General features: G+C 37.8%; 3 protein-coding genes across 3 annotated transcripts; all 3 read right to left on the reverse strand.

Moving 5' to 3' along the window:
* Nucleotides 1-29,973: 29,973 nt before the first annotated feature.
* LOC110942750 lies at nucleotides 29,974-30,929 on the reverse strand. Its single transcript, XM_022184515.1, has 3 exons — nucleotides 30,900-30,929; nucleotides 30,235-30,786; nucleotides 29,974-30,189 (listed from the first exon to the last, which is right to left on the reverse strand). The coding sequence occupies exons 1-3, from the start codon at nucleotides 30,927-30,929 to the stop codon at nucleotides 29,974-29,976; spliced, it is 798 nt and encodes a 265-aa protein (XP_022040207.1).
* A 4,405-nt stretch (nucleotides 30,930-35,334) lies between these two features.
* On the reverse strand, nucleotides 35,335-36,744 carry LOC110938600 (serine/threonine-protein kinase STY46-like). The gene is made up of 4 exons (XM_022180819.2): nucleotides 36,256-36,744; nucleotides 35,993-36,167; nucleotides 35,782-35,910; nucleotides 35,335-35,668 (listed from the first exon to the last, which is right to left on the reverse strand). Exons 1-4 carry the CDS (start codon nucleotides 36,468-36,470, stop codon nucleotides 35,459-35,461), a joined length of 729 nt encoding a protein of 242 aa, XP_022036511.2. The 5' UTR covers nucleotides 36,471-36,744; the 3' UTR covers nucleotides 35,335-35,458.
* Nucleotides 36,745-37,282: 538 nt separating this feature from the next.
* Nucleotides 37,283-37,821, reverse strand: LOC110942752 (serine/threonine-protein kinase STY13-like). Its single transcript, XM_022184517.2, has 2 exons — nucleotides 37,503-37,821; nucleotides 37,283-37,401 (listed from the first exon to the last, which is right to left on the reverse strand). The coding sequence occupies exons 1-2, from the start codon at nucleotides 37,753-37,755 to the stop codon at nucleotides 37,283-37,285; spliced, it is 372 nt and encodes a 123-aa protein (XP_022040209.1). The 5' UTR covers nucleotides 37,756-37,821.
* Between the last annotated feature and the right edge of the window lie 34,268 nt (nucleotides 37,822-72,089).

Genomic DNA, 72,089 nt, shown 5'->3' on the forward strand with positions numbered 1-72,089 from the left:
GAGTAAATCCAAAATTCGAAAAAAATCCAAAATTCGAAAATACAAAAACATCGAAAAATTTTAAAAACACAAAAACAATAGAAAAACAAAAATGAGTTTCCTGGCGAGCAAAAGAGAAAATGATAGTACATCAGTGGTCTATCCAAACCTCTTTAAACCTAAACTGAAAAACGATAAGCAGCTCTATATAAGATGTATCGGTAGGCTCACAATCATTTTAAAGTGTGCAGGGTGATATAAACTTAAATCGACTGATGACCAGGTGGGAACCGCACATTGGCATATGGTCTTAGTACCGAAATTTCGTTTGAGAGATTGCCGAGGTTCTGAGATATTCGGTCTTTATGTTCTTTATCATCTGGGTATCATGGTTGTTTCTTTTACCGAAAAATAACGGGGACGCAAGTCTAGATCTTCCATGATACTACACATACATGTACATACTGCATTCGACCTCAATAAGTGATAAACAATCACATGTCCAAACAAATAAGTGATAAAATATCACATTTATCCGGGAGTCAAGTTCGTCTCTCTGCTTTACGAAAGTACTGACCTGTTCACGGACTTGCTCCTGTGCCCTCATGCATCGAAAATCAAGTTCCTCATCAATAAGTGATTCTATCACATAGGGCTTGTTTTCAATCAAAATAAGTGAGTTACTCACATTTTTTATACGGTCAAACAGATGATAAATGGTATACTCACCGGTAAGATGAACCCTCGTGCATACCTTGATACGGGAATGTGTTGTGATATGGATGAACACCGGTCGGTAAGTATAAATCATACCTTAACGTATCCCCTCGCCATGATTACACCTGATAAGTTGAGCTTATGTGGACAACAATACCGATAATTGTTATAGGATGCTTATCTTAATGTGAACTAATTGAACAACAAGAGCGTTTTGGCGTGACTGTACACTGATATGATTCTCTTACCCTCGAAGCTCACAAAAAGAATGTCTGTAAATATTTATTTAATGCTTTCAGTTTCTGCATCTTTGTATATACCTATTTACTGCTTTCTGTCTTTACATTTGAAATATTCAAAAATTCCAAAAAGATTTTAGGTGTGTTTTAATATAAACTTTATAAAATCCAAAAAGATTTTATTTCTATCTTATGTTCGATTGTATGATGTTGGATCTCGAGTCTTCGTTACCTGAAACCTGATTGAAAACCAAATCGACTAAATCTTCATAAACGGTCGAAATTTGCAAGTTTTGAAAGTTAAAAAACCTAAAATTGATAAATTTGTTAAACTCTCAAAATGTCGGACGGTAGTTGATTGAAATATGGTCACATATGTGTCATTTGTTTATGTTAGCTATATTCCAAGCGGTTGTTCTCATTATGCGTTTAGATTTCTTGCATGTGCAGATGCTAAAGGCGAGGATAACATGTTCGATGACAAGCTTCGGAATGAAGACATGACGTGAAGGCACCTAAAAGATAAAGATGATCGAGTTGCCGTTGGCCATCATCAACACCACATGGATCTTAAGTACTGAAGATCAAGACATTCACGAGCATAACTCAAGGGGGAGCTTATGTTAAGGGGGAGTTTGTCAACACCCTTCCTACATGAAAAGGGGAGTTTGTTGATACACTTTCTGCTTTCAAGATGTGAAGACTTTGAAGATCATCCGACACAGAAGACAGGAAAGACGAATCTCACGAGTAGCGTCCAAGGGGGAGTTTGTTGATACACATTTTATGGACGCAACTCGTTTCGACACAACTCGACATGATTCGGATTAAGTCACGACATTCCTCCGTCGTGCACAACAACACTTGTTTAAGTGGTATGGGCATTGGGCCGAATCTCAAGTCATAGGGCCTGAAAAACAACTCGGCGAATCACAACTGGGCCTCAATGTTTTGGGCCAAAGCCCAAGTCGGCGAAACGGAAAGGGTGTCGACGAAACACACCTGTTTCGTCGACCATGCCCTTGATTCGTCGTTTGCTTTGTTGTTTCGTCGAGCTAAGATTTGATTCGTCGAGATCTGTTCCGTTTCATTGTGGCTGCTGTGCTGTGACTATAAATAGACTGAAGACAGTTTGAGAACTAGAAGAGAGAGGACACAAGTGAGAACCATAGAGTTTACAGAGAATATTTGTAAACATTGTGTTGTAACTGACTTTCAAGTTTTAATACAGTGGTGTTAATCTTTGAATCTTCGTGTCTAGTATCTTGTGTTTCCTTATCTCTATCTCAGTTTGCATCTCCGGTTGGATTCCGCACAACCGGGTGTGTTTGACAACAAGGATTAGACGACTAGATCTCCCCTAGCCGGACCTACAATTACACCATATTTATTAATCTGATTTGTTTTATTTTTGAATTCACGTAGATGATGGCAATAGTGAAACTGAAGGTTTTATGTTCGGCTGCATTCTTGATTCTTCTCAACTATTTACATTTTAATATATCTTTTTTTTATTATGAACTTTTTTCATATTCAATTATAAATATGAACTGGTTTATTTCTATATATCTAAACAACATTACACTTATGTAAAGATTTTAATATACATATATGTAAAACAGAATTGCATATATGTAAATTGACAACCATTTTGATATCTAAACAACATTACACGTATGTAAAGATTTTAATATACACATATGTAAAACAGAGTTGCATATATGTAAATTGACAACCATTTTGAGAAAGGAATTATCTATACGAAGATCTAAATAGAAGACCAGTTTTGAAACAAAAATGAACATGAGGACCATTTTGAATATTTTATGTGCATGAATAAATAGATGTTGAGATTGAAAAATAGATGATAAGTACGAAAATTACATATGTGTACACAAACGTTCATATATAAAAAATTATTATAAGTTGAAAGAGCTCATATATGTAAATTTGTACACTTACACATATGTAGAACTAGATTATTACCCCGTGTATTACACGGGTTGAAAAAAATGTAATTTTATATACTAAATAATAAAACAATATATCTTTAAAAACCTCATTTATTATACGGGTTTAATAAATGTAATTTTATATATTAAATAATAAAAAATATTGTATTTTTAAGAACCTCGTGTATTGTAATTTATATACCAAATAATAAAAAAAGTTAAATCTTTAAAAACTCTATGTATTACACGAGTTGAATAAATATAAATTTGGATTAATGGTGTATTAAATAAATATAATTTTGGATAAAGTCTTATATATAAATTTTATGTAATCAATATATTTGATAATAATAAAAATACTAATAACAGTAAAAATAATTTATATACTAAATAATAAATATAAAAGAAAGGCGGAAAACCCAAAAATAAGTGCCTCCAATGAATGACACGTGTCAAATATTGGTTTTCTTTAATTATATAGCATAGATATAGATATAGATGTTCACATCAACGGTTGTTTCAATCAATAACATAATTTGTTTTCATATCATGGATCGATAACCAACGCTACAAATGTGACAAGCAACACTATAAAAAGGAAGGTGGATATGAAATACCAAGTATAAAGTTAACCGAATAGACTATAAAGAAGTTGAACTAAAGAAGAGTATATGGTCTAAATATGGAGTAAAGTGAAATAACAAAGTAAAGTGTGCATGGTCTAAATATGGAAGAGTGAAATACGTCGTTTTATACTTAAGATTTATGAATATATGAAACTCACTAAAATTAAACTAATAATATTTATCTATAAGATATTAAACTAATAATAATTAGTAGGAGGGTTATTTATAATATAAGATATTAAACTAAATAATATTTAGTAGGATAATTATCTATAATTAATTAAAAAATATTAAACTAAAATAATAATTATCTGTAAGAGATGACCTAATATAATTACAAGTGTCCTTAAAGTGGTTTCTTTTATTATAGTAGTTAGATGTTTACATATGTGTAAATAGATCACAGATAATCAGTTTGATGAAATTAATAACCATAATTAACATTGGTTAAATCCTTAACATACAGAGAGTTAGAGAAAATAGGATAGATATATATATATTTAATTAATTAATTAATTGGACAAAAATCATCTTTTTCAAATTACCATTATAAACTTTTTTATTTATTTATAAACAAATTAAGTTTAAAATAAATGAGTGGCTCACATTGGTTCTGTAAGTTCTTACAAAAAATTGGTTCTGAAAAGAACTCAACCCTGTATATATCTATATATATATATATATATATATATATATATAGGACAAAGATCCGTTAGGAACCACCCTTTATTGCGAGAACCGCGAGAACCAGTGTGAACACAAACAGTAATACCTAAAAAAATCTAAAAAACACCCAAAATTTTTTTTTTTCATTTTTTTACTATTTTTTATATAAAAATCGCTACTTTTAGTATCCAAAGAAAAATAAAAAATAGTAAAAAAATAAAAAAAATTAGATTTTTTTTTTTTTTTTTGATTTTTTTAGATTTTTTAGGTTTTTTGGGGGTTTAGTTTTTAGCATTTTAGCTTGCGGGGGGGGGGGGGGGGGGGGGGGAGGGGGGGTTAGGTTTTTGGGGGATGGGGGAGGGGGGTTTAGGTTTTTTTTTTTTGGGGGGGGGGGGGGGTTGGGGGGTTTAGGTTTTGGGGGTGGGGGTTAGGTTTTTTTAGGGTTTTTTAGCTATTTTAGGTTGTGTTCACATTGGTTCTCGCGGTTCTCGCAATAAGGTGGTTCTCGCATGAACCTTACCCTATATATATATATATATATATATATTTAATTTGTCAAAATTAAAAACATAAATAAATTACTAGGTGGGGTAGGCTCATCCTCCATTTCCTTGGTTCCATCCTTGGAGAGGCATCCTCCAAGGACTATGACGTGATGCTGAGGTGAAGGGTCATCCTCCAAGGACTACCCTCACCCATACCAAGTAGCCTAATACGTAAAGAATCGTTGTCAAATGAAGAAGCGAGGATGATATGTATTGCTGCACCAGCTGCCTCCAAGGAAGACCAAAAAAACAAACATGTAACTTGTTATATTATTTTGACTATTTTGTTAAAGGTAATTATTTATTGGTGTCACACGGAGGCTGAAATAAACCCGAAGCGGGTGACAAACCTGGTTTCAAGATCGTAATGAGTGGTCACGGCGTGTTGGTTTAGGTTCGTGACGCTTCGGTGGTCACGAATGATAACGGTTCACTGAAGGCTAGATACCGTTTGCGAAAGAGGGGACTATGCTGGATGTTTGGCTAGAACTTGCGTATTCCAGTGACGGCTCTGAATGTTACAGAACGAGGCAGAGAATTTTAGGTTAAATTGGTTATGTAAAACGACCTATAGTAAAAGCAATCTAGGTTTCGCTCTAGGGCCTCAAAAAAATAGAGCATCCACTTTAAAAAAAAAAAATAGTATGCTAATTATAAAAATAGCGCAAACTTCTTATTTTAGATTTGTTTGATTCCTTATACAAGCACACCACTTTATATTATAGTTGTGTTAGATTTTGTTTGGTTCCAAACATGGATAAAGATGTATCGTTTATAAGGCTGAACGGTATGGTGACGGAGGGATGGACGGCGACGGGGGTGGCGGGATGGGGTGACGGGATGGGGTGACGGAGCAGCGCCGAGAAGAAAGAGGGGGGCCCACATGTTTTGCTCCGCCCTGGACGTCGAAATTCCGAGGGAGAGGACGATGACTGGACGGCGACCGCAGGGGGGGGGGGGCATGGAGAGGGGGACGGCGACGACCTAATAATCAAAGAAAGAAAAGGGCCCTAAATTTTCATTTCGTCTTTTGGAACGGCCCTGTGTAAAAGTTTCGGAATAGCGTTTTGAACTTGATTAAATACCCAAATTTGACTAACACTTAAGTTATTGTATGACTTGCAATTATTGGAATTGATCTGATTATATTTAAATTTTGATTTGATAATACAAACTGTTAAAATGTGTGTAGAAAGTTTAGGAATGATTAGCATATTGCAATCTGAGATAAAAGGGAACAAACCGCACAATTTTGCTAAGCTTTTAGGAGTTGCCGGATTACGTGGGCTTCGCTGGATTTAGAGATCGGAAGGCCGCTGATATTGAGGATTTTTTCAGAAGTAATTCAGTTTTTGAAAACAATTTCACAACTAATGCCAACTTGGAAAATTTTTCAATAATAATGCGATTTCCATTTGAAATGGCGATATGGTGTACATTATAGGTCTTGTAAGAAACAATTCAGGGAATGTAAGGGTGTTAGGAGTGGTTAAACACTTTGGAGTGCCAAACCAAAAAACCGACCAATCAGAGCGCACCATGTCAATCAGTTAAAAGTGTTTAAAATTTGGTGAAAAGTGTTGGCAATGGTTTAGACACTTGGTGAAGTGGTAAACTATTTTTTTTTTTAAAAAGGAAAAAGGTGTGATTGGTTGAGATAGGAATGGACCTCACCCCACAATACCCTCTCTCTCAATCATCTTCCCCGCGTCGGCTTCCCCTCCCCGCACCACACCATTCACCGACTCGGCAAAGTGTCAGCGGCGGTGTTTGCCAATCGGCAAAACCGTTTGCCGACCACTTTGCCGCTCCACTCCTAACACCCTAAGGATTGGTTGCAAGAGAATAAAGTGAAATCGCCATTCCAAATGGAAAACCAAATTGCCATTTCAAATGACAATTTCTGACACAAAACAGTAAATCGCCATTTGAAATGATTATGTACTGATTTTCTAAATTATTGTGGGACATTTTTAAAAAATATCTGATTATTTTGTTATTTTGCCTTAAAAAAGATTCCTCAAAGTTATATTATATCTGATTATGTCAATCTCCAAATTTGTGGATTTGTTAAGATATCCGATTATGCGAGTGATTCAAAGTGATTCAAAATACATCTCAATATTTTATTTTTAGATATGATTTTTGATAAAATGATGTTGGGCATCTATGTGCTTAGTCTTGGAATGAAATAATGGATTTACATTAAGGGTCTGGTTATCCACACATCCCCTAAATTTATCCACATATCCTCTAACTCTATACACCCCTCATTGCCCTATACGCCTGAAAATGGACCCACTTGATAAGCCTCTCATTGCCCTATACGTTTACTTTTTGGTTACTTTTTCACACATCATATTAATTGTCAATGATTGGGTGTAAGCCAATGATTGCCCAATCATTGGCTCTTTTACATGGAATAACTTTGAAGGGGTATGGGGGGTTTTCAAGTGGGTGAAATATTATTTAAAAAAAACTTTATATATTTTTTTTTAAATTTTTGTTAAAATAAAAAAATTATAAACATTTATATTTATTATTATTTATTGTTAGAAAAGGAAGGTATATAAATGTCATTTTTTATTTAATATATTTAGAAAAATGGCTAACATTTTTATTAATTAATTATTATTATAAAACGTCAACCACCCCATCCGACCCACCACCACCACCACCCCAGCCGACCCATCACCACCACAACCACCCCATCCGACCCACCACCACCACCACAACCGACCCACCACCACCACCACAACCACCCCAGCCAACCCACCACCACCACCATAGCCGACCCACCACCACCAGCCCAGCCGACCCACCACCACCCCAGCCGGCACAACACCACCACCACCACAACCACCCTAGCCGACCCACCCCCCACCACCACCACCCCAGCCAGCCCACCACCACCACCATAGTCGGCCCACCACCACCAGCATAGCCGACCCACCACAACCACCATAGCCGACCCACCACCCCATCCGACCCACCACCACCACCACCACCACCGACCCACCACCACCACCACCCCAGCCGACCCACCACCACCACAACCACCCCATCCGACACACCACAACCACCACCCCAGCCGACCCACCACCACCACAACCACCCCAGCCGGCCCACCCCCACCACCATAGCCGACCCACGTACCCCCACCACCATAGCCGACCCACCACCACCACCCCAGCCGACCCACCACCACCACCACAACCGACCCACCACCACCACCCCAGCCGCCCACCACCACCCCAGCCGCCCACCACCACCCCAGCCGACCCACCACCACCACCACAACCACCCGACCCACCCCCACCCCCACCACCCCAGCCGACCCACCCCCACCCCCACCACCCCAGCCGACCCACCACCACCACAACCACCCCATCCGACCCACCACCACCACCACCCTAGCCGACCCACCACCACCACAACCACCCCAGCCGGCCCACCCCCACCACCATAGCCGACCCACGTATCCCCACCACCATAGCCGACCCACCACCACCACCCTAGCCGACCCACCACCACCACCCCAGCCGACCCACCACCACCACCACAACCGACCCACCACCACCACCGCAGCCGCCCACCACCACCCCAGCCGGCCCACCCCCACCACCATAGCCGACCCACGTACCCCCACCACCATAGCCGACCCACCACCACCACCCCAGCCGACCCACCACCACCACCCCAACCGACCCACCACCACCACCACAACCGACCCACCACCACCACCCCAGCCGCCCACCACCACCCCAGCCGACCCAACACCACCACAACCATCCCATCCGACCCACCACCACCACCAAAACCACCCGATCCACCCCCACCCCCACCACCCTAGCCGACCCACCACCACCACAACCACCCCAACCGGCCCACCACCACCATCATAGCCTGCCCACGACCACCATAGCCGACCCACCACCACCACCATCCCAGCCGACCCACCACCACCACAACCACCTCATCTGACCCACCACCACAACCGACCCACCACCACCACAACCACCCTAGCCGACCCACCACCACCACCCCAGCCGACCCACCCCCACCACCACCACCCCAGCCGACCCACCCCCACCACCACCATAGCCGGCCCACCACCACCACCATAACCGACCCACCACCCCATCCGACCCACCACAACCACCACCCCAGCCGACCCACCACCACCACAACCACCCCAGCCGGCCCACCCCAACCACCATAGCCGACCCACCCCCACCACCATAGCCGGCCCACCACCACCACCATAGCCGACCCACCACCACCCCAGCCGACCCACCACCACCACAACCACCCCATCCGACCCACCACCACCACCATAGCCGACCCACCACCCCATCCGACCCACCACAACCACCACCCCAGCCGACCCATCATAATAACAATAATAATAATAATAACGGTAATAATAATAATAATAATAAATAATAATAATAATGACAATAATAACAATAACATCCGTGAAATATAATGTATGCAACAATTTAAAAAAAAATATTAATTAGGGTGTTTTATAACATAAAAACCCTTAATTACCACATAAAATTGTTAAAAAAATTAATTTCATATGAGTCGTATAGGGCAATGAGATCCATATACAACTCTTATAAGGTGCTTCTTGATCAATAAGCCTCCCCTAGTTGACACCTTATGAGTGTCTCATTGACCAATAAGCCTCATCTGATGGTTTCCACTTTAAAGTACATGTCTCATGTACTTTAAAGTACTTTAAAGTGGAAACCACCAGGGGATGCTTATTGGTCAATGAGACACTCATAAGGTGTCAACTAGGGGAGACTTATTGATCAATGAGCACCTTATAAGAGTTGTATATGGGTCTCATTGCCATATACGACTCATATGAAATTAATTTTTTTAACAATTTTATGTGTTAATTAAGGGTTTTTATGTTATAAAACACCCTAATTAATATTTTTTTTTTTAAAAAAAATTGTTGCATACACTATATTTCACGGATGTTACACATTTGCCAAGTTAACAAATTTTTTTTCGTGAAGTTCTATTACTATCTACTAACGCCCTACTCTGTGTAATACGATACATCTACTAACACATTTGCCAAGTTAACAAATTCTTTTTCGTGAAATTCCTTATTGTTGTTATTATTTAAGATTTAGTTAAGCATTGGATATTATTTAAGACAATCTATTTCAAGTTGAAGTTTTGATTGTGACATTTGTAATATAATTTATTTTTTACCATTAATTAAGGGATGAACTAAAGGTTATGATTATGTATCCGAGTTAGACGTTATAGGATCCTTAGGATTAATAGTTAAAAAGATTAATCAAATTTAATTGTTTGAATTTGTTTATATACTAACAAGATTAATAGGTAAAAAGATTAATCAAATTTAATTGCTTGAATTTGTTTATATACCAACAATTATTGGAAATAGGTTAAAATATAAAACAAAATACTTAATTAAATAATTTGTTTACCATAAAGACAAAGTTTCTGGTAAGCACAATTTAGAAACAGTTAAAATATAATTGGTGTATATAATTTAATATATATAATAACATGAAATGGATGGTGATTTGAATTGTTGAAGTTTGAGAGAATGGTGGCCGTTTGATTTGTGATTAGAATGGATGGTGGATGAGGGGTTTGGGATTGAGATCCATGTGGTGTGATTTCTTGTGATTTGAAAGGTGGGACATATCAGGTTATTTGTTTTTTTTTTCTTTTTAAATTTGATGGTTACTAGAAAAAATAATTAATATTACAAATGAAAATGAAATATTTGTTTTTTTTTTCTTTTTAAATTTGATGGTTATTTGTTTTTTTTTTCTTTTTAAATTTGGTGGTGGGTCGGTTGTGGTGGTGGTGGGTCGGCTGGGGTGGTGATGGTGGTGGGTCGGATGGGGTGGTTGTGGTGTTTGGTAGAGTAGCCGACCCACCCCCACCACCACTACCCCAGCCGACCCACCGCCACCACCACCACCCCAGCCGACCCACCACCACCACAACCACCCCAGCCGGCCTACCACCACCACCATAGCCGACCCACCACCACCACCATAGCCGGCCCACCACCACCACCATAGCCGACCCACCACCACCACCACCACCATAGCCGACCCACCACCACCAACATAGCCGGCCCACCACCGCCACCATACCCGAACCACTACCACTCCAGCCGACCCACCACCACCACAAAAATGAGATGGGTGTGGGTTAATGTTATTGAATTTGTTAAAGGAATATGTAATTTTATTTTCTTTATGTTAGTAGATTCTATACATTTTTTGTTTGTAAATTTGTATAAATTTATGATTAATGTTATTGAAATTTTATAGTTTTTAGTTTTATTTGCTTTTGTATCCGATCTCTCGGATGTTTTATAAATAGAATAAAACTAGAAAATTAGCTGATAATACAAAGTTTAAGAAAGAGCTATCTTGTCCATGGGAGAATGTACAATATTGTTCTAACTTATGGTGCAAAATTAGCTGATAATACAAAGTTTAGGTTCGGTTCTTCATGTTGTTTTCGTTTTTTATTGAATGCATAATGTTCTAATTAACCCTTTTCAGTTTTTCACAACATAATTGGACATTTATCTAGTTTAAAACACCTTTATTAAGTATTATGATTATATAATAATAATAATAATAATAATAATAATAATACTTAATAAAAAAACATATGCATATTTAAAAAACAATGTTATAACTAGTCCCGGCAGACGGGTCGGGCCGAGGGTCGGGCAGGGTCTTTGGGTCAAAGACTCAAAGACCCTACCCGACCCTCGGCCCGACCCGTTTGCCGGGTCTAGTTATATCATCGTTTTTTTTAAATGTGCATATGTTATTTTTATTAAGTATTCTTCTTCTTCTTATTATTATTATTAATATTATCATTTTAATTATTATTATTATTATTATTATTATTATTATTATTATTATTATTATTATGATGATGATGAGTTTGAAAAATTTTGAATCAAATAAATCATGTATGCTGGGGTAAATAAACATTTTTTGTCTATAAGGGTCGTATAGGTCAATAAGGGTCATATGGGTTACTTTCACGTTTTTTTAGACTGAACTCCTTTCATGTCAGTAATTATACCTTAAATTCATCAAAAGTTGTGCCGATAAGCCTCTCATTGCTCAATGAGAGGCGTATAGGGATAAATGCTCCAACTACTACAACCTTATCTGCCTCTCATAGGGCAATGAGAGGCTTATACCCTCACCCTACATTAATAGCTATGGCACTTTCAGAATCACATAAAACAAGAGTTTTACCTGAGTCAACCTCATAAGTTTGTAGTTGGGTTTTAATCCACAATACTGGTAAGCAACATACTGCAACCAAACATACGTAGCCTCAACAGTGGATGTTGATACACATGTTTGTTTCTTGGAAGCCCAACTTATGAGTTTTCCTCTTAGAAGTTGACAGTTTCCTGAAGTGCTTTTTCTATTTGGTTTGCATCCTGCATGATCTGAGTCAATTTATGCAATAAAGTCAAAATTTGAATCTTTAGTATACCAAAGTCCATGGTTTAGATTTCCTTTAAGGTATTTGAAGATTCTCTTCACAGTAGTTAAGTGTGATTTTTTGGGACTATTTTAATACCTGGCAAGAAAGCATGTAGCAAAGACAATGTCTGGCCTGCTTGTTGTGAGGTACAAGAGAGAACCAATCATTCCTCTGTACATTCTTGCATCAGTTGGTTTTCTAATAAGATCAGAACCCGCTTTAGTTCCAATTACCATAGGGGGTTTTGATGATGAACAATTGTTCATTGAGTATTTTTCCAGAAGATTGTTTAGTATATTTTAAATGGCTCAAAACTATACCTTATATGGTCTGCTTTACTTGCAGTCCGTGGAAGAATGTAAGTTCACCCATCATACTCATTTCAAATTTATTCTTTATTAAACTGCCAAATTTCTTTGATAGCTCAAAGTCAGTAGAACCAAAAATGATATCATCAACATAAATCTGAACAATGAGGATATGAGATAAATGCTTCCTTAAGAATAACATGGTATTAATTTTTATTGGAATGAATCTAATAAGAGAGATCGGAATGTTTCGATATAGTTCTTGATTGAATTGGTAAACGTAAATGATACATGCCCAGTTTCATATATACATCAGAGAATGTATGTTTGATAACTGCCCTAACTTAGGATATAATAGTAATAATAATAATAATAATAATAATAATAATAATATAACCTATATTATATCGAATATGAACATATAATAATAAGATCTAGCTTAATATTAATATCCGTCTAATACCCTCCCGTAAGCTAGATCAACGCTGTTGCTGATTCTTCAGGTATGTTCCCCGCTGAGTTGCAACAGATTCTTTAGACGTGAAAACACTTTGAACTGCAGCGCCTTAGTGAGTACATCTGCAATTTGACTTCCTGTGGAGCAGAAACGAACCTCAATATTGTTATTCTTGATCAAGTCTCAAATGAAATGATACTTGATCCTTATATGTTTGCTTTTGCCATGGAGCATAGGATCTTTGGCTAAGCATATTGTGGATTTGTTGTCACAATAAATAATCACAGGACCATTAACTCCTTCATGGAGCTCGTCTAAAATCCCTTTGAGCTAGAGTGCTTGACAACCAGCCAAGGAGAGAGCAATATACTTTGCTTCTGTTGATGACAACGCCACTACCTTTTGTTTCTTTGATTGCCATGCTATCGTTCCTGTTCCCAATTGAAATACATACCCTGATGTGCTCTTGCTGTCATCAACATTCCCTGCATAATCACTGTCGCTGTAACCGATTAGCGTTCCTTTGCCTCCTTTCGAATATACTAATCCTTGATTTAGTGTTCCCTTTATATATCTAAGTATCCTTTTCCCAGCTTCCCAGTGACTCCGCTTGGGTTGTTCCATGAATTGACTTATTTTGTTTACTGCAAACATTATGTCCGGTCTGGTATTGGTTAAGTACATAAGACTCCCAACCAATCTCCTGTATAAATTAGGATCCACTTCATCATCTGGATCTTGTTTAGACAGACGTAAACCATATTCCATGGGAGTTGAAATCCCAGAGCAGTTCATCATATTGAACTTACTTAGTAAACCCTTTGCATATTGCTGCTGGGACAGAATGATATTCCCATTGTCGAATGAAACTTCCATGCCTAGAAAGTAGTGTAGGATTCCCATATCGGTCATTTCAAACTTGGTTTTCATTAATTCCTTGAAGGATTCAATACTAGATAATGAATCACTTGCAATAATAAGATCGTCTACATATAGACAAATGATTATTTTCTCCTCTTTTGATATTTTGGTGAATAGAGTATGTTCATAAGTACACCTTTTGAATCCATGAGTGGCAAAATATCCTTCTATCCTACTATACCATGCTCTCGGAGCTTGTTTTAAGCCATATAAAGCCTTTTTCAGCTTGCACACCTTTCTTTCCTTTCCCTTTACAACATATCCTTCCGGCTATTCGATAAAAACCTGTTCTTTTGAATATCCATTTAAAAAGGCTGTTTTTACGTCCATTTGATGCAAGTGCCAACCGTGATGTGCTGCTAATGCTAATACAAGTCGAACTGTGTCAAACCTGATGACTGGTGCAAAAACGTCTTGATAGTCTATTCCATACTTCTGATTGTAACCTTTCACGACCAACCTTGCTTTGTGTTTACTGATCCGCCCATGTTCATCATACTTAGTCTTATATATCCATTTAACACCGATTGGTGTTTGGTTCGAAGATGGATCTACTAATTCCCATGTATCATTCTTTATAATTGATTCCATTTCTTTATCCATGGCTTCTTGCCATATCGCTTCTTTGCTTGCTTCAACATAGGTTGTTGGATCAGCATCTGCATACAAAACAAAATTCACCACCCCGCTCGTGTTTCCTTGACTTTTCTTATAAAGTTCTTTTACTTGTGCTTCAGTTAATTCTGTTGTGTCTTGATATACTTGAGTTATCGGCTTAGTTCTAATAACTTCATTCTCGGAGTCTGATGAAGAACCAGTGCCTTCATTGTTTCCTGCTTCTTCGCTATCTCCAGTACCTTCATTGTAAGTTTCAGGTATTTCGGCTTCTATGTTACTGGGCTGCACATTATCTTCATCATCCGTTGCTGGTAGATTGATCTGATCTTCCACTGCTACGTCTTTGTCAACTTCACTTGTATTACTTATTTCTATCCTAAGCCCACCATCATTTTCTTTATTGGTTGCCCAATGTTGATTTTCGCTGAAAATCACATCTCTACTTATAATCATCTTGTTTGTTATTGGGTTGAATAATTTGTATGCCTTGCTATTTTCACTATACCCAACAAAGATAGCCCGCTCAGTCTTATCATCTAACTTGGAGCGATTTTGCTTGGGGACATGTACATATGCAATGCAGCCAAACACCCGGAGATGATCTACATTTGGCTTTCTTCCACTCCATGCTTCTTGAGGTGTTAACTTTGGCACACTCTTGGTAGTTGCACGGTTCAACAAGTAGGTGGCACAGGCCACTGCTTCAGCCCAATAAGCATTCGGTAGTTCTTTCATCTTCAACATACTCCTGCTTAATTCCATTAAAGTTCGATTTTTTCTTTCGGCCACTCCGTTTTGTTGAGGCGTGTAACTTGCCGTAAGTTTTGATGTATTCCATTATTCTTAAGAAAGTTTTGAAATTCATGTCCACAGTATTCTCCTCCTCTATCTGTCCTTATGCCTTTTATCTTGCGTTCTATCTGGTTTTCTACTAGTCGTTTGAAATTCTTAAAATAACACAGTGCTTCAGATTTGAGTTTCAGGAAGTATACCCAGGTCTTTCTTGAGAAGTCATCTATAAACGTAATAAAATACTTGCAGCCTCCAATCGATTGTGTTTTCATAGGTCCACATATATCGGAATGAACCAATTGTAGCGGTTCACTTGCTCGCCATTTAGCCTTCTTGGAGAATGGGTTTCTGGCATGTTTGCCAAAATAGATCCCTCACATATATGCTCCGATTTATTAATCTTTGGCAGCCCATTCACTATTCCATTTGTCCCCATATCTTGTAAAGTTTCAAAATTTAAGTGGCCATATCTTCTATGCCATAAGGTCGAATTGTCTTGTGTAGTCATATTGTATACTCTTGGAACTACATCATGATTTAGATTCAGCGGATACATTTTGTTTCCTGTCATCTTCACAACTCCGATGCAACGTCCAGCTGAGTCATTAATAATACATCCTTTGTCATTGAAACGCACATCATAGCCCTTTTGAACTAGTTGTCCAACACTTAAAATGTTGTGTTTCAGACCTGCTACATAAAATACATTTGGAATTCGCTTCTCATGACCTTTAATTTTAACATTGACAATACCACATCCGAGGACTTCTAATCTTTTGTCATCGCCGGTCCGAACCTCCCGTCTTTCTGAATCATTGAGATTTATAAATAAACTTTTGTTGCCCGTCATATGGTTACTACATCCACTATCAAGATACCAACAGTCGTTCTTAACTACTTCTTCCGTATTAAAAATCATAAACATTGTGTCTTCGGTTTCATCTTCTGTGTCATCTTTGTGCAACAGCACATTATTTGACCGTTCACTTTCTTCACGTTTATTACAAAACCTTGCCGTGTGCCCTAACCTTTGGCAATTATAACATCGAATCATCCTATTGAATTTACCCTTTCCTTTCCCTCGTCCCTTTTCGGAATTATCGAATCTAGATGATCTAGATTTATCATAACCATTCCCTTGGACTTGGAAAGCCTGTTCCACCGATGTATCATCATCATATTGCCTTAACCTTAATTCATGCTATTGAAGGATGCCTAGCAATTCCTCGGTGGAAATTGCATTTAAATCCTTCGATTCTTCAATCGCCACTACAACCGATTCATACTTCCTAGTCAAGCTTCTGAGAATCTTTTCAACGACGCGTTGTTCTTCTAATCGTTCTTCATTCATACGTAATTGGTTGACTATTATTGTAATTCGGTTAACATAATCTTCTATGGTTTCAGTTTCCTTCATTCTTAAACTGTCAAATTCACATCTTAGGGTTTGAAGCCTTACCGTTTTAACCCGATTTTCGCCCCTGTAGGCTTTATGTAAAACTTCCCACGCGTCTTTGGATGTTCTACATGTTGCAATGCGTTCAAACACCATCTCGTTCACTGCCTGAAATATGATATGCAGTGCCTTCTTGTCCCTTTTTACTTTTTCCTTGTAAACATTCTGTTCATTCTCTGGTGCCCCTGTTGCAATTTCTGTATATCCTTCCTCCACAATCGTCCACAAGTCTTGCGATTCCAGTAGTACTTTCATCTGTATATGCCAGTGATAGTAATTTTGTCCCAGTAATTTTGGAGTCTGGGTTTGAATTCCACCATTGGAGGCCATGTTTGTCGACATTTGATGTGATTGTGTGGTTTGTGAATCGTTGAAATTGGTATTTGATTTCGGATCGGTGGCTCTGATACCACTATATTGGAATGAATCTAATAAGAGAGATCGGAATGTTTCGATAAAGTTCTTGATTGAATTGGTAAACGTAAATGATACATGCCCAGTTTCATATATACATCAGAGAATGTTTGATAATTGCCCTAACTTAGGATATAATAGTAATAATAATAATAATAATATAACCTATATTATATCGAATATGAACTTATAATAATAAGATCTAGCTTAATATTAATATCCGTCTAATAATTTTACCTTTGGTAAATCCATATGAGATTAGGAACTTGGATAGGGTATACTAGGCTCTTGGTGCCTGTTTAAACTATATAATGCTTTATCTAATCTTTACACATGATTAGGAAATTTAGGATCTTCAAAGCCAGAAGGTTTACCATTCAGATGTTACCTCTTATCCAGTCAGACATAAGGTTACCTCTTATTCATTCAGACATAAGGGCCACAAATGATTTCATTAAGAGATAGCCTCTGAATGGATTAAGAGGCTACCAAACAACCCCTTAGGAATGCATAGTGCAAGCATTCATTTGGTGATGTTATTCTTTTCTTATTTGGACTCCTAGGTTCGGATTACCAGTTATAAGATCAAGTGTATTGTCTTTTGACTATTTAGTGGCTTTTAGAAAGAGAGATGATATATCAAAAGAAGAAGAAGAAGATGTCCTAAAGTTAGGATTGCCTATCATCTGTATGTTTTGATTCCCAAGCTGTAGAGTTTCTTCTTCAGATGATGTTTGCGGTATGCATGTTAGCTGATTACTTAACTCATCTGTTGCACTTTGTTTACCTTTGGTTGTTTCCTGCTGAACTACATTGGCATCAACTGCAGTTTGCTGAATTACATTTGCATTGTCTGTGCTTTGCTAAACTAAGTCTTCATTGTCTGTAGTTTGCTGAACTGGTTTGCCATCGTATATTGGTTGTAGTTATCTTAAATTTCCGTATGCCATTTAAGATATAACTAAACCTGCTGTATATCTCAGTATAAGTTTCACCTGGCAAATGCTTGAGGGATCGATATTCAAATATGACATTGAATCTTCTACTTTTCAGCATATTTGCTCTTATTGGTTCAGGCCCCACTCCACACTCACAACACACACTCAATACACTCACGTATGAGTTGAACTTTCAAATATGAAAGGAAAAGGCACTGCACAAGAAGTGTATTTGCAGAAGAAAAATGATACTTTATTCAACAAAAATAGAGATTATAAATAGCCTACAAAATTCCTAACTGAAAGACCCACGTTCTCCTAATTGCAAGCTATTCTCCAATGCTCTATTTCCCCCCACACAACTCGGTCAACATACTTGACTCTACTAACAATATTCAATTCTAAATAAAACAAACTAAATACTAATTAATAAAACCCAAATAATAAAACTAACTAATAACCTAAGTCAAGATTAAATATTTCCAATAATCACCCCCTTAATCTTGACTATCTCGGTCCTGTTATATACGAACCACACAGGTTCGGTCTTCCTCTTTCTAATGTGAACACTTTCGGTCTTCGATTCACGACTCAGTATAATGTGAACTCTCGGTCTTTGTTCACAATCACGGTCTTTCTTTCGATCATTCGGTCTAAGCTTTCTTTCCATAAAAGCTTCTTTCGGTCTACGATCCTTCTCGGTCTATCTTGGTGTGAACCTTCGGTCATGGTCACACTTACGGTCTCGGTCACGCCGTTCGGTCTTTTGCGGCTTGTCGGTCCATAGCGGTCTTCTTTGTTTCCCACCAGGACTCTCTTTCCGGCGGCGGTCACGATCACGGTCTTCTCTGATGTAAGCTTTCAGTCTCTGGCTCACAACTACGGTCTTCCTGGCGAGAGTTCTTCGGTCTGATTTTCAAGCCACCGGTCAATTATGACTTTTTCTTCTCGCCAACGTCGGTCTCTTTCTCTCGGTCTTCTTTCTTCCTTTGCGATTCACATGAAATCATCCACTTTCTCATTATTTTCTTTCTCTGCAGTTAGAGGGCTGCTCCCCTTTCTTTCTTAGGGTTAAAACCCCAATTTCTTGCTTCCGGCAAAAGCAGCCAAGGCTGCCGCCTGTCTTGCTCGGATTCCTTCTTTCGACTATCAAAAATAGTCTCACGGTCTTCACCTCGGTTCCTCCTACTGCTGCATTTTGCCCTGCAGCGAAATGGGCTGCACTCTTTCTCGCCACCGACTCTCAAAACGGCCCTCGTTTCCCACCCGCTCTGATACCAAATACTGGTTTAGGCCCCCCTCCACACTCACAACACACGCTCAATACACTCACGTATGTGTTGAACTTTCAAATATGAAAGGAAAAGGCACTGCACAAGAAGTGTATTTGCAGAAGAAAAATGATACTTTATTCAACAAAAATAGAGATTATAAATAGCCTACAAAATTCCTAACTGAAAGACCCACGTTCTCCTAATTGCAAGCTATTCTCCAACGTTCTATTTCCCCCCACACAACTCGGTCAACATACTTGACTCTACTAACAATATTCAATTCTACATAAAACAAACTAAATACTAATTAATAAAACCCAAATAATAAAACTAACTAATAACCCAAGTCAAGATTAAATATTTCCAACAGCTCTCCACCATCAAAGAGACTTATCAAACTGTCATGCATCTCCTTAGTGTTTTAACATGAATCCACCAGGGAGAATATGTTGTTTGGCAGAGCCATAATCAGCAATGACTTGGCTTTGTCATTCTTTTTCCATTCGAAGGGTATCCTGTTCATTTAGGAGTTTGGCTAGCTAGAACATGGTGACCTGTCGTTGGGTCATGTAAAAACCTAAAAACCTAGTTAGCTAGGGTAAGTCAGGTATCCACGATGAGCATGTGGTCAGTATGATACAGGTTGTTTGATTATATATACTAAACTTAAACTTAAAACCGATTTCTGAATTGTTTGATTGAAAATAACTAAGACAAAAATTGATTTGTAAACAACAATGAGATATTAGGTTGTGCAAAACACGAACAACTTCGTTGAATTTCTGAAATATGATCACCACGAGTTTTAGGTTGTGCAAAACACGAACAACTTCGTTGAATTTCTAAGTGGGATTTTTTTCTTTGAACGGCCACCAAATTTTATTAAATAATTACAAGCTTGCCAAGCAGACGCTGGTCAAGCACTTACAGTACACCAAAAACCAAACAGACATTACATCAACCAAGCATTACAATGTAAACTACACCACCTATGCATAGATATTAAAAGTTCTCCATTGTTCCCATGTCATGGTGTACTCCTTAGTCCAGTATTTAACCCAAAGAAAACTGAGTGACTTAACCTCTTCGATTATCTTCGACATGACTGGCGATTTACCATTAAAAATCACTTCATTTCTTAGTTTCCAAAGACACCAGAAGGGTGTAAGTATAACAGCATCAAAAGTCTTTCGCCTCCCTTTTGAACCTTGAGTGCAAAGATGAATTTCTAGCAGGTCACTAAGATTGAATGCATATATAGGTGGGACTTTACACCATTGAGACAAAATTTGCCACATCTGTTGTGAGAATGCACAAATTACAAACAAATGTTCACTAGTTTCAGAATGGTCACCACAAATGTAGCATAAATCTGAGTTTACAAAAATGTTCCTGCGCATCAACTAGGGGTAACCGAAATAACATAACCGAACCGTAACCAAAATAACCGAAAAATCCAGACCGAAAAAACCAAACCCAAACAAAAACCGACGGTTTGGTTTTCGGATTTTTAATAACCGAAAATTTCTGTTCAGTTTTCGGATAATCATTTTCAATAACCGAACCGAACCGATAAGTTTTAATAGTATACCAAATCTATATATTTTTATGTTTAAGTGTTTACCCATGCTGCTAAGAATTATTAATTTTATTCTTGTTTGTTAAATATTTATAATAATAACATTACCATGTTTATTTATCATTAAAATTATCTATTGTTTACAAGAACTTACAAAGTTTAATATAAAAATTAAATGGTTTTCAAAGTATTATAAAAGAAAACGTCTTAACAAAAACTTTGGAGAAACATTAAAATAGATTAGAATGTTAAGTTTATGTAAATAATATTAATTTAAAAGACTATTAACTTAAATGTAAACATTTAAGAAAGATTCTTAAACTTTGAATTATACTTTTAAGTTTTGAATGTTACATAATTTGTTTAAAAAACCGAAAAACTGAACCGAACCGTTACTAAAACCGAAAAAACCGAAATATCGAAACTGAATGGTTTTTAAAAACCAAAAACCGAACCGAACCGTACACACCCCTAGCATCAACATATCTTTTGTTGGAAGTCTGTCTATAAATGCCCTCCAAGCGAAAATAGATACCTTCTTTGGAACCCAGTTGTTCCACTCGTATGTGCGTGCCGGAATCCGAGTTAATTGCGACTGCAACCTGCATCAGTGAGGCCTGAAGCATACCCAGTTCCAACATTTCAGGTTGTCCCGCCGGTTGCCGCCTCCAAGCCCAGCAGCCCGTTTGACCTATGCCCAAATTTCCCACCCTTTCCACAACTGTGCACCATTTGTGTGATTCGAGTCCAAACAACAACAGATACTTTCTTGCAAGTGTCTCCAACCCGAGCCATACATCAAGCCAAAACATAATACTATTTCCGCGCCCCACCATCCCCTTGATTACTTTAGGCAAGTCAAGACCCTTTCGTATTAGTTCTCCCGATATATTATTTATATGTTTCCAAGGCCCCGGCATAGATATCTTAACTGGTAGAAAACTCCACGCCCTTGCATTATGATGTAGTGCCCATACGACTTTCCTCCACGGGTTTTGATCATCCGTTTTAAACCTCCACCACCATTTCACCAACATGGCTAGGTTTGCATCTCGGAGGGAACCAAAACCTAAACCTCCATATTCTATCGGGGCATAGATTTCTAAGTGGGAATTACATAAGACATAATTTGATAAGCAATTGTAATGAAGGGTAATCACAGGACAAAGGATTATGGCCGCGTTGACCTAACAATCTGTAACCGAATAGAAACACGTGCTAGGATGTCATCTTAGTAAAAAATCAATTTGAACAATATGAGACTCATAAAATAATTACTGGTAACTGATTCTTAACAACTAATAATTTATAATTGTCAATAAATTCAGTAAAGACAAATTCATTCTTCAATACAAAATAATCACAGGAACTCAATCAATCCTTAAAGACAACAATTAACCAAACACTCATGTCCAAAACAACAACTAACCAAGTTAAACAATGTTCACTAGCACTAACCCTATCCCCAAAGATGATCACGAGTTAACTAGCCTTGCATCCTTATTTGTTTATGGTATGCGAACTGTGTAGCCGTCAAAACTGTTGTCGTGCGTTGAATCCCAAGCAACCAAGTGGTTGCCCTCCCCTTGTCACATATTTTCTTTTTATTGCCTAAAATTTTATTGCCTAAAAATTGACACTGTCTTTCTTTGTGGGCCTTGCAAACTTCCAACGGTGCTTGTCAGTTGCAAGCCTTTTCTTTCCTCTATTTAATTCCGCTTTGCCTTTCTTTTGTGCAAGCCCAACTAGCTTGTTTGCAAAGTCCGTGTTGAAAATCCAACAAGAATTAATCATTGTATCTTGTTTGTTGTCTACAACAATTAAATTAAATTCACTTTAATTCACATGCCACGTCAATTCATTTAGAAATAAATTAACTAATTTGTTTCAAGAGTAAATTACAAAAACCGTTCTCTATGTATGTCAATTATTGCAAACTATGTCCTTTGTCTTTAATAATTACAGAAAACGTACTCGATATTTGCAAACCCTTGCAAGTTATGTCCTTTAGCCCTAACTCAGTTAATTTTTTGTGGTTAAATCTGATCAAATGGACCCCACATGAGGGTATTTTGGTCATTTTACTCTCATGTGAGGTCTATTTAGTCATATTTAACCACAAAAATACCCTCATGTGGGGTCCATCTGGTCATATTTAACCACAAAAATTAACTGAGTTACGGCTAAAAGACATAACTTGCAAGGGTTTGCAAACATCGTGTACGTTTTCTGTAACTATTAAGACAAAAGACATAGTTTGCAATAAGTAACATACATAAGGATGATTTTTGTAATTTACTCTTGTTTCAGTTGTTGCAAAGTTATAAAACTAACATCATTTTCCTTTTCCTTTATTATTTGTGTTCTCATGATCATTTGTGGTTAGTCATTAAGACCTACAATAATGACACCTAACCGTTATTTGTGCAGGGAAGTCAAGACGGAGTGCATAAGTGTATTCGGTTCCGTGGGAGTCTGTTATGATGAGACCTGCCACAGAATCTTCTATACTAGAAACTCCATCTGAAAATAATGACCATTTCCCTGGGATTATCGTTTGGCACCTTTATTCTTCTATCTCATTTACCTCCCTAACCACTGGCATTTCTGTCAAAAAATATGCCAGTACCTGTCCTTTGTAAACCTTCCTTGGTATGTACTCAATCTTGTGCTCCCCCAGCCCTACAACCCACTTAGCCAACCTTCCTCAATCTTCAGGCTTTTCTAGGATGGATCTTAGTGGTTGATCAGTGAGAACCTGAATTGGGTGAGCTTGGAAGTACATTCTTAGCCTCTTAGCCGTGTGTACCAGTGCTAGTAGCAGCTTCTCGATTAGGGAGTAATTGACTTTAGTTGCTTTTAGAGCCTTGCTCAGAAAGTACACCGGTATCTGCTCCTTCCCTCTTTCTACCACAAGCACAGAGCTTATTGCTTCGTGACCGGATAAACATTTAAGGCGCTGTTAGTTTAGATAACCATGAGCATAGGGCTCGTAGATCATAAAGTAAATAAGATATTTTTAGTCTGTGGACCTGCCGACAGGTAGACTATGATAGTTTCTTCTTTCCTGGGTGCTGCCATGGTTGGCAGGGAAGCTATGAGCTCTTTGAGTGCTATGAAGGCTACTTCTGCTTCCTCCATCCACATAAAGTTTTTCTTATCGGCACAGTTCTTCAATGTTTTGAAGAATGGTAACGACCTTTCTGCTGACTTAGGGAGGAAGCATTTAAGAGCTGCTATCTTTCCATTGAGGCTTTCAACTTCCTTTTTGGTCCTTGGAGACTTTATTTCTATGACGGCTCGGACCTTGTCCAAATTTGCTTTTATGTTTTGTTTCCCCACAATTTGATCGAGGAACTTTCCTTTTTCAAACCCAAATGAACATTTGTTTGGGTTTAATTTCATGTTGATTGCTTTGAGATTGTGGAACATCTCTTTGATGTCTTGGAGCATGTCTTCTCCCGTGTTACTTTTTATTACAAGATTATCGACGTATGCTTCCATATTCCTCCCAATTTGTTCGGAGAAGGCTTTGTCCACGAGACGTTGGTATGTTGCCCCAACGTTCTTTAGTCTGAAAGGTATTTTTTGTAACAGAAGATCCCTTTATCGGTATGGAACGCTGTTTTACCCTCTTCTTCTTTCATCATTTTGATTTGGCGATACCCCATGTAGGCATCAAGAAAGCACTTGTACTCAAAATCCGTGAGTGAGTCTACCTTCCAATCAATTTTGAGCAACGTGTAGCAGTCTTTAGGACATGCCTTGTTGAGATCTTTAAAGTCAACACACATCCTCCAAGAGCCATCTGGCTTCTTCACCATGACAGGGTTTGCTAACCAAGAGTGATAATTTACCTCCCTTAGAATGCCAACTTCCACTAGTTTATCTACCTCCTGGCAAGCAGCTAAGCTACTCTCACGGGCTAGACCTCTTTTCTTTTGCGTAACAGGTTTGTAAGTGGGAGCTATGTTCAATGCATGCTCTGCTATTTCTCTTGGTACCCCCACCATATATCCCGAGCACCAGGCGAATACGTCTGTGTTTCCTCAGAGGAGGTCAATCAGCCTGTGCTTGATCGTGTCAGGGAGGTGATTATTGATCTTAATCTTTATCTTTTGCTCCGGGTAGGAGTCGTTGATGCTTATCTCTTCAACTTGGCTTTCATTTGCCTTACTGCATTCCTCTTCTTCTATTTCCATGGATGCAGTCAAAAGAGCTTCTTGTGTTGGTACCAATGAAGCGATACCCTTATTCGTTGGAAACCTTCATCATTCTGTGTGTCATGGACACCACAACGTCAAATGCTTCAAGTCCTGGCCTCCCTATCAACAGGTTATAGTTTGAAGGGGAACTTACAACAATGAAAGTAAGCTCCTCTGTTCTTGACAAGTCCCCATCCCTAAAACATAAGTTGAGTGTTATCTTCCCTAAGGGTTGTACCTTTTCCCAGGTGAAGCTTCTAAGGGAAGCATCAATAGCTTGTAGACGAACTTTTGTTTCACTTTTGAGTAGGTCGAAACATCTTTGGTACATGATATTTGAGGCGGCCCCTAGATCCATGTACACCCTGTCGAGGAGGGAGCCTTCTACTTCAGCTTCCACGATGATGGGGTGCTCTTGCTTATCGTTTGGATTCGTAGGGGGAAGCAAATGAATTGTTGGTTCCATGGTATGGTCCTCCTCCTTTTCTCTTCTTGTTTGTTTTCCGGTCATACCATGTTTATGCTGACTTATTTCTTCCCCTCCTTCTTGTCTTTTATCTCTTTCACCAAGTGAGGAAGCTCCCCTAACTTGACAGCTTCTTCTATTCTCTTTTTCAACTGTTAGCAATCATTGGTATGGTGCCCTGTGTCGTTATGGAGGCACAAAATTTACTTGCATCTCTTTTGCTAGCAGCTTTGGACAGAGGTCGGCGATGTAAGAAGTTATACTTGACCTCCTCTGTTGACAAGATTTCTTAGGGTGTCTTGGTGAGGAGGGTGAAGATCTGTTTGTCTTTGTCTTGATTTCTATTCGGACAAGGAGATCTTTTTCTATTTTCAAATCTTCTTCCTTCATAGGGCCTGAATGGTTGTAGATCTACAAAGGGTTAGAATCTCAACCTTTTGGACGAAGGAGGTGGCTCCCTCCAGCTACCTTGTTCCCTCTTTCTTGATGCTTGTTTCTCCAAGTCTTCCTCACCTTTCAAGAATGATTCCGCCCTTTCGAAAGGATTTTATGCTTCTGGTGAGGAGACCAAGGAACCATAATCTAGCTGGCCTAATCAGGGTTTGCATAAACATATTGCAACATTCAGCGTTATTCCAACGCTCAACCGTAGCAGCTCCCATGAAGACCTGGAGATGGTCCTCGGGATCTTCTAGACTATCGTATGTCTTAACATTCGATGGCATCTTTATCTTTGTTTGAAAGACATAGTTGGCTATCTCTTCAGAGAAACATGATAACGAGCTTGGTTTGTAAAGCATGGAAGGTATATTAAGATTTACCCCTGCCCCACTCGTGCTAGTACCTGCTTGAACATTTGGTTAAGCTTGAGCTTGTGACCTAACTTGGGTAGCTTGCCACATCTGGCTTCCGTGAGCTGCTGGCTTAGTTGGGCCAGGAGAGCCGCCATTTGGGGATATTGAGCACCATACAAGGGGAAACCCAGTTGGAAGCTCGAAGGTGGTGATAAGCTTACAGCTACAGCTTTGCTGGCTAAGAGTAACGATCGAGGGGCTTCTTCGAAGGTCGTTTATGGAGGCGAGGTAGCCGCTTGAGCCTGTTGGAGGAGCTACTCAACAATATACTCCGGGCTTCTTGGGAGTACCAGAAGGGAGCTAGCAGGATAGCCCCCTGATCCGAGTGAACCATCGGGCATGAGATATGGGTTTGAGTCAGAACTAGGTCCTGCTCGGGTAGTACTTAGAGATGTAGTAGTGCACAACGGAGTGGGCATAGGGGAGAGTGCGACTTTCGGTTCATCATATGACAAACGTACTCTGACCCCTTTTGTTCGTTCTTCTCGAACGTACCCATTCAAGAGCTCTCTTAGTAGTATAAAGTTACTTCTTACTCCCGCCGGGTTTATTTCCATGGTTTCAACCGGGAAGAGAATTTCACTCGGTGAAGATGAATTAACTTGTGTAGAGGGAGGTGTTTGAAACTGTTTTGCATCTTGTATTACCGGTGCGACGTGAAGTTCGTCCGGGTTGGTGGAGAAGTTGTCTACCTCGGGTGTAGCTGGAGGGCTAGACCGAGGCATAGAACTACTTGAAGCTTCTTTTGGATGAGGATCCTTTCTGGCCATAAGAGAAGATAATTTAGGAACATTGTTGTACTACCGGAAAACTGTTCTAAATAGCGCAACCCAACGGTGGGTGCCACTTGTTAAAGCAACAAGAGTATAGCAGGGAGGAAGGTCCAGGATCAACTCCAAAAGACAGCTCCTTGATCAGAATCTGCAACCAAAGAACATTGTTAGCCTTAACGCGAGAGGTGGCCTGTCACACCCTCAAAATACCACATGCGGCAAAACACCACATGGCGTGTGGCGTACCAGGATCTAGCCACTAATCACATTGAACTAACAGTCATAATATAAATTCAAAATCGCGTTCAACATAAATAGTGTAATTCAAAACATTTGTTTAAAACAAGTTTACGTTCAGCAGAAGCATAAATTATTATTCAACCAATTCAACATCATATTGTTTTGAAACATATCAACATTAAATGTCTTCCAAAGTGTCAAGACCCATGACCACACCAGCATCCCAGACTGCAAGTCCCATACCCATGTACCTATTGACCTGCAAGCATGTAGAAAAAGTGTATCAGCATAAAGCTGGCGAGTTCACAGTGTTGTTTAACGTAAAGGTGGCAAATGCTTAGTTTAAAGACATGTTAATAATAACTCGATACCAAGGTGACGTATGTTTATTTTCCCACATCAGTGCCTATCAACACTGGCCATGTGGTTAAGGTCATTAGTTCACGCCATCCTCTCCAGGTAGGGTGTGAGGTTGTCAAGCCTAATAGCGCTATCAACTAATACCCCGTTGCCCTCCGGGCAACTAGTTCGGTAGTAAGTAGGGAGTTGGGTGATAGAGTTGAGTTGACTATCTAACATCGAAATTAACTACAACATATGTATAGTATTCCTTCATGGAAATAAAGTTCGTAACGTATTCCTTCCCGGAATAAAAGTTAGTTTGTTTGTCCCACCGGGATGCATGCTTTAGAAAGAGCAGTGAACTCACCTTAGATTTGATGGGTAAGTTATATTACTTTGTTCAAGGTTGGTCAACCAAGTCCTATTATGGTTACCAATAACAGTTAGGATTTCATCCAAGTAATTCATGTATTTAATAGATTACATGCAATAAAAATCATCACTTAGCACATAGTAGGCATTTGTGCCACATACGAACTCCTAACACAAGTCCACCATTTAAGTAACAGCTTAACAGCACATTGCGTCATTCATAACAGTGTACGACCCAATTAGTTCAAAGCCCAGATGTGAGTGTGCAGTCACCCCATGAGTGTGCGGCCCTGCATCAACTGCATGTACAATATGCAGTCCAAGAGTGTACAGTAAGGGTGTGTGACGTTACAGGTGCGCGGTCATAAATAGTGTGCGACATTGCATATCTTATTTGTACTACGTTGCAGGGTCGTGATCAGAGATGATGGAGGTCAGCACCGCGTGACTAGAAACTACTTCCTTCAAGTAGATGCCGGCAAGTCGTGTAAACTTGTCAGTTTCCTTTATCGCAAGGAAGTGTGCAGACTTGGTCAGACGGTCGATCACCACCTAAATGGTATCATTTTCATTTTGAGTTTTGGGTAAACCGGTGATGAAGTCCATGGAAATATGTTCCCATTTCCACAAAGGCAATCCTAGTTGCTGAAGCAAGCCAGACAATTTTTGATATTCCACCTTGACTTTCATGCAAGTCAAGCATTTTCTCACATATGTCGCTATGTTAGCTTTCATGTTCAGCCACCAGTATAGGATTTTTAGATCCTGATACATCTTATCAGAACCCAGATGTATCGAGTATCGAGACTTGTGTTCTTCGTCCATCACAAGCTCTCGCATATTTTCGTAGAATGGAACTCATATTCACTCCATGAAATAGCGAATACCGTCAGACTTGGTTACGAGTTGCTTCTCCATGCCCCGCATGGATCCAGCTTGAAGGTTCTCGTCCTTCAATGCTTCAGTGTGGGTAGAACGGATATGGTCAGGAAGGTTAGAGTGGATAGAAAGTTGTAAAGCTCGAACGCGTTTAGGTTTGGTTTCCTTCCGAGTGAGGGCATCCGCTACAACATTAGCTTTACCTGGATGATAATTGATTGCATAGTCGTAGTCGTTCAAGGAAGTGTATTCCTGCCGCGTTGACCACGTGACCAAGGAAGTGTACTTCTCTAATCCAGAAATCATACTTAGAGAATTTTGTGTAAAGTTGCTCCTTCCTTAGAAGTTCCAAAATAAGACGCAAGTGTTGTTCATGTTCCTCCTTGCTCTTAGAATAAATTAAGATGTCATCGATAATAACAATGACGAAGTCGTCGAGATGCGGTTTGCACACTCGGTTCATAAGATCCATGCAGACTGCTGGTGCGTTGGTTAACCCGAATGGCATAACCAAAAACTCATAGTGGTCGTACCGCGTTCGAAAAACTGTTTTGTGAACATCTTCCTCTCGGAATCTCATCTGATGATAGCCCGATCTTAGATCATTTTTTAGTAGAAACTTGACCCTTGCAGCTGGTCAAACAGATCGTCAATACGAGGAAGAGGATAACAATTCTTGACCGTCACCTTGTTGAGTTCGTGATAATCAATGCACATGCGAAAAGACCCGTCTTTCTTCTTCACGAATAGGACTAGGGCTCCCCATGGCGAAGAACTAGGTCAAATAAAACCTCTATCCAATAGTTCTTGAAGTTGATTGGACAGTTATTGCAACTCTCCCAGTGCAAGATGATAAGGGGCATGAGGAATCGGAGTTGCTTCAGGTGTAAGTTCGATCTGGAATTCCACTTGTCGATGTGGAGGTAGTCCTGGAAGTTCCTCGAGAAAGACATCAGAAAAGTCACGAACGACTGGAATGTCTTCGTTCTCCTTTTCCTCGAGTTGATTGTCGGTAACGAGAGCTAGAATAGTCGAATGGCCCTTCAGTATGCATTTCTAGGCTTTCATAGCTGAAATGATACCAACCATAGCACCACTCCTATGACTTTGAACAGACAGGAGATCTCCACCAGAGAGAAGGATATGAACGATTTTCTCCTTACAGAGAATTTCAGCTTGGTGTTTGAGGCAGTCCCTACTGATGACTACATCAAAGCTACCAGGAGTAACAGGAAGGAGATCAATGTCAAACACTTGACCTAAAAGATCGTGTTTGCACCCAACATGAACATGGGATGCTTCAATTGGTTGACCAGCAGCCAACTCTACGATGTGCTTGGTTTCAAGAGGTGTTGGAGTCGTTCCTAACAGTCTACTGAATTTCAAGAACACATAGCTCCAATCGACACCAGAATAGGATAAAACAGAAGCGAAAAGATTGTTCACATAAAACATATTGGTCACTACGTTGTTATCAATCCTGGCATCACACGCGCCAATCGTGAATGCTCTCCTGCGAGCACCATTTCCACCGTTGTTATTATTGTTGTTGTAATTCCTGGTGTTGTTGTTTCCATTATTGTTAGCGTTTTGGTTTAGCTGCGGGCAATCCCTTTTGAAGTGACCCTCACTTCCACACTGAAAACAACCATTTCAGTTACACTATTGCTATTGTTGCTATTGTTGTTGTTGCTGTTGTTACTTTGGGAACGGAGCTCTGCAATCTTTCACCTAATGGCCCACCTTCTCACATCTCTGACATGTTCCAGTGCATTGCCCATGGTGATGGTAGTTACACTTATTACACTTCGGTTGTTTGACAACTTGCGAGCCCTGGTTCTAATTAGAGCCTTGGTTCTGATTAATTGAATAAGACTGGTTGAAGTTGCAGTTGTTATTGTTGTTTCTGTTGCTAACTGGAGTTAGAAGCTTTGTCTGAGTCATTCCACTTGCGTTTGTTGTTGGTAACAGGAGCAATCACAACACCATGTTCCGGTAGTGTACCGCGTTCAACTTCTTGGTCGGTGATCTTGTGAGCCAGACGAATGATCCGCGGAAAGTTGTCGAGATTAGCAGAGGTAACCATACTCTTGATCCGGGGCGCTAAACCATTGAGATACAACTCGATTCCCTTGTAGGGTGGGTTTGATAGATTGGGGCACATCTTCGCCAGCTCCTGAGAACGCTTCATCTAGGCTTCAATCTCTGATCCCACCATTTTCAGATGATAGTACATGTTCTCTAGATTTTGAATTTGATCGCGGGGGCAGTACTCCTCCCCTATCAACTCCTTGAATTCGTCCCATGGTGTAGCATTTGCCATGTCAATCCAAAGCATTTAAACAGCGTTCCATCAAGTTAAGGCACCATCCTCCAACGTGCCTGAAGCAAACTTCACTCTGTCTTTGCTTCACTCTGTCCCCGGCCGGATAGTTACACATTGCAAATGCTGATTCAGCTTTCTCAAACCAACGAAGGAGTCCCACCCCTCCTTCAGTCCCACTGAAAGATTGCGGCTTACAATCCATGAACATCTTGAATGTACAAACAGGCTGATTGTTCTAGTTCTGGTGTTGACCTGAAGGTAAAAGAACATACGACGCACGAATGTGAGTTCGAATACACGAATAAAGAACAAGAATCATCTTGTTGTAAGTGTCATACCAGCTTACTGAGCAGCTAAAGCCTCTGCCACTCGTGTGTTAATAAGATATGTCAATTCCGCATGGGTCATGACAATGTTGCTTCGTCCACCGTCGCGTCCACCATTTCGCCCACTCGGGATTCTACATTCACAATATACCAACATGAGAAAAAAAATAGCACATGTTATTTCCATATTCAGTACAAGTAAACAAGAAAAGTGGATCATTCGGATGTTCAGATAAGTGTTCGAACGACAACCCAATTACATCTAGGTTCATAAGGGTTCAGAAAAGAGAGGAAAAATCAAGATCGAGTAGGAGTCAATCATCGTCATGGCTCCTATGGATAGTTGAATCCCCAATTATGTCGAATATTGGGTAAGGATCCTTTCCACACGCTAGGTCTCACGGGGACTCACATGCACCCCAAATTATTACGTGTACACCCGTAATGATAATTTGATTTGCATGTTTACCCCAATTCCTCCTATCTTGTGTTAAAAGATCCCCGGGTTTGGGTGTCAAAAGCGGATGTTACCAAAGCGATAAAGATCACAAAGGGTCTAGAGATGACGGCATACTAACAGTTCATCAACGTATAAACAGGTAGCACATGTAATCATGCTATAATGATGTGTATGTAGTAGTTATATGCAATGCAATACATATGTGTGTTAGGTATATAGCATATATGATAATAAAATACGAACCTTGCAATCTGGAGCGTAGTGTCATGGTCGCTTTCGGAACTGAATTGGTTATAGTGTAGTTTTATAAAAACTTTTTAAAACCTAGTTCAATATAAACAGTGGCTCTAATACCAAACTGTCACACCCCCAAATTGCCACATGCGGGTTTCACCACGAGGCATGTGACATACCAGGATATGGCCACTAATCATGTCGAACTAATAGTAAATAATATTAAACACAAACATCATGTCCAACATGAATAGTGTATTTCAAAATAAACTTTTTCAAACAAAGCATGTGTTCAGCGGAAGCAAAAGTAATTGTTTCAAACAATTAAAACCAAATCGTTTTAAAATGCATAGTATTAAATGTTCTCTTCAAGTAGCATGCCCCATGACACTTCCAGCTCCCCAGACTGCAAGTTCCAATGGAAAGATGTACCTAACGACCTGCAAGCATGTAGAAGAGTGTCAACATAAAGTTTTAGAGTTCACATTTTTGTTCAATGTAAATCATGTAAATTTTTAGCTTTAAAGACGTGTCAAGAATTAATAAACTCGGTATCGATATGACAAATATGTTTGCTGTGCCCTCATCAATGTCTATCAACATTGATCCAAAATGTTTAAGGTCCTTAGTTCACACCCGGCTCCCAGCATGGTGTGAGGTTTGTCAAATCTAGTAGCGCTATCAACTAATACCCTGTTGCCTTCCAGGCAACTAGCTCGGTAATAAGTAGGGACTTACATGATAGAGATCGAGTTTATTAACTGACATCGAAATTAAACTACAACATTTATTAAAAGTATTCCTACCAAGAATAATGGTTTGCCCCCACCCCCCCCGGGATGCATGCTTGTGAAAGAGTAGTGAACTCACCTTAGTTTGCTCGGTATGTGTTAACGTGCTTCTACGCGTTAATAAAGTGCTAGGCCCGTTACACGCGACCTAATGTACAATAATGTATAAGTGTGTATACGAGTATGGTTTTGCAATGCCCGAAGTGTCCAAACAACCAAGTATTTAACGTGATCAGAAGTATTTAACGTGATCAGATCAACAGGTTTAACATTCGGAACAAACATCATCAACAAACTCAGACATTATGCTTAAACAAATAACTCAGAACCATCATTCTTTAATAAATAAACTCGGATTATATAAACTTCCAATAATCCGAACTTTGTGACTTCACAAAGTCAAACTAACAATTATTCTCAAATCAACAAACGCAGAAACCGCAGTGTTCAATGTTACAGTTATACGATCAAACCCTAATCTCAACAATCAACAATGAACCAAAACAACAGTTTAGCAGTTCTAATATGTCAATAGCATCACTAACATCAAGCAGTAATTACACATTCATTCAATCTAACAACAATCACACATTCATCAGGCATGATCAACTAACCACAGATTGTTTGAATATCTAGGGTTTTGCATGGAATCAAGAGAACAAGGTTATCAACGTATAACACCAAACACTTACCTTGGATTCAATCTAGTGTTGTTCTTGATGGATTAAAAGATTAGAATTGTGTGTGAGATTTGTGTAGCCAAAATGATCAGAGAAAACACAACTGCCGTTGATTGAGATTACGGGGAGTGTTTAGGGTTTTAGTAGTTTTATTATAATTTCAATACTAACTCTAAACACCCCTAACTATATAACTTTTACACAAGGCACATAACATCTTGCAGTTTGCAGTTAAAGCATATAGTTCACGTATTTGTCAGGAAACGTATAAATTCCGTGTAAACCGTTCGTTTATAATTATTATTCGAGTTAGTCACCAACGTTCGAGAATTAACTTTTGTGTGTGTTCCAGTAATTCCTCGAATTACCAAAGTAGACTCATTTAACTAACTCTAGTTAAATGCAGTGCTATGAATGTATGTCTAAACTAACTGTGGTTAGGTTAAAGTATTAACCTGAAATTGCAGGTTGTCACACTCTTCCCCAGTCCATCGATGCACCACTTGATGAAAAAAAATATGAGAGGGTTGATTGATCATGTAGTATAAAAAGTGAGAGAATTTGTGGTATTAAATGGTAAAAACAAATATGGGTTATACCGAGGAGATTTTTAGAGAAAACAAAACTTTTTTTAAGTTTGAACATTGTAAAACGGTCAAATATTGAATGCACACCAAATTCAACCGTTGGCGCTCGTTATCCTCGCCGTGAATCCATCCATGCCCCTTGGCGCCCCTACAACGATGTAGGGCCACTATGGAGCTTATGTGGATAGGACGCGGCTCCACACCACACAACTTTAGTAGATAGTTATAAATAGTTTTAAAGTATGCTTGTTTGTTGATTGCATTAGATTATAAAAGCATCTCATAGTAAAAAAAATTAAAAAAAAAAACCAGCTCTCTGAAGGTGTTAAGACGACAATTATACTATAAACTAGAATTTCATTTAATCATCAATACCTATACATGGTATAGTTTATAACGGTCAACATCCCTACCTTCTGCGTATGTGGTTACATATAGTTAATGATTCGTATAGGAGTAAAACATTACAAGTCTTAAACTGATTTTTTTAGGAAGGGGTATGATAAAGTAAAAAGGTAAACTGATTTTTTAGGGAAGGGTATGATAAGTAAAAAGGGAAACTAGTTTGCTAGGAAGGGGTAAAAAGGGTACGTTTAACTCACCCCTATTTGAAATATATGTAAAAGTTAGATTTAATTAATTAAGATGCATGGATAAATATTTGAACAAAGTTATGCTAACGAGGATCGAGGTTTCCTTGTTTGTTTTTGTTTTGTTCCCATTGATTGTTGTTGCTGAATGATGAGTTCATGACTGTCTCACAGAAAATAAACAGTCACACCAACAGTCACACCAGCTGATTTCATTTAAACAACAAAACATAAAAATGGTATAGTTTACAACGTTAACATCCCTATGTATGTAATCTGTGTTTACATGAAATTGACTCTACTTGCATCATCTATCCTATCTTGCATGGCTTAAAAATCCGAAGCAACCGAAAACATTATTTTGATCCTTTGACAATGCTTGCCACCCTTCGATTTTCATGATTTCTTCCAATTCAACAACCACATCCTTCATCTCCGGTCTTCTTCTAGAATCCGTATCCCAACAACTTTGCATTAACCGAGCAAGTGATCTTGGACAATTCACAGGTATGCTCGGTCGCATTTCCTGAATTACAATAAGAACAACACTCTCTTTTAATCTCAACTTCTATACAAGAAAAAAATAGTACCATCATTTAATATGTAGACACATAAACATTAGCATATACGTATGCATACCTTGTATATTTCTACCGGGATGTTGTCTAAGTCATACGTATATGCCATTTCACAACAATATATCTCCCACAAGCATATCCCAAAGCTATAAACATCACATTTAAATCCGTTTGGTTTTTTGCTTAAAACCTAAAAAAACCACCACAATTTGTTAGGACTAAAAAATGTAAACATCTGAGTACAAATGTAAAGTTATAAAAAAAAATCATACCTCAGGAGCCATATAACCTCGAGTCCCGACTTCACCACTCGTAAATAACTCTAAAGGATCAAAAACTGCCTCTCCAAAATCAGCAAGTTTCAGCTTCTTGTTTTGACTGTCGATAAGTATGTTCTCTGGCTTCACATCAAGATGAATTATCTTCTTGGAATGAAGATAACTCAACCTAACATTAAATAAAATTAAGTGATTAATGAGTGCTTGAATTTTGAAAATATAAGTTAAAATTAAGAAGTAAGATGTTGATTACATACCCTTTCGCAATATCAAGGCCAAATTGACAAACAACTTTTATAGGTAGCTTCTTATCACGGTTTTTACACAAGTATGATCTCAAAGATCCTCCAGTTACATATTCGGAGACAATACAAAGGTCACTTTCAGTTTTTGATATCTTGTTCTTGTTCTTATGGCCTGAATTTGTCTTCATACACGAATTTGTCTTCATAGACATAGTTGCTCCGATCATCTGCAAAATATTTACACGAGAGTATTAGATGGTAACAGATCATACCTAGCTTTAGTTGTCTACATGCGTGTTTGTATGTAGCCATGTAGGGGTGTTTAGTTCGGCTTAAAACTATGAAACTGTCTAAACCGGTCATCAGTTTGGTTTCGTGGTCAGTCTTTTTCTAATCTTTTGTTAAGTCAATTTTAAAAATCTCAAACTGGAACGAATAGTTTGGTTTACGGGTTCTATCCAGAGTCGGCTGTGTAGAGCCGTGTCGGACCTTATGATTAGAATCCATATTGTTTTAGCTATGTTACATAATATATAATTAGTTATTTATATAGGGTTAAAATGAAATAACAATGAGCACAGTGAATAGAAGTGCATGTTTTATGTTCATAACATCCAGGACATACCTTCTGAAGGTGTCCTACTTGGCTATGAACACTTTTAAGTTCATGTTTAAACTCATACCTACTGTTCAAGTATCCTACTACTTTCAAAATTACAATAACACCACACTTCAATTATTTGTGACAAATATTACATGGTATACTAGTCTACTTGATTAGTAATTGCACCCTTTATCGTTTAAGCTTTGTGTTTTTTGCATACATTGAAAACCGTGAAACCAAACCAAAGTGAAACCGTTAGTAACAGTTTGGTTTTAGTTTTAAATGATAAAAAAACTGTTACAAACGATTTGGCTCAAGGTTTTGCTTGAAAATCCTTAAAACCGGACCATGAACACCCTTGTTTGTATGTATCTCAATGTATGTTTTGTTATACTTTAATTTGTACATACTATAAAACTCTAGATCAAATATACCTTAATTAGTGACATTAGGGTGGTCAAGCTTTTGCCATAAACTAGCTTCTTCCCTGAAATCATTCTTCATGCACTCCTTTAAAGTTGTTGTAACACCCTTTCCAAAATCAAGAACTTTCACTAGAACAACAAAAAAAACACAATCAAAACCTTAAAGAAACAAAGGCACAAAGCACCCTTAAACTCGACAAGAAGATAACAAACCAAAGAGTTTGTTTTACCTGCGACCGTTTGGCCATGGTATGAGCCCTTGTAAACCACGCCATAAGATCCACGACCGATAACTTTGCCGAGAACAAGCTTAAGAGGATCGATAGTTTCCTGCCATTGTTGTTGTTGTTCATGTTGAGTGATCATAAGATCATTGGATTGCACTTGACTGAATTGATTCCGGCAACTGCTGAATGAACCGAGAGACAGGTTGTGAGTGATATGAAGGTTCATCACGTCGATTACTTTCTGGGGTTCCTCCATGATCGTTTATGATGGTTTGAAACAGTTTGTTTAATGTGGGTCGTACGTAATCTAATCAAGAAGTGATTTGATGGTTTAGTTAATAACCTAACCATATATTGACTATGCATATCTATTTATCGCAACCGTAGCCGACATTTAATATTATTTTCTAGTGAATTTATTTGTAGTGATCATGAGGGTAAAAGAGTTTAAAATGTAATTGTGTGTCAGAATTGAAATTCGTTTGGTAGAGAGTTTACTAGGATAATAACTGTTTAGTATATCGAAATGGGTCAACATAATTATAGGATTAACGGTTAGGTTAAATCTTCCTATCTTCCTATACTAATAAACAAAAATCTTTTTGTACACGTGTCACTATCTATCTGGTGCCTCTCCCTTTTAATAATAATATTACATATTAATTTTTATACACAAAATATAATATAATATTAATTAATATAGTTTGAGATAAACGTATAAATTAAAATTTATCTATAACAAATATAAAAAATCAAATAATATAATAAGTATAATATTATTTAATATAGTTAGAGATCAAACGTATAATTTCAAATTTAATCTTCCTATACTAATAAACAAAAATCTTTTTGTACAGGTGTCACTCTCTGGTGCCTCTCCCTTTTAATAATAATATTACATACTAATTTTTATACACAAAATATAATATAATATTAATTAATATAGTTTGAGATAAACGTATAAATTCAAATTTAATTAATAATTATCTATAACAAATATAAATAAATCAAATAATATAATAAGTATAATATTATTTAATATAGTTAGAGATCAAACGTATAATTTCAAATTTAATTAATAGTAAATTAGTTTTTGAGTCCCTATGTTTTAGTGGTTTTAACCACTTGAATCCAAAATCAAAAAGTTTAACGCCCTGAGTCTCTAACCGCTCATTCACACCCCCTTTAAAAAATTCAAAAAACTTTTTGTAAGGCCGAGTTCTCTAAGTTTTCACAACTTGTAGAAATTTTCATTTTACCCTAACCATATATATTTGTTAAGATAAAATATATTATTTGGATATAAACAATAATTACTAATAAAGTATCAAATCACATGTACAAGTACTTATAGTATATAACTTAGAAGACTAAAATTACAAGCGGGTTATCTAAATAAAGTACCAAATTATCTTTAAAACGAACACTAAATGGTTTTTAAAAGGCAAATATTTTTTTGCTATTAAGTATATAACATTATATTTACTTAAGCCGTGTAATACACGTGTTCAATATTTTCTTTCAATTTTAAATTTATGTTAATATCAATATGTTTTCATCTTAAAAAATGATCCAACTTCCTAATAACATTGAGTTTTAAATATTAAACTTAGTTTTAATCTTATTACGCAACTAAAAACATTATTATCATGCTAAATAAAGACAATATATAATATTATAAAAATTTTAATTTGAATATTTAAATGTCGACTACTAATTAAAAAAGTTATTGTAGACGCTCAAATTCATAGTTTAAAAAACTTTAGTCTATTTTTTAAACATGTACTTTATTTTTAGTATGATTTTTTTTAAATGTAATATTTTCTATACAATGATGATATTCGTATCTTGTCTCATGATCCATATATCTAAAAATAGTATTTATATCAAACAATTTTTTATATCAGTAACATACATAGTAGAATTTAATTATAATTCATTTACCATAACCTCATAACTTATAATTATTTTTAAAAATACTTACAATTTTATGATCATTATTTTTTTTAGCGTTACTTTTTTTAAGACATATAATAAAATGGATTGTAGTATCTCAAAAGAGAAGTGAAAACTTAGAAAATTATTTTGAATAACGAAAATATAATTGTTCTTTTGTTTTACTATTTTATCTAAATAAGTCATTTCATTAATAAGAATTATATACAAGTTTATAATTTACATTTTTTTATCATTTAACCCGTGTAATACACGGGGTTGTAAGCTAGTTTACATACTATAAAATAAAAATAGTTTCACTCAACACTATTCATGTATTACAATTTAAGTTCATTTGATTTTTTACTTAACTCTTTTTATCTTTTGCAATTTAATCTTACAAGGTTTTTACTTTCAACCTTGGTCCACTTTATTGTTCATCTTTCGTAACTTATTCGTTTTTCATTTCGTTCTAAATTCTGCGAGTTAATACGCGCAACGTGCGTGTGTGGTTCAATGTTTTTACGTTTATATTTTCCTTTCGTCGACTTAGATATTATTTTCTATGTTTTACGTTCCGCCGTTCCGATCTAATTTTTTTCACATTAACACGCGACAACTTTAGTGTTGATGATCGTTTGCTGTGTTGTGACATTTGTGCTTTTTGGCGCGGTTTTACGCCCTCACCGCAACCTGATGAGGGGGCTAATACTCGTTATAGTTTATTTGGGATTGGTTTGTTTGGGTCGCTAGATGTTATTTGTGTTATGAGATCGTACATTCAATAAAACTGTGAGTATTGCGTTCGTATTTTTCAATCTTTAGAGTCCGTGTTATGGGATCGTACATTCAATAAAACTGTAAGTATTGCATTCGTATTTTTCAATCTTTAGATTCCGATAAACTTTATTTTCAATCTAGTTATATCAATATAATTCTAAACATGTCAAAAATATAATGAATGAATGTTAAACGGGTCAAAATATAGTTATTGGCAAGTCATTGTGTTATAGAGAGTTCAAAGTTGACTTGAGAATTGATGATGCTGGTCATGCGTTGGATGGGGTGTTGATAAGTTGATGCAAAGCTATGTATTATTTTAACCATTTACATAATGTTTAATGAAATAACATTGTCATGAAATCAAAAAGTATACCTACAAGAGTAGGGAACAATTACAATGAAATCGGAATCATCAAAACTTTGACCAGACGTTGACTACAGTCAGCCCTGTATTTGGTGTATGATTTTGTTTGGTTTAGAAGTAACAACATCTGTACTTGCAGAAAAGTATGCTGAAAGAATGTTTGCATCACATGTATTGCAACTAACAAAATTTCTGTCTGTCTTTCTAAACAATAATAAATAACACAAAAAAGATGGGAATAAAAGAAGTAGATGCAAGTTGTAATCATTCAATGACAGAATTAGGGTGATTAAGTAGAAGTAGGGACTCGGTGTAGGAGGTCATCTTGAAGACCAAACCGTAAATCCCAAGGCCATTCATGCGTTTTGCGCCGGGTTCATAAACTTCAAGTTCACCGATAGTTCCATTAATCAGTTGGCCATTCTTTCTAAATCCGACTAACATGTTGGTCCAAACGTCCTTAAGAGTGAAGAGTTTTGTAAAGGAGCCGTTTTTCAACATCATCCATACATCACATACAGGTTCCCCTGCATCATCTTTATAGTACTCAAGCACAACAAGAGACTCCTTGAGCTTAGATATGTCCAGATGTCTAAGGCCTGCTTAACTAATCTCTACTAAATGAATCCAGTGACAAAATATAAAGAATTGCATTTGAAATGCAAACATGTGTAACTTAACTAAAACATGTGTATTGAGCAACTTAACTAGAGAATTGAACATCAAGAAAGACTTTTATTTGCTAATCGTTTAGGCTCACCTAACTACTTCTTGAAGCCATTGGTTTCAGGTTACCACCACTGGAGTTCTTTAATTAAAGGGAGATACCTGATATATAAATAAATATAACAAAACAACAAAAATATTCATTACCTAAAGTTTAGTTAAACCAAAGTTGTAAAAAAAGGTTCTTTATACGAAAGAAAAATGGATGAGAATGTAAAGTTTCACTTATAATGTTTGTAGCTTGACAAGCATAGTAAATAATACACAAAATAAGAGTTGTAAACATTTAAGCAACTTGTTTCGGCACACATGCACTTATAGTTTTTTTTTTTTTTTTTTTTTTTTTTTTTTTTTTTTTCAAAAATCAATGGTTTTAGTATGAATACAAATATCTTATTGTTACAATAACATGCGGTCTAACCCACGACAGCGGTTCGTTGGTTCGACCGCAACTCGATGAAAACCAGCGAGTTTAACTGGTAGCTATCAAAATACCCTCAACCAAATCGGCAGCATAGGTGGTTCCCGGTCCGATACGGTCTCAAAAGCATTGGAAATTATATTATTATTATTATTATTATTATTATTATTATTATTATTATTATTATTATTATTATTATTATTATTATTATTATTATTATTGTTGTTGAAGCAATATAACGTTTTTGACACTAAATAATAAGAAAAAAAGGTAAAACTTAAAGCAAAATAAAACGTGATTATGACCCGAAATCCTATCCACACATTCCGACACATCTACTACTAAGCAATAAAAACCAATTGGGACAAAGGAGGTTATATCAATTACCTTACCTGGCAAGGTAGTGTAGATATTGTAGTACAAGAAATTTTATGAGAATAATTCCATGTGCAATATTATGAGTTGTAAGAGATCGCAGGTAAATGGTTATTGTCACGTGCCTGCATTAGTGAAATGCGAATTCGGAAGTTAAGCTAACAACCTATGACAAACAATAATGAAGGTTGGATGTGTAGCCCAAAGACGTTGTCATATTTTGAAAGTGAAGATCCCAAAGTTTGGGTCTGAATAGTTGTTCAAAAAGATAAACATTATTGATGTAAAAGACACGTGATAAAACCATTGGGTTGTATTCATATAAAGTTTGATCATCTGGTGTTACGAGGGTTGCATGCCTAGATGAGCTCGTGTATATTGGTTGACCACCATCCATCATCTTCCCAGTCGTCCTCGTTAGTTTTCTGGTCAACCCGGTTGTTTTCCGGTGTGGAGGTTGTAGCAATCGCTCCCTAGTTCTTGTCTTTGTGTTTTGTTGCGTTGTTCGTCGACGTTGCTGACATGCAATTTTGTTTGTTAATGAAAATGATGTTCACAATGTAAATATAAATGATTTATGAAAGTTCAATATTTTTTCGCATACCAGGTGTGGTTGTTTTAATGTGCTTTGTTGGCGAATCCGCTTGCGGGTCATACTCACTGATAGATGGTTTTGTTACAGCTGGTATTTTCCTTTTCTTATGATGCTTGACTGGTGGTACTGTTTATATGTCATCAGTACATGTGTGTTACGAATGTTAAAATGTGGCATAGAAATAAATTTTGTGTAATTTGTTTTGAAGTGTGGGTGGTGTTGTTCAGGTACCGTGATCTGTTGGATTTGGTTGCTTACTTGTTCCCTCCATTGTGCAGTAGTTGGTTCCTGAAAAAGATAGTGGATTAGTTTTTAGTAATACGTTTGTTGTGTAGGCGATGTGTGGTTGGTTCTCTTTGGTTTCTGCGTTTGTATGGTTGAACAGTTGGTGTAAAGGGTGGTGACATTATTCGTCTTAGTGTGTTTGGATGTGTGGCTGTAGTAAGTAATGTTATTTTTCATGTTGTATTTGTGTAGATTTCGATGTATGCTTTCTCCAATCCCAGATGGTGTACTTTAAGTTTTATAAAGCAATACGGTTCAGCTAAAATAAAAATTTGAGGGTGTGTTAGGTGAGGTTTGGACGTTATTGTTTGTTCTTAAATTTTTATGTAAATATGAGGTGTTAGTTTATTCGGTTCATAACTTAGTAGAACGTGTGTTGAGGGTTTTGTTATGTAAAGTTTTAGGCGAACAGTAATGAGAGTTTTAATTATTGATGAAGTGTGGTTGTAATTTATGTACTCACGGAAGTGTGTATGTAAACGAAGGTGTTTTAATTTTGCCGATGGGTTTTTTTATGAAATCCGCAGGTGTTAAGCAGATAGTGTGGAATGTAAAAGTATGAAACGTCTAAAACATTTTCTGTAACAAAACATCAGTGTTATATAGTAGGAATGTGTGACAAATAGTTCATTGGATGGTGTGGAACATACTTTGTGTTAAGACAGAAATTAGATGGATAAGCATGGGGGGAGAACAAATACGGTATGGATGATGTGCGGGGTAATTTATATGAGTTGGCGACACAAGCGTCTCAGTGAAGATTACCCTTATGTCTCCTTGAAATCAATTCCCTACGTAGAAACGGTCCAACGGGTTGCCTTCCGTTGGAAATTCATCTAGCTTTCTTGGGCCACTCATAACATACCACGTTCCATTGGTCATGTAGTGTGTAATGGTCACCCATGTTGAGAACGGTATGCGAGTCACTGGTGGTGTTGGGAAGACGTTGTACCAGTGATCGCCATTAAGGGTCCATAAACCTGCTGACCTTTTAGTCTCGTGACGTATAGTCAATAGAAGCATGTGTAGTGAGTCTTGTACATTTGCCAAAACCCCCTGATAAATGGATGTCTGTGGGACTAGTGGGAATGGTATCTCGATAATCTGCTCTGTGATTGTATCGAATCCAATAAAGACATTTATAAACACATCCCAAGATTCTAAGATAGTGAAGTACAGAGTGTGTCCACATAAAGTCCCAACCGACCAAATAAACATACGTTTTGCATATTCAGGTTTTGTGTTGAAAGATATTTCCCTGCAGGTTCCAAAACGCCTGGAGTAGATCTGAGGTGCAGTCACACCTGTTAATCTCCTTATATGCAATACGTTGTAGTCGTCCAAGGGCCCTTTGTATAGACCAATCGCATCTGTGACGTTATCATAGAGTCCTTGGCCGGCAGGGGTGGATAAAAGCTTGTACGCTGTAGTGGTTGGGTTCTAGAGCACTAACTCATGGGTTGTTTGCAAACTTACACAAAGCAAACCATGCAGGTGGGCTAATGTTGCGATGCCTTTAAGACCGGATGGGAATGGGAATCGAATGTTAGTCGGGGTCCCATAATCACCAGTTGAAAGTCCATTGGGTAAACGGAGCAAATCAATAGACGGGTTAACAATGTTTTTTCATTACTTGGAAGTAGCGAGCCGGAGCAATGTTCTCTTTCGAATGCCTGCATCGATAGTAACGCACACCAGTCCTTGTAGACACACTTACACTTGGCCGCATCCTTGGCTGGTAGACTTGTTACTATTCCAAAAATAATGACTTCAACACTTAAAGATATGGCTGTATAGGGGCCTGTTGGTGTTTAAGAAAACGCAAGTTGTGAGGAACATGATATGATGATTATGGTTATGGTTATATTCACGTAGGTGATAAGATAGCAAAGAAGTTGCCAGTGGGGGGGGGGGGCTAAGTAGGAGACGCAAGTTGCGAATAAAACATATTGTTTTTCAAGTTGAGTTGTTTAGTATGGGTGTTAACATAAAAATTTTAGAAGACGTTAAAAGATAATAATTTTTAATCAGGTTGTTCTCAAGCGATGTGACAGTTTTATACCCTGGTTAAAGATATAATGTTAGTAGTTTTTCTTATGTGTTTCCATGGTTTGATTTTGATGATTATATTTTTGTACGCATGTTGAAGACAAAATCTTTTTGTATATTACACGTGGGTAAAATCTTTTTGCCAATGATCTCTAGATCAAGTGGTGGAGGGCTTGCATTTCTCTTGAGAGATGCAAGTTCAAATCCCACTTGTTGCAGAGTGAGGCACTGGTGGGTAATGATAAGAGACCCAAGGAAACCTTGGTTGGATCTTTGAGCCAAACAGGTTTTACCGGTAATTTCACTGTTGTGCCTACGGGCGGGTGGGTTACCGGGTTTTCCTCGGAATTGGTGGTGGACTCGGGTTACTTTCGGAGTACTCCGTTTGTCCAGTAGGTGCCCCGAGAGTGCTCGGGATTGATTCTGTTGGTCGTTCAAAAAAAACATAGTAATAACCCATTTCACCCACAAGGTATGCACCTAAATGTTTTGCCGACCCTACCAAGTCTAACTAACCTTAAACGCAGTAGACGGTGCAGGATCTTTAAAACATAGTAAGTGGTTTGTGTCTGAACCAAACAGTACGGTTCAAACCGGTCAATTTCGAACTAGGGTAATTTCACATATTCATCCCTACATTAGTAAAATATTATTTTATCTTAAAACAAAAATAATAATACATGATTTTCAATATTGTTAAAACATGATATGAAAGTGCATGATCTTTATATATGCTATTGTTCTTTTAAATAAGGTACATTTCTTTTTATCCATTTAGCCTTTTACTTACGTAGTCGATTTCATAGTAGCTGAAAAGAAAAATATATTTATCCAAGTCTGAATAAAATTGTCTTATCTATCATTTTTTTCTCACAATCAGTCATTTTTGTCCAAATTGTTAAAGGTCGGGGCTTTAATTACTTTCTAAATGCACAGTCAATCAATATTTAAAAATGCACATTTTTGATAGTTTTGACCCACAGAAATAAAAAGTTAGATGTGCATAAAGTCAACAGCAAAGTCAACTGTTTTTTTCTAAAGCAAACAAAATTTTCTTCATTTCAAATGGGTGACTTTCAAGCTTGGCTAATTTCACGTATTCATCACTAGCTTAGTAATATTTGAAATGCGTCTACATTTGTAGATACCAAAAGGATTAATTATATAATTTACTGTTAACTAAAAAATATGATCATCTAAATACAGATTTCTGTTATACAACAACATTTAGAGGTTTGTGGAACTGTTAGTACATGCAATATGTTAAGAGGTTCTACATATTAAAACATTCAAACAAAGGTAATCCAGTTTCCAATAAAGATCAGCCTATAAAATTTCCAATACATTCAAAACCAACATGTCACACCCCAACCAAGTAATACAACAAACCGCGGCGGAAACGTCGGGGAGTGACGTAACAGAATCGTTGTTTCACAACACATCGTAATTGAAGTTTTGTTTTAATTCATTAACTATCTCATTGTTTTGATACAAACCAAATAATTACAACAATTGTCTTTCAAGTTTTATGTCACTAAAGTCCGCGTCCATCCTATGTGTAGCAAGCAACCAGTAATCATCACATAGTAGAACCTAAAACATATGTGAAAACAGTCAGCATAAAAATGTCGGCGAGTACATAGATTTTGTATGTCAAATTCATGGCTTTGAATCCATATTGCAATACCTCGTCTAACTACGAGAGTTGTCGAGTATGTACCTTGAAACCAAAAAGTGTTTGATATAGCAATATGTTTTATCAACTTTACAAGTTGATATATGTAAAATCAAAACCATTGTAGCCATGAATCTTGACTGAAAACATTTGTCTTTTTTAAAACCATGTAGTGAATCGTCTTTGAAAATAAACAAGTATGGTTTATATCTTTAAGTAAACCTCGTTGTGTGTCATTGTTTGAAAACATTCGTCCAAGTGATCTAGATAACGCTACGACATGTAATGTGATAAAAGCACTTATATATAGGAAGTACGAGCTAGTCCAAGTGATCTAGATAACGCTACGGTATGTAATGTGATAAAAGCACTTATATATAGGAAGTACGAGTGGCGTATCCACCATGCTTTTATCACATTACACACGTCCCGTTATCTAATCACTTACCATAAACCAGTCGTTCAAATCGTTCCAATCGTTTGTGTTATAAACCATCGTTCAATCGTTCGTGCTTTAATTGTGAAGTACAACTTTTGGTCGTTCTTTAAAGAATACATTCAAACCTGTGTGACTCGATATACCACCCATGGGGTATCTTTAACTAGGCCCTGAAAGACCTCTTTAACAAGATTAACAAACCAACAAATGATTTGTTAATCAGATAACAGTTTCTGTCGTTACCCACATTACCCACCAAAGGGATAGTCTGATAACGGGATTTGCCAGAACCTATGGTACCATAACATACTACTGGTCGGCTTGATCATAGTTAATGAATGTCATTCAAGTGTCTTTCGACTAACGCCCCAATAAGTTCGTTCACATTATTGAAATCATTGTGTTTTATATAAACCATAGCATTTGTTCATGAAAACTTGAAAAGCATTTAGCACATACGAGTCACCCCAAAACAATTGAAATCATAAAAGAGGGGAGCTATGTACTCACTTGAGATTGCAAGTATCCTTGATTAAGTGTCCTAACAAAGCTTGAGAAAATCAAGGAATCAAGTGGCACCTAGTATCAGATCACTATGTCAATAATCGAGGCCTAAATCGGGAGATCGGATAGAATGAGGTCTTGTAAACCAAATGAGTGTTGGATCTTATGTAATATGGTTTAACAAAGCCTACATTCTGATTTGGAACCTATCCTAAGTGCTTATGACCCGTTATGACCCGTTAAGGTAGTTTACGCTACTTTAACGCGTCATTTGCGCAAAAGTGCATTCGGATGGCCTAACTAGTCCTATGACAAGTATTATATGCCTAAACATGTTTAATTATGTTGCATAATCAGTTTAAGTGTCAAGAATTTGGTTACAGATGCTTAAATTGAAATTAGGCGCAAAAAGGGCACTTTGGTCATTTTCCTAAGGCATATAAACTACCTATCATACAACTAATGAAACTAAGTGACCATAAGGTATAACCTCGGAAGGTTATTCCCTATACAACTATGGTCACAAAATATGTTTGGTCGGATCCTAATGATCGACCAAACGGGTCGGGTTCGAAAGTCTAAGCGGTTGTCGAGACCGCTTGACTTACGACCCTAAATAAGCACTAAACTAAAAGTGACAAGTTAAACATGTTAAAACATGTTTAACTAAGTTAGAAAACTGGTTTGGTATCAAAACAAAGTGTTTTGATACCCGAAAATAGTTTCGTCGCAAAATACACATAATCATGCATTTTAACCGAAACTTTAACTCGTCACTTCGACTAGTCAACGTGGTAATTAGTAGGTATAGTCGCAATGGACTATAACCATCGTGATTACGCTAACGTTGCAAAGTTCGATTGAACTTTGACTTGACCAATTCATGGTCAAAGCTGAAAGTCAAACACTGTTTGACTTTCTTGCTAATGAATGAACAAGCATGAAAGAACACTTACAAGATTCCTATGCTTGGAAAAATGAACTAGAATGCTCAACTATGAGGCCTCCAACTTAATGTGGTAACCTCAAATCAGAGCAATAGAGATAAGAAGAAAGGAATGAGCAAGGATTGAATGAGAAGGCCTTGCTATTTATAGGAATTCTTGGATTGTAGGATCTTGACGTGTGGCATGTGTGGTGATCAAGCAATAATCTACACCCTACACTTGTTGGAACCTGATTAGAGGTCTTGGAGAGCAATTAACTTGGCCCTCAAACAAAGAAACAAGCAACAAAAACCATGGAATTCAGTTGTTTTGGTTAAAAACTGGTTTCTGCCCAACATGGTATGTCGCGCCCCGTGACCTATTAAGGTCTGGCTATCGCGCCCCGCCACCTAGTCTGCAGATTAGACTTTTCAAAACTGTCAAAACAGGTCCTTGCAGCTCAAAAGTCTGGTTTTCAACTCACTTAACCCCCATTAACCCCATTTCAAGGCTCTACAAGGATGTTATAGCATAGGGGACTTGAAATATGCTTGGGAATATCATGGATGTCGGTTCGTTTGGTCGTACAGTCGCGTTGTTCGGTTAATTACGACGAAACTCGAACGGACGCGAAAACGATCCAAATTGCGAAACGAATGGTATTTTTGCATTCCTGTCACTAAAATAAAATATTTAAGTGACTACAAAAATTTTTGGATGTCCGGATATGGTCAGAACGCGAGATATGCACGTTTATGCAAACTTTTTTAGTTTGACGCAAATAGTCCCTGCAATCGAATAAACTTGTTTTTGCCATACCAAATCTTCAAAACTTATTTCTAAGTTATGTAAAGGTTATTTAAGGTATGTTAAGCTTATGTCACTATTCCAGAGTGTATGTCGCGTTAAACTGATTACATTTACGTGACAGTTTGCGTATAACTTCTAGAAAAGCTTCTCGAGAGTTCGGCATCATACGAAATTTGATATGTGTACTTGTCACATGTAATTGTACAAATCCCAAGAATGAAATACAAGATTTCGTTGGATTCATAATTGTATGATGGTTGTAAAGGCACATATGTCACAATCTCCCCTACTTTAGGAAATTTCGTTCCGAAATTTAATTTAGGGGAAACTTGTGAAAACAGATGTGGATGTTTCGCTTTCAAATGAATCCTCCGTTTCCTAAGCAAAACTCTGGGCCACGACTGGATTTCCAGCGAACTTTGTTATTTGTACTCGTCTGTTGTTTGTAGGGAAGAGTTCGGATCCGAAGATTTAAACTCCATTCCAATAGGTTTGTGTATGATTGTACCGAACCTCAAGAGTGACATGTAATTGTCAAAATGATATCCTTGTTGTAGTAAAATATGGAGAGAGTGTGAATTCGACAAGGAGTTGTAATTTCGAATAACGGATGGAGAGTGTGTTTCCTATGAAGACTATTATAGGAAACTTGTGTGTGCTCGAAATTGTAGTCGGAGAGTATAATATAAAACAACACTGGTCAAGGTCCTGAACTTCTAGTAACTTAAATAATGGTACGCTCGCAATGTAATAAGGAACACTTATATATAGGAAGTACCATCGGCATATCCACCATGCCCTTATTACATTGTTCCCATTTCGTTATTCTTATCACTATAGGTTCTTACACATGACAAAACTTGATGTGGTTTCTGTGCACTGAATTCCATAATTATGTATGCATCAATAATTACGTAATTCCTTGCACAGTCCGCACATTTCATTTTATAATGTGTAGGGGAAAAAATCAAATGAATAATCATGTGATGACTTGACTAGACTACCACAGAGTCTCTTTAACTAGATCAATGAATGATCTCTTTAAATAGACCACCAAAGAGTTTCTTCAACTAGATCACCAAAGGATCTCTTTAACTAGATCGACGAATGATCTCTTTAAATAGATCAACACATGATATCTTTAACTAGATCGGCGAACGACCTCTTAAACTAGACCACCAGAGGGTCTCTTTAACTTGTAAGTGTAGTATCCGGTGATTGAAGATATCAGTGTAAGACAGAACTGATAGCAACAGTTAAGGGGGGGTCTGTAAGTGCAATTCCTGCAGGGTAACTGTGCTTTATCAGTTCTGGTCAACGGTCAACAAAGTCCAAGCCAAGTCAAGAATTTCGAAAGCTTTATCAGTTCTGAGTTTATGATGTTAAACTCGGAATATGATGATTATTATTATTATCCGAATTATCTGTTTTGTATCCCGGACAATATGCTTTGTCCGGGTTTAGTCCCTAGTCTATATATATGTGTTGTATAGGGTAGATTAGGGCAACCCTTGAGAAAGCTTGGTGCACCTCTCACAAGTTCCCAGCTATTCTCCATTAGTGTGTGAAATCTAGAGAAAGAGGGAGACTATGTGTTAGTGAGAGAAAGCTCGGTTTAGATCTTTGTGATCTAAACCAGCTTGTCGATGATGTATACTCTTTCGAGATGTAATCTGTGATGTCTGATTCATTAATAAAGAGATTCATCTTCTACATCTTTCTATCTTTAGTGTTTATGATTGTTCTTCATGTCTTGAATCAAGTGCAATGTTTGATGTTCGTCATCGATCCGGTGCTTTCACAGTGGTATCAGAGCATGGTTACCGATTCGGAATGGTCTAGCCACCTTCCAAATCACCATTGCTCTTGATTTGATGTTTGTTTCCGCCAAACATCTTGAAGACTTGAAGAATCTGCTGAAAACTTGAAGAAAATGAAGCTGTTCGTCGGCTGTAATGGTTTTTCTTGTTGCAGTTCTAGGATTTTGATCTGAAAAAAGCTATGTCCGGATTTATGTAAGTGTTATTCCTGTCCGAGTTAATCTTTCAACATCCGGTCCGAGTTTCTTTGTTCATGTGTTCAGTGTTTCTACTTTCGGATTATTGTTGAAGTTGTGTGAAGTCACACTTGTGAGATATCTTGAAGCTCCCCCTGTCTGGATTAACTTAGAGGTCAGGTTTTATTTTCAAATGTCAGGGTTTGCAAGTCAGAGTTTACGACTTCAGGGTTTTGAAAGGAGAAATAAGGTCCGGATTTTTAATGGAGAAAACATGTCCGGGTTTTCTTATTGTTCAAAAGTCCGGATAAGTTGTGGTTCAGAGTTAAAATTCTTTTTAATATATTTTGGTCCGGGTTTATGTTTCTAAGTATCATGTCATGGTTTTTAAACCTTTTCAAGGTTTCAGAGTTTATGTTTCAATGTGTCAGGGTTCTTAAATTTTTAAAAGTTTCAGAGTTTAATCTCATTTAATCGTCCCAGATTTCAGCGATTTCATATGTTCAGGGTTTTGGTTTATATCAGTCAGGGTTTATAATATATCAGGGTTTCCTAAGTCTGGTAAATCCGACTTTATGTTTAAAGGTTATGTCCAGGCTTTAAATCAAGAAAATTATGTCCACGAGTTTTGATGAAAATTGTAGTAACTATTCCAGGTTCGTTCTCCATCCGGGTTAATTTTTTTGAAAAACATCGATAAACTGTTCAGGGTTTTTCCATCTGATTTAACCAGTCTTGATTTTTAGTTTCACTGCGATTTTCGATAAACTGCAGTCCGGATTTTCAAGTTTTCATTGTTTTTGAGTTTTCTGGTTTCGTTAAAAGATATAGTTCCGAGTTTCCTTGGGTGTCCAGGTTTTTTAAATCAGTTCCGGGTTTCTCCTCTCATGTGTTCCGGGTTTACATATAACGTGTTGTCATCTAATCTTGTTTTCGGGTCCGTGTTTTTTGTTTAATTCAACAACTCAGGGTTTATATTTTTTATTATTATTAACCAAAACCCGGAAAGTCACTCTTATTTCAATAAGAGTGTGTCTCGGAGCTTCTATGTGTTGCTTATATCTATTTTGTTCAGAGTTGTTCCGGGGTTTGTTATCTAAAACTCTTGTCCGGGCTTTCATGATCCCAGTCCGGGTTTACATTTATAATGTTTCTCCGGGTTTCTTTTAAACACTTTCTTCCGGGTTTTCTTGATAAACTCTTTCCAAGTTTCATCATTTATCTGTTTCCAGGTTTACAAGGAATATCATATCCGGGTTTCTTTTTAACTTAGTACCGGGTCCCGGGTTCTTTATCACTATTCGGAGTTTTTTTATAGAGTTCCAGGTTAATGAAATTAAAACTTGTTTGTTTGTTCTGGACTTTGTGTTCAGGATTTTGAGAAGCTAACAGTTGATACTATCTGTTCGGGGAATTTGAATTTAAAAAAAAAGGGTATGAAATGTTAAAATTCAATTTTTTCATAAATGATGGATTTTGATAAGTAGAGTGTTTGGGAAAATTTTGGTGATGAAAGTCTTTCTGCGAATTTTTGTTCGGTAATGGTGGTCCACAGTGTTATTTACAAGATTCTCGGTGTTGGAATGTGGTTCTTACTAGAGATTCGTGTAACAAGTTGAGACTATTATCGTGCATTGGAGGTGAAGATAATAATAACTTGGTTGGACTTTGACAGTTTACGAAGAAATAGGGGGAGTAAAAAAAATCTTATTTTCTTCGTAAATCTAAAGCTTGTGCATAAAAAGGCTCGTGTGTGATGGAGTTTTGTCACATATGTTTGTGTTGTTAATCAAGTATTAACATGATGAAGTTGGATTCTCAGTTGACGACTATTTAAAGATTCAGCCATATAAGTTGTTGTTTAGAGTAAAGAAGATTAGTTTCTTGGTCCCTCTTCCAAGATGGTTGCTAGTCAGTTCTCGAAATAATGTGGTGCTTCTTGATAAGGGGAAGATCAGAGTTGAAACCCATTGGGGATTCAGTGGATTCGTGAAGATAGGAGATTGATTCATGAGGATACGTGATGAGATGAGATCATACATGAAGGGTTGGAGACTTTTGATCAAGATTGTGGATGTACTTTTACAAAGTTCAGTTTGTTATTAACTTATCGAACCGAGCTTCATGTCTTTGTGGAATTTGAAGTGTTCAAGGTGGGGCATTGGAAGTCCAATGTTTCTTTCTGCTGCTGGTTAGGTTTAAAGATTAATATATCGAGCGATATTCTTACAAGTGGTTGTAGATCGGTTCGCGTTAACTTGATTCGGGAGTAGATTGAGGGGAGGATCTACAGTGTTTGATGTTGGATTCTTCGGGTTTCTCAAAGCGATCGTCAGCAAGTCTTTTATTAGAAGGGTTGAAGATCGTTGTGCGCTACTAGAAAGATCTAGTCTCATCTAAAGTTGAAAACAGACATGATATCATCAGTCAAGGGGGAGTCTGTAAGTGCAGTATCCGGTGACTGAAGATGTAACTGATAGCAACAGTTACGGGGGAGTCTGTAAGTGAAGTTTCTGCCAAGTAACTGTGCTTTATCAGTTCTTGTCTATAGTCAACAAATTCAAAGCCAAGTCAAGAATTCGTCAGTTTTATCAGTTCCGAGTTTATGATCTTAAACTCGTAATATCTTGATCATTATTATTGTTCTGAATTATTTGCTTTGTATCCCTAACAATGTGTTGTGTCCGGGTTTAGTCCCTAGTCTATATATATGTGTTTATAGGGTAGATTAAGGGAAACCCTTTAGAGATAGCTTTGTGCACCTCTCATAAATCCCATCCACCCTTCATCAGTGTGTACATTCTATAGAGAGAGGGATACTATGTGTTAGTGAGAGAAAGCTAGGTTTAGATCTTTGTGATCTAAACCAGCTTGTAGATGATGTATACTCCTTTGGTTTGTGTAATCTGTGATGACTGATTCATTAATAAAGTGTTCATCTTCTACATCTTTCTATCTTTTGATGTTTCGCGTCTTGAATCAAGTGCAATGTTGATGTTCGTCATCGATCTGGTGCTTTAACAGTGGTATCAGAGCATGGTTACCGATTCGGAGTGGTTTAACCGCCATCCGAATCACCATTGCTCTTGATTTGATGTTTGTTTCCGCCAAACATCTTGAAGACGTGAAGATTCTGCAGAAAACTTGAAGAAAATGAAGCTGTTCGTCGGCTGTGATGGTTTTTTTCTTGTTTCCCAAGTTGTTGCATTTCTAGGGCTTTGATCCGAAAAAAGGCTATGTCCGGATTTATGTAAGTGTTATACATGTCCGAGTTAATATATCAACATCCGGTCAGAGTTTTCCTTCAGTGTTTATGCTTCTGGATTATTGCTGAACTTGTGTGAAGTCACACCGGTGAGATATCCTGAAGCAAGCAGGTTTCCTCATGTCAGGATTAACTTAGAGGTCAGGGTTTACTTCTTTAAGAGGTCAGGATGTCAGGATTTACTTATTTGAAGGGTCAGGTTCCATTCAACTTCAAGTTTTACTCAGAGTTTCTTTTAAAAGAATAGTAATCCGAGTTTGCCTCTTATTCAATCAGAGTTTACATTTTAAAGGTAGTCCAAACTAATATATTAGTTATATAGTCCGAGTTTTGATATTAATGTATCATTTCAGGGTTTAGTTTGTTCAAATTTCCGAGTTTAGCATTAAAATTCCCTATTCCGAGTTCATCAGAGTTTACTTAAAAAAAACAAAGAATTCTCAGTTTGCTTTGTCCGAGTTTTTAAATTTGAACTAGTCCTTGTTTAGAGTTTATCTTTCTGATCAGAGTTTACCCATTGTCCGAGTTTTGTTCTTTTAGTCCAACTAATCCAAGCTTTATCCTTCAGAGTTTCATTGTGAAACTGTTAGTTGATCCGAGTTGAACTTTATAAAAGGTTATCACCATCAGTCGTCCATTCGAGTTTCTTCAAAGTAGGTTATCAGAGTTTGTTACTTCCAAAGGAATTTTTAGAGTTTAAAAGCTATTTAGAGTTTATTGTCGTTTTCAGCGAGTCAGAGTTTACAAATTAATTCCATCAGAGTTTGTTATCAGAGTTTACAAATTAATTTCATCAGAATTTGTTATGAGAGTTTACAAATTAATTCCATCAGAATTTGTTATCAGAGTTTGTTATCAGAGTCTGTTTTAAATTCATTGTTTCTGAGTTCCAGATAAGTTGTCGTTCAGGGTTTCCTTATATCATCCTCCGAGGTTTCTCACAAAATCAAGGGTGTTGAAAGTAGTTGTCCGGGTTTTGTGATACATAACAGTTTCCGGGTGTTGTGTCACAAGAAGTTTGTCCGTGTTTATCTTTCAGGTTTCATCACTTTAACAGTTGGTCCGGGTTTTATTCTTAAACAGTCTTTTCGGATTATCAGTTTCTATCCGGATTTACCTTGTCTTATTTGTTCTTCCGGGTTTATTTGTTAAACTAGCCGTCAACAGTTAGAACTGGTTGGTTTGTTTCGGGCTATGTGTTCAAGATTTTGAGAAGCCAAAAGTAGATACCATCTGTTCGGTGAATTTGAACTAAAAAAAGGCATGAAAATGTCAAAATTCCATTTTTCGTAAATTATGGATTTTGATAAGTTTGATAAATAGAGTGTTTGGGAAAATTTTGGTGATGAAATTTAATCCGTGAATTTTTGTTCGGTAATGGCGGTCCTTGGTTATTTACAAGATTCTCAGTGATGAAATGTGGTTCTTACTAGAGATTCGTGTAACAAGTTGAGACTATTATCGAGCATTAGAGGTGAATAAAACAAGAGTTGATTGGACTTTGACAGTTTACAAAGAAAAAGGGGGAGTAAAATCCTATTTTCTTCGTAAATCTAAAGCTTGTGTGTAAAAAGGCTCGTGTGTGATGGAGTTTTGTCACACATGTTTGTGTTGTTAATCAAGTATTGACATGATGAAGTTGGATTCTCGGTTGACGACTAGTTAAAGATTCAACCTTATTAAGTTGTTGTTTAGAGTAGAGAAGATTAGTTCTGTTCTCAAAATAATGTGGGGCTTCTTGATTTGAGGGGAAGATCGGAGATGAAAGCCATCGGGGATTCAGTAGATTCGTGAAGACAAGAGATTGATTCATGAAGATACGTGAGGAGATGAGATTATACATGAAGGGTTGAAGACTTTTGATCAAGATGGTGGATGTACTTTTACAAAGTTCAGTTTGTTATTAACTTATCGAACTGAGCTTCATGTCTTTGTGGAATTTGAAGTGTTCAAGTTTGGGCATTGGAAATCCGATGTTTCTTTTTGCTACCGGTTAGGTTTGAAGATTAATGTATTGAGCGATATTCTTACATGTGGTTGTAGGTCGGTTCGTGTTAAATTGATTCGGGAGTAGTTTGAGGGGGAGGATCTACAGTGTTTGATGTTGGATTCTTCGGGTTTCTCGAAGCAGCCTTAAGTGATCGTCAGCAAGTCTTTTATTAGAAGAGTTGAAGATCGTTATGCTCTGCCAGAAAGATCAAGCCTTAGCCAAAGTTGAAAGCAGCCATGATATCATCAGTCAAGGGGGAGTCTGTAAGTGCAGTATCCGGTGACTGAAGATATCAGTGTCAGACAGAACTGATAGCAACAGTTAAGGGGGAGTCTGTAAGTGCAGTTCCTGCCGGGTAACTATGCTTTATCAGTTCTGGTCAATGGTTAACAAAGTCAAAGCCAATTCAAGGATTCGAAAGTTTTATTAGTTCTGAGCTTATGATGTTAAAGTCGGAATATATTGATTATTATTGTTGTCCGAATTATTTGTTTTGTATCCCGGACAATATGTTTTGTCTGGGTTTAGTCCCTAGTCTATATTTATGTGTTGTATAAGGTAGATTAGGGTAACCCTGGAGATAGCTTTGTGCACCTCTCACAAATCCCAGCCACCCTTCATCAGTGTGCACATTCTATAGAGAGAGGGATACAATGTGTTAGTGAGAGAAAGCTAGGTTTAGATCTTTGTGATCTAAAACGGCTTGTAGATGATGTATACACCTTTGGTTTGTGTAATCTATGATGATTGATTCAATAATAAAGGGTTCATCTTCTACATCTTTCTATCTTTTGATATTTCGCGTCTTGAATCAAGTGCAATGTTGATGTTCGTCATCGATCTGGTGCTTAACAGCGGTATCAGAGCATGGTTACCGATTCGGAATGGTCTAACCGCCTTTCGAATCACCATTGCTCTTGATTTGATGTTTGTTTCCGCCAAACATCTTGAAGGCGTGAAGATTCTACAGAAAACTTAAAGAAAATGAAATTGTTCGTCGACTGTGATGGTTTTTTTCTTGTTTCCCAAGTTGTTGCAGTTCTAGGGTTTTGATCCGAAAAAGGCTATGTCCGGATTTATGTAAGTGTTATACCTGTCTGAGTTAATCTATCAACATCCAGTCAGAGTTTTCCTTCAGTGTTTATGCTTTCGGATTATTGTTGAACTTGTGTGAAGTCACACCGGTGAGATATCCTGAAGCAAGCAGGTTTCCTCATGTCAGGATTAAGTTAGAGGTCAGGGTTTACTTCTTTGAGAGGTCAGGAGGTTAGGATTTACTTATTTGAAGGGTCAGGGTTCCATTCAACTTCAAGTTTTACTAAGAGTTTCTTTTAAAAGAATAGTAATCCTAGTTTACCTCTTATTCCATCAGAGTTTACATTTTAAAGGTAGTCTGAACTAATATATTAGTTATATAGTCCGAGTTTTGATATTAATGTATCATTTCAGAGTTTAGTTTGTTCAAACTTCCGAGTTTAGCATTAAAATTCCCTATTCCGAGTTCATCAGAGTTTACTTTAAAAAAAAAGAATTCTCAGTTTACTTTATCCGAGTTTTTAAATTTGAAGTAGTCATTGTCAGAGTTTATCTTTCTGATCAGAGTTTACCCATTGTCCGAGTTTAGTTCTTTTAGTCCAACTAATCCAAGCTTTATCCTTTAGAGTTTCATTGTGAAACTGTTAGTTGATCCGAGTTTAACCTTATAAAAGGTTATCTCCATCAGTTGTCCATCCGAGTTTCTTCAAAGTAGGCTAGAGATTCGTGTAACAAGTTGAGACTATTATCGTGCATTGGAGGTGAAGATAATAATAACTTGGTTGGACTTTGGCAGTTTACGAAGAAATAGGGGGAGTAAAAAAATCTTATTTTCTTCATAAATCTAAAGCTTGTGCATAAAAAGGCTCGTGTGTGATGGAGTTTTGTCACGTATGTTTGTGTTGTTAATCAAGTATTAACATGATGAAGTTGAATTCTCAGTTGACGACTATTTAAAGATTCAGCCATATAAGTTGCTGTTTAGAGTAAAGAAGATTAGTTTCTTGGTCCTTCTTCCAAGATGGTTGCTAGTCAGTTCTCGAAATAATGTGGTGCTTCTTGATAAGGGGAAGATCAGAGATGAAACCCATCGGGGATTCAGTGGATTCGTGAAGATAGGAGATTGTTTCATAAGGATATGTGATGAGATGAGATCATACATGAAGGGTTGGAGACTTTTGATCAAGATGGTGGATGTACTTTTACAAATTTCAGTTTGTTATTAACTTATCGAACCGAGCTTCATGTCTTTGTGGAATTTGAAGTGTTCAAGGTTGGGCATTGGAAGTCCAACGTTTCTTTATACTGCTAGTTAGGTTTGAATATTAATATATCGAGCGATATTCTTACATGTGGTTGTAGATCGGTTCGCGTTAACTTGATTCGGGGGTAGATTGAGGGGAGCATCTACAGTGTTTGATGTTGGATTCTTCGGGTTTCTCAAAGCGGCCTTAAGTGATCGTCAGCAAGTCTTTTATTAGAAGGGTTGAAGATCGTTGTGCTCTACCGGAAAGATCAAGTCTCATCTAATGTTTTAAGCAGACATGATATCATCAGTCAAGGGGGATTCTGTATGTGCAGTATCCGGTGACTGAAGATATAAGGGTCAGACAGAACTGATAGCAACAGTTAAGGGGGTGTCTGTAATTGCAGTTCCTGCCGGGTAACTGTGCTTTATCAGTTCTGGTCTATAGTTAACAAATTCAAAGCCAAGTCAAGAATTCGGAAGCTTTATCAGTTCCGAGTTTATGATGTTAAACTCATAATATCTTGATCATTATTATTGTTCTGAATTATTTGCTTTGTATCCCGGACAATGTGTTATGTCTGGATTTAGTCCCTAGTCTATATATATATGTGTTTATAGGGTAGATTAAGGGAAACCCTTTAGAGCTTGGTGCATCTCTCACAAATCCCAACCATTCTCCATCAGTGTGTGAATTTTAGAGAGAGGGAGACTATGTGTTAGTGAGAGAAAGCTAGGTTTAGATCTTTGTGACCTAAACCAGCTTGTAGATGATGTATACTCTTTTGGTATGTAATCTCTGATGACTGATTGGTTAATAAAGATATTCATCTTCTACATCTTTCTATCTTTGGTGTTTATAATTGTTCTTCATGTCTTGAATCAAGTGCAATGTTTGATGTTCGTCATCGATCCGGTGCTTTCACAAATTACACCTGTTGCATAGTGGTGCAGTACCAGCGTAGGTTTTCTTAGCAAGAGGCTGTGCTGGTTGATTAGGAGCAACCTGATTGTTCTGAGCAACTACAGCGAAGTTTTGTGAAGCCTTACGCTTCTTTGACTTCTTAGAGGACTCAGTCTGCTTATCCTTTGGTTTTGTCTCATCGGATGGTTTCTTGTCACCTTTTCGGAAAAGTTTACCCAACCTGATCTGAGATTCAGTCAGGGTAGCGGCTAGCTCAATGGCCTGTCTAACTGTGGTAGGGTTGCTATCAGTAACAATGTCCTGAACTGGGTCAGGGAGGCCATCAATGTACTTTTCAATTGCCTTATCCAAAGGCGTAACCATGGTAGGACATAACAGACTTAGTTCCTCATATCGGTCCGTGTAGGCTCGATGCTCACCGCTATCTTGTTTAAGATCGTCGAATTCCCTTTCCAGTGCCCTGAGTTCATGACGAGGACAGAATTCCTTCATCATTAGAGCCCAAAGCTCTTCCCAGGTTTGAGCCAACGCCACATCGGCACCCCTGTCTCTCATCACACCGTTCCACCATGATAATGCTCGTTTCTTAAAAACACTAGATGCGGACTCAACCTTTCGCTCATTTGGACACTGAACATGTCGGAATGTGCTTTCTAGACTCTCGAACCATTGTACGAGCCGGTTGCTCCTTGAGACCCAGAAAATTTCTGTGGTTTAGCCGAATTGAACATTTTATAGCTACACTGAGCATTTTTATTGTTGTTATTGTTGTTCACTTGATTTATCTGGGTAATAAGGTTCGGAATCATAGTAGCAATCTGCTGAGCGACTAAGGCTGCGAGTGCAGCATCCTGAGTTTGATTGCATCTAGGAGGCATTTTCTAAAAGGAACAAGGAAACATGAGAGGAAACGAGTGAGATGACATTGGATAGAATGTTTAAAAATATCGACAAAGCATAAGGATTGTGATCATTTGTTCGTTACCTAAAACAAACAAACGACACTGTGACTAATCAAAGTAAACGGGTCAAAATAATGTATCGCGAAGACATGCTTTAGCCTATAAGTGGACACTCACCCCAAGAGTTCCCAGGTAACAGTGATTGGTCCGATACTGCGGATTTGTACGAACACTCTAGCCTTAGACAGAAAACTCGAGGTACAGGCACCCACCCTTCCGGATTACATGTGTTCACATTATAAAGACCCAAACTTTGACGAGATTTTGAAAACACCAAAGGCTTAAAAGCCTAAAACAAATCATCTAAGGATAGATGATTTCTTGTGATGTTTTGAAAAATTTTGACTCGAGAGAATGATTGTGTTTCGTTTTTGTTAATCACCTAAGGATAGGTGATTGGTATTGTATTTAAGAATCTAAACGCAAGTTTGTTGCGTTAGGATCGTAGGAAGGTTATAGACTAGGTCAAGAGCATTACTAATAACCTAATTCCCTATAACCATGAGCTCTGATACCAACTCTTCTGTCACACCCTGACCGCGTAATACAACAAACCGCGACGGAAACGTCAGGGAGTGTCGTAACAGAATCATTGTTTCACAACACATGGTAATTGAAGTTTTGTTTTAATTCATTAATTATCTCATTGTTTTGATACAAACCAAATAATTACAACAATTGTCTTTCCAGTTTTAAGTCACTAAAGCCCGCGTCCATCCTATGTGTAGCAAGCAACCAGTAATCATCACATAGTAGAACCTGAAACATATGTGAAAACAGTCAGCAAAAAAATGCCGGTGAGTCCATAGGTTTTGTATGTCAAATTCATGGCTTTGAATCCATATTGCAATACCTCGTCCAACTACGAGAGTTGTCGAGTATGTACCTTGAAACCAAAAAGTGTTTGATATTGCAATATGTTTTATCAACTTTACAAGTTGATATATGTAAAACCAAAACCATTATAGCCATGAATCTTGACGGAAAAAATTTGTCTTTTGAAAAACCAAGTAGTGAATCCTCTTTGAAAATAAACAAGTATGGTTTATATCTTTAAGTAAACCTCGTTATGTGTCATCGTTTGAAAACATTCGTCCAAGTAATCTAGATAACGCTATGACATGTAATGTAATAAAAGTGATGTGTGTAAAATGCAACATATAAATTACATCAAATGAGGCATAAAACTAATCTTTTTTTAATACTAATGTTGGAAAAAGTGTACTTTTGTCTTCCTTTTGTATTTTCAGGACCAAATGAGCTTAAATGAACAAAAGGAACAAATATGCAGCAAAAACTAACATAAATACAAGAAAAGGAATAAACGTGGCATGCCCGACCCCTCGACAGCATCTTCCCAAGCAAAAACAAAAGAACAAAAGGTTGACCGCGGCCCCATGCCCAGCGGACACGGGGGCGTGGCCAGAAGCCTGCAGAAAAGAGAAAGCAATAGAAGCTTCTATTCCTAGCACGGGGGCGTGCCCAGCTCAACACGGGCCGTGGTCAATGATAAGATTCGCAGAATCTTGCAAATTTTGATAGTACAGATACGCTTCTGCACACGGGGCCATGCCCAGCCAGCACGGGGGTGTGTGGAGCTAATGCAGACAAATTGTAATTAATGAAGAAAGAGAAATAGGATGGCCACGGGGCCGTGTCCGGGCTTCTGTGCAGGATATAAATAGGGGTGTTTGGTTCACTTCAAAGGCATCCCTTGGCAAACCACCTCTCTCCCACTTCACCCACACTCTACCACCACTACAACACCCACATCCACCACCATCATCCATCATCCACCTTAGAGTGTGTGTAGTATTCTCGGGATCCAAGATTGATAGTAAGAATTCTTGACAATCAAAGGCCATGTTTTCCTAAGTCTTTTACATCACTTGGTGAAGACAAGCATTTAATGTAATACTTTTGATTTTTAATCTTTTCACACTTTTTATTTGGTTTTGTATTAATGACTTTAATAACTACTTTCTTATATTGAAGGTGAAACTTCCATATCATTTGTCTGTGGTGTCTTGGTGTTATTTTACTACCTATATAAAATAAAAGATTTTCACCATTCTTAAAATAAAATTTTATAGGCTAGGACTTCTTTGTGGTTTGAGATTTCTTGTATTTCATGACCTAGTTATCCAGATTTAGTTTATGCTTTTATTTTCTAGGAAATTATGTAATCCACTCTTGAATGAATGATGGTTTTTAAGTAGTAAATGGTGTTTGGATGATGTTGTAATTGTCAAAACACACTCGAAATGGTGGAGGTTACTAAGGGAAACTTGAACCCACACCCCATGCACAAAAACAGAGCCTCCCGACAATTTTTCTTCATTACAGCAAGTTCAGCACGGGGTCGTGCTCACCCCAACACGCCCTCGTGCCCGAGGTTCTGCAGAAAATGCCTAATTCAGGTAACTGGACACAGGGTCGTGTTCGCTGAACACGCCCCCATGCCCAACCTTCTGTTAAATATGATACTGGCGATCTGAACATGGGGCCGTGCCCGGACCAACCCGCACCCGTGCCCAGACACCCAGTAATATAAAATTTTGTTTTTAAACACCTTTTTACACATTCAATCAACCTAAAAACTTATTTTTGGATCACAATGAGGACAACGTGTAATTTAAGTGTGGGGGGATGATAAACCTTGAATTTTGAAAGTCCTAATAACAAGTCTTACACAAAACTCTATTGGAACCGCTAATCACCCCAATTTTTTTCAAAAACTTTTCGTTTTTTTACTTGTCTTGTTTTAATTTGGGAATAACAAGTTCTAAAAAGGTTATATTTTTACAAATTTACAACCGATAGCGTCGTGATAAAAATAACCAACATAAGAAAAATATGAAACGGCATGACAAATCTAGTTAAAATTTGATTATATATACTTATCACATTATAAACCCATTTCCCACAAAAAGTGAGTTTTGAGCCTTTATTGAGCATACTAGCATACATCTTTAAACTAAATGCTCATTTTTCTTTTCTTGTGTGACTAGCCGCTTGGTTTCTTACGGCACTAGCACTTTGCATGACGATACATTCCCGGTCCTTACCAACTTAAACCTAAGTAAGTAAATGATGGAAGCATTAGGACTAACCCATTTTCTTTTCAACACCATTATTTTTCATTTTTTATCACCTACCCAAAATCCCCCTAGTTAACCCCTTTGAGCCTAAACCTTTTCGTTTCTAAACCCGCTAAACAAACACCCTTTACCCACCAAAACCCTTTTTCTTTTAAACCCCTTATTTTAGTAAAAAGCTCGGTTTTCTTGTGACGTTCCTTATAAAAAAAAAATGAAGTCTAGCAATAAAGAAACAAGTTCCTCAAAGAAACTTTGTTTGAAAATGCTTAGTTTGAATAAAAGTCACAAAAACAAAAAGTTTTACGACGACCGATGCTTTTTACGCTTTTTATGCTTTTAGCCATTTTCACTAACCACTGACCCAAAACCACCTACCTCTAACCCAATCCTAACCCTTCCCCAAGTCCTCTTGATATTTACAAAGGTTTATAGTTAAAAAGGAGGAGAATTGATTGCTTGGCAAGCATATGGTAGAAATAAGTTCCATGCCGGTCTCGAGTGTTTCACAAAAATACATCTTCGGCCGAGTGTTGAGTGATCTCCCGTGAGGTATGTAAATAAGATTGTAAATAGCATAAAAATAAAACCCAATAAAGATCTTGGATTCCCGACACTCAAGACAAGCCCAAAACTTCTCTTCTACCCATTCCATTTGGGTGTGTAAGCCACATAATAAAGAGTTTTGCTTGAGGACAAGCAAAGATTCAAGTGTGGGGGTATTTGATTGATGTGCACAAAATGCAACATATAAATTACATCAATTATGGCATAAAACTAACCATTTTTTAGTACTAATGTTGGAAAAAGTATGTTTTTGTCTTCCTTTTGTATTTTCAGGATTAAATGAGCTCAAATAAACAAAAGAAGCAAAAAGACAGCTAAATCTAACATAAATACAAGAAAAGGAACAAACGTGGCATGCCCGGCCTCCCCGACAGCATCTTCCCAAGCAAAACAAGAAAACAGAAGGCTGAACACGCCCCGTGCTCAATGAGCACGGGGGCGTGCCCAAGTGTCAGCAGAAAAGACAAAGTTGTAGAAGCTTCTATCGCCCACCACGGGGTCGTGCTCAGAGGACACGGGGCCGTAGTCAACTCTAAGGTTCGCAGAATCTGGGGAAATCTTGATAGTACAGATAGGCTTCTGCACACGGGGTCAAGCTCAGCGGACACGGGGGCGTGGTCAACTAAGGCAGACAAACTGCAATTAATGAAGAAAGAGAAGGAGGATGGACACGGGACTGTGCCCGAGCTACTGATCAGGCTATAAATAGGGGTGCTTGGCTCATTTGCAAACCATCCCTTGGCACACCACCTCTCTCAAACTTCACCCACCACCCACCACCATCACAACACCATCATCCACCACCATCATCCATTGTCCATCATAGAGTGTGTGAGTCGTCTCGGGATCCAAGATTGATCGTAAGAGTTCTTGACAATCAAAGGCCATGTTTGCCTATGTCTCTAACATCACTTGGTGAAGACAAGTGTTTAGTGTAATACTTTTTATTTTTAATCTTTTTGCACTTTCTATTTGGTTATGTATTAATGACTTTAATAACTAGTTTCTTATGTTAAAGGTGATTCTTCCTTATCGTTTATCCGTGAAGTCTTGACATTATTTTACTGTCTATATAAAATAAAAGATTTTCACCATTCATATCTCCACGGTCTATATGGAGATATGTTGGCTACCTGGTCGGGGGTTAAGGGAACGGTTTGGTAAGAGTCTTGCCATTGTTCAGTGTATAGATCCTGCAAAGGACCTGGGTCAAATTTAGTAGGACCTCCTTCAATACCCACCGGTATTGGATGGCGGGGGTCCAAACTCTTTGATCCCCTCATAAGTTAAACAACTATTAAAACTTTAATCCGGCTACTTAGGACTGTATCCCTGCTGACTCAGACTACTTAGCCGAGGGTAACGTCACCTTCAAAAGAGGGGCCTACCACAATATGCATTAATAACTTAATTAATTATCTTTGAATAATCCGACCCTTTAGGATTGTATCCTTGCTGACTCAAACTACTGGGTTGAGGGTAACGTCACCTTCAAAAGAGGAGCCTACTACAATAACTAAGATAATCTCTTAAAAAGTACAAAAGTGCGGAAACAATCAAATGTTACACTACACACGAGTCGGATCCAAGTGATTCATCTTGTCTATCTGTTTTTTTTCAGCATTTTAGTTAGTTTTATTTTTCTAGTTTAAAAAAAAATTTCTAATTTTTGATTTGATTAGACGTTGAGGATAAACCGGTACTAAAAGCTCTTGTGTACTTGGACGACCTCGGTATCTTACCAACACTATACTACGTCCACGTGTTTTATAAATTTAAAACTTAGCAAAAAAGTGTAAAAGGGCTTAAAAATATACACCTACAATATATTACACTTCACGCACATCAAGTTTTTGGCGTCGTTGCCGTGGACACAAGGATTTTAAGAAAGTTAGGAATCAACGGCCTAATCGTTTTTTCTAATTTTTCTGTTTTTTTAGGATTTTCTTAATTTTTCAGCCTCTGCAGAACTCAGCACGGGTCGTGCCCGCTGAACACGCTCCGTGCCCAATCTTTGGAACTGGCAATCCTGTTTTTAAGTCAGACAGTAAGCTGAACAGGGGGCCGTGCCCACTCAACACGCCCCGTGCCCAAGATACAGTTACTGAAAACAGAACCGTAAGATACCGACGGTTGGTAATTTCTGACACAAACATGAGTGATAATGATAATTTTTACTTTCAGCACTCTTATGGTACGTGGTGTCAATTATGTGGTGGCTCTGGTAAAGAATTAGAATGTTATTTTCTAAATTATAAGCCCCATTATATAGACCCATTGTTTTCCTATAGCCTTAAGAGGGGCGAAAGTAAAAATAATCCCTATCTCTCCCTCGAATGCTCTCAACCGGACCTTCTAGGAGAAATGCTTCTAGATGAACTATTTCAATTAGAAGATCTAATTCCAAATTGGTTAAAAGAACTTAAGATGGATTTCGTTGATTCATCTCAAGACGATACCCAAGAGGAATTGTTGGGATCGCATTCGAATAAAAACAACTTCGTTGTTCCCGATATTACCTTCGACTCTAGCGAAGACTTGGGCGATAGTCGTCCCAGTGCCGATTGTGCCGTGAAGGACTCTCCATCGACTTCGTTCGATGCATACATAGACCTGAGCGATTCGGCATACACCTTCGTTAACGAGAGCCCGGGAAAGGGTTGGACTTGTCCACCTACATTTAGCATAGGAATCACCCTCGCCGACAACCTCTTGCGTTCTCGTCTTAATCTAGAGCAATTAAGGTATCTTAGGCACTTTGGGGTTGTTCCATCCAGTAAGGAACCGCCCGTTACGGATAAATTCCTTAGAAATAGGGAAACTCCTTAAGACAGCTTCTAGACATGGGGTCGTGTCCAGGTCAACACGCCCCCGTGTCCAACAAAAAATTCCTTTCTGATTTTTATTTGAATACAGACGAAATGTGTCAGGATTCTGTCTGCACACGGGGCCGTGTGCAGCATGCTGTCGTTTTCTATAAATGCAGCAAGATTCCTGCTCATTTGGACCACTCCAAAGACAAAGATCTGCTGAAATCTTCACTCATACCATCCTAGGTATATTCTAAAGAAGGTTCTCAACAACCATCTTGTCTTTTCCACTTTTGTTCATTGCCTCCTTCTTCAATTTTCACTCAATACCTCCATTGAAGCTTGAAATATCCCTGATCCCAAGCTTTATTTTAATGATTGTAAGGTTATTATTCAAGGAATCTTGTTTAAAATGAGTTATACAACTTCGTTTTAAATTATTTATGCTTAAAAATACCTTATAAATTGGAAAAATAATTTAAAACTCCAAGATTCCTTGCTCTAAAAACCTGCAGACAACTGAACACGGGGCCGTGTTCGAGGTACTGTCCCGTAAAAATTGAACTCTTTTCGGTCTGTTTTCTCAGAATGGCGAGTAGAACTAGCGGAACATCTTCATCGCAATCAAGGAACAACCGACAGGGGAGGAGGTCATCAACGGTAGAAGGCTCTCTTGTAAACTATGTTTATGCTTTAAGAGAGGCTATTGATGAAATGACAGGGGTGGAAGAAGCGTTGGTCGACCGTATCAATCACTTAACGGTGGGACTAGAAGGGTGTCTCCGAGAGGTCAACCTTTTGCACCAAAGGTTGAACATTCTCGCCTCTCCTCCTTTGGTACCGGTCATTACCCAAAGGGCATGGAACGTGGTGCCTGAAGTCATCATACCAGCCGAATGGTACACCGTACACCCGGGACCTCCTTGTGATATACTACAAGGGGTTCTGGTTGGTTTCACTCCCCCTCCACAAGATGTTGAGGAGAATGAAGCCGCCTTCTTCCTCCCGAGTGAGATAGAAGAATGGCTGTAACAACATCTAGGGAACACCCCTCGGTTCAGAGTTCTACCAAGCTTTTAGATACCGGAGAATTATTTCCGGAATTTTGGTTCTTAACGTAAAAGTAGAACTCCTTAGAATGATTTTATGCACCACTTGACCTATCTAGTTTAACTCTTATCTTTCTTTTTCTTCTTTATTTTTAATTTTCTAGGAATATTATGTAATTCTCTCTATGACTTAAATGGAATGACGGTTTTAGTAATTTGGTGTTTGGATGATGTTGTAATGGATAAAACACACTCGGGATGGTGAAGGATAACAAGGGAAACTTGAACCAGCACCCCATGCACAAAAACATGGCCATCCGACAAAATTTTCTTCATTACAGCAAGTTCAGCACGGGCCGTGCCCGCCCAACACGGCCCCGTGCTGCACAATCCGCAGAAAATGCCCAGTTCAGGTAACTAGACATGGGGCGTGCACACTGAACACGCCCCCGTGTCCAGGCTTCTGTTTCTTTTTACAAACTTGTGTTACTGGCGATCTGAACACGGGGCCATGCCTGGACACCACGGGGCCGTGTCCAGACGCCCAGTAACATAAATTTTGCTTTTTCACACCTTTTTACACATTCAGTCAACCTAAAAACTTATTTTTGGGACACATTGAGGACAATGTGTAATTTAAGTGTGGGGGATGCTAAAACCTTGAATCTTGCAAGTCCTAAATACAAGCCTTACACAAAACTCTATTGGAATCGCTAATCACCCCAAATTTTTTCAAAAATTTTCAGTTTTTTTACTTGTCTAAGTTTAAGTTGGGAAATTCAAGTTCTAAAAAGGTTATATTTTTACAAATTTACAGCCGATAACGTCGTGATAAAAAGAACCAACATAAGAAAATTATGAAATGGCATGACAAGTTTAGTTAAAATTTGATTATATATACTTGATTACATAAAAAAAAAACCATTCCCACAAAAAGTGAGTTTTGAGCCTTATTTGAGCATACAAATACATATCTTTAAACTAAATGCTCATTTTTCGTTTCTTGTGTGAATAGCCGCTTGGTTCTTACGACTCTAGAACTTGCCACGACGATACATTCCCGGTCCTTACCAACTTAAACCTGAGTAAGTAAATGATGGAGGTATTAGGGCTAACCCTTTTTATTTCTACACCATTATTTTTCTTTTTCTTTTACCACCTACCCAAAATCCCCCTAGTTAACCCCTTTGAGCCTAAACCTTTTCATTTCTTAACCCAAAACAAGAACCCTTTTACCCACCAAAACCCTTTTTCATTTTAAACCCTTTGTTTTAGTAACAAGCTCGGTTTTTATTATGACTCATAATAATAATAATAATAATAATAATAATAATAATAATAATAATAATAATAATAATAATAATAATAATAATAATAATAATAATAATAATGAAGCCAAAGAAATAAACAAACAAGTTTATCAAAAACAACTTTGTTTGAAAGAAATGCTTCATAAAAATAAAAAGTTTTGAAAAATAACGAGTCTTATGAAAACCGACGCTTTTTACGTTTTTCGCCCTTTTACTAACCACTAACCCAACCACCCACCTTTAGCCCAAGCCTAACCCTTCACCCAAAAATCCTCTTGATATTTACAAAGGTGTATAGTTAAAAAGGAGGAGGATTGATTGCTTGGCAAGCTTATGGTGTGAGTAAGCTCCATGCCGCTCTCGAGTGATTCACTAAAAATACATCTTCGGCCGAGTGTTGAGTGATCCCCCATGAGGTATGTGAACTTGTATATAAATGGAATTTTAAAAAGGCATGTTATGCCCTAATAAGTAATTTATCTTATGAAATGTTTTTAATAAATCATGACGAATAGGATTGTAAATAAATAAAAATAAAACTTAATAAAGAATCTTGGAAATCCCGACACTCTAGGACAAGCCCAAAAACCTTCTCTTCTACCCATTCCATTTGGGAGTGTAAAGCCACATTATAAAGAGTTTTGCTTGAGGATAAGCAAAGATTCAAGTGTGGGGGTATTTGATGTGCACAAAATGCAACATATAAATTACATCAATTGTGGCATAAAACTAACCCTTTTTAGTACTAATGTTGGAAAAAGTATGTTTTTGTCTTCCTTTTGTATTTTCAGGATTAAATGAGCTCAAATAAACAAAAGAAGCAAAAAGACAGCTAAATCTAACATAAATACAAGAAAAGGAACAAACGTGGCATGCCCGGCCTCCCCGACAGCATCTTCCCAAGCAAAACAAGAAAACAGAAGGCTGAACACGCCCCGTGCTCAATGAGCATGGTCCGTGCCCAAGTGTCAGCAGAAAAGACAGAGTTGTAGAAGCTTCTATCACCCACCACGGGGTCGTGCTCAGCGGACACGGGGCCGTGGTCAACTCTAAGATTCGCAGAATCTAGGGAAATCTTGATAGTACAGATACGCTTCTGCACACGGGGTCGTGCTTAGCGGACACGGGGGCGTGGTCAACTAATGCAGACAAACTGCAATTAATGAAGAAAGAGAAGGAGGATGGACACGGGGCTGTGCCCAATGGACACGGGGCCATGCCCGAGCTACTGATCAGGCTATAAATAGGGGTGCTTGGTTCATTTGAAAACCATCCCTTGGCACACCACCTCTCTCACACTTCACCCACCACCCACCACCCACCACCATCACAACACCATCATCCACCACCATCATCCATTGTCCATCATAGAGTGTGTGAGTCGTCTCGGGATCCAAGATTAATCGTAAGAGTTCTTGACAATCAAAGGCCATGTTTGCCTAAGTCTCTTACATCACTTGGTGAAGACAAGTGTTTAGTGTAATACTTTTTATTTTTAATCTTTTCGCACTTCCTTATCGTTTGTCCGTGGTGTCTTGGCATTATTTTACTGTCTATATAAAATAAAAGATTTTCACCATTCATATCTCCACGGTCTATATGGAGATATGTTGGCTACCTGGTCGGGGGTTAAGGGAACGGTTTGGTAAGAGTCTTGCCATTGTTTAGTGTATAGATCCTGCAAAGGACCTGGGTCAAATTTAGTAGGGCCTCCTTCAATACCCACCGGTATTGGATGGCGGGGGTCCAAACTCTTTGATCCCCTCATAAGTTAAACTATTATTAAAACTTTAACCCGGCTACTTAGGACTGTATCCCTGCTAACTCAGACTACTTACCCGAGGGTAACGTCACTTTCAAAAGAGGGGCCTACCATAATATGCATTAATAACTTAATTAATTATCTTTCAATAATCCGACCCTTTAGGATTGTATCCTTGCTGACTCAAACTACTGGGTTGAGGGTAACGTCACCTTCAAAAGAGGGGCCTACTACAATAACTAATATAATCTCTTAAAAAGTGCAAAAGTGCGGAAATAATCAAAGGTTACACTACACACGAGTCGGATCCAAGTAATTCATCTTGTCTATCTGTTTTTATTTTTATTTTATTTTTCAGCATTTTAGTTAGTTTTATTTTTCTAGTTTAAAAACCTGTTTCTAATTTTTTATTTGATTAGACGTTGATGTGTGTAAAATGCAACATATAAATTACATCAATTGTGGCATAAAACTAACCCTTTTTTAGTACTAATGTTGGAAAAAGTGTGCTTTTGTCTTCCTTTTGTATTTTCAGGATTAAATGAGCTCAAATGAACAAAAGAAGCAAAAAAGACAGCTAAATCTAACATAAATACAAGAAAAGGAACAAACGTGTCATGCCCAACCTCCCGACAGCATCTTCCCAAGCAAAACAAAGAAGACAGAAGACTGAACACGCCTCGTGCTC

The sequence above is a fragment of the Helianthus annuus genome, chromosome 5 (genome assembly GCF_002127325.2).
Source record: "Helianthus annuus cultivar XRQ/B chromosome 5, HanXRQr2.0-SUNRISE, whole genome shotgun sequence".
NCBI classification, from domain to species: Eukaryota; Viridiplantae; Streptophyta; class Magnoliopsida; order Asterales; family Asteraceae; genus Helianthus; species Helianthus annuus.

Coding starts and splice junctions, on each gene's coding strand:
- LOC110942750 (XM_022184515.1), bottom strand. CDS start 30,929: ATGGGCAATGCACTGGAACATGTCAGAGAT. Junction 30,787..30,899: donor CACTGGAACATGTCAGAGAT/GTGAGAAGGTGG, acceptor GGTTGTTTTCAG/TGTGGAAGTGAGGGTCACTT. Junction 30,190..30,234: donor GTCATAGGAGTGGTGCTATG/GTTGGTATCATT, acceptor TGCATACTGAAG/GGCCATTCGACTATTCTAGC.
- LOC110938600 (XM_022180819.2), bottom strand. CDS start 36,470: ATGATCGGAGCAACTATGTCTATGAAGACAAATTCGTGTATGAAGACA. Junction 35,911..35,992: donor GAGGTTATATGGCTCCTGAG/GTATGATTTTTT, acceptor TGGTTTTTTTAG/GTTTTAAGCAAAAAACCAAA. Junction 35,669..35,781: donor TCCCGGTAGAAATATACAAG/GTATGCATACGT, acceptor ATTGTAATTCAG/GAAATGCGACCGAGCATACC.
- LOC110942752 (XM_022184517.2), bottom strand. CDS start 37,755: ATGGAGGAACCCCAGAAAGTAATCGACGTGATGAACCTTCATATCACT. Junction 37,402..37,502: donor CCATGGCCAAACGGTCGCAG/GTAAAACAAACT, acceptor TTGTTGTTCTAG/TGAAAGTTCTTGATTTTGGA.